This window comes from Pteropus vampyrus, unplaced genomic scaffold (genome assembly GCF_000151845.1).
Source record: "Pteropus vampyrus isolate Shadow unplaced genomic scaffold, Pvam_2.0 Scaffold755, whole genome shotgun sequence".
NCBI classification, from domain to species: domain Eukaryota; kingdom Metazoa; phylum Chordata; class Mammalia; order Chiroptera; family Pteropodidae; genus Pteropus; species Pteropus vampyrus.
This window is the reverse complement of record NW_011889536.1, coordinates 555,020-627,108: the sequence shown is the minus strand read 5'-3', so window position 1 is coordinate 627,108 and position 72,089 is coordinate 555,020. Positions and strand designations below refer to the sequence as shown.

Here is a 72,089-nt window from a genome sequence, read left to right as displayed (position 1 = left end):
CTGCAGTGGGGCCTCCATCTGGGAGACATGGAGAACTGCTGTAGACCCAGGCATCCTCTGAAAGTGCCCAAGCACAGACTCACTCATTCATGAACACTCACCCTAAGCTCCAGCAAATGGACAGCAGTACAAAAAGAGCTGGAGGAGCAGCTCTCTCCCAAACAGAAGTGCTGGCAGGTGCCATTGTTCCTTTGTTGAGGCCTCACTAATTTTCACAGTCAGATGTTGTGGGGACTCCTCTTCCTGGCTCTGGTGCTCCTGGCTGGGGAACCCAATGTGGGGTTTCGATCCCTCATTCCTCAGAAGGGACCTTTAAAGCCAAGACATCCTTTCTAATTTTTAACCCCACACAGCTGGCAGGCACAGGCAGTTGCCACATCTGAGTGTCCATCAAACTGTTTAACACCACTCACATCACCCTAGTAATTCTCTGAGACCACAACCCACCCAATTTGTACAATGGCTCAAATATATTCAGCAGCTGTTCCTCACAAGTGGCCAGCCTCATCCTGTGCTGGAAACTTCCCTAAAATTTCTCAAAGGTTCACAAACCAATAACAAGCAGCGCTGGCTTCAGTGTGCCCTGTACCTCTTCCTAAGTGGCACCAAGACCAGCAATAATGTCAGCTGCACTGGATTACAGCATAGCCACTTCCAGGCACCTCTAAGCCCAGCAGAGAAAGCTACAAACTGCAGATCACTTTGTATCAACCTAAAGGTAGCCCCGTGGACAGGCACAGGCAACAGCTAAACTTGGCCTATACCAGAGCCCCTCCAAAGAGGCCCCAGAACCGAACACTTGGTAACCACTTTTAGACCATACCAGACCACCATGTGGACATCTCCACAAATGACAATCCAAAGAATGGACTAGCTAAAATAAATCCCTCTCCATGAAGCCAGTCCCCACACAATAGCTCCTCAGCTGTATTCATGGCCAGTCAGTTTAATGGTCAATCTCACCCAAGGACTTGTTAACAGCAATCAAGGCTCAACTATAACAGGAGAGCACACAAAAATATGCACAAGGGTCACTCCTGATGCACCTGGCTCATGTGATTATGGAGAGTGTACTACTGGGCCCCGAAGGACACCTGCTACAAAAGGCCTGGGAGACATAGCAAATCTACCTAACACACACACACACACACACACACAGGGAGGCAACCAAAATGAGAAAACAGAGAAACATGTTCCAAATGAAAGAACAGACCAAAAGAACTAAATAAAATGCAAGCAAGCTATCTACCAGATACAGAGTTCAAAACACTGCTTATAAGGATGCTTACTAACTTTAGGGAGAGAATAAATTAACTCAGTGAGAACTTACACAAAGAGATAGAAACCTGTAATAAAAAAGAACTTGTTGGAAATAAAGAATACAATAACTAAAATAAAGAATATATTAGAGGGAATTAAAAGCAGAGTAGATGAAGCAGAGGACAAAATTAGCGATTTGTAAGACAAAGTAGTGGAAAACACTAAATAAAAACAGCAAAAAGAAAGAAAGAATTCAAAAAAATGAGGGTAGCTTAGGATAACATCTAGGACAACATCAAGTGTAACAACACTTGCATCATAATACCAAAAAAAAAAAAAGAGAGAGAGAGAGAGAGAGAGATTTAGGAATTGAAAACATATTTGAAGAAATAATGAATGAAAACTTCCTTAACCTAAGGAAGGAAATACATATGCAAGGAAGCACAGAGAGTCCCAAACAAGATGAACCCAAACAGGCCCACACCAAAGCACATCATAATTAAAATACCAGAGGTTAAACACAAAGAGAGAATCTTAAGGGAGCTCTGGTAAGACTGTCAACTGAATTCTCAATAAAAACTTTGCAGTCCAGAAAATATAGGCACAAAATATTCAAAGTGACGAAAAGCAAGGACCTACAACCAAGATTACTTTACACACCAAGGCTATCATTCAAAATTGAAAGACAGATAAAGAGTTTCCACAAAAAAGCTAGAGGAGTTTATCACCACCAAACCAGCATTATAAGAAATGTTAAAGAGACTTCTTGAAGAAGAAGAAGAAGAAGAAGAAGAAGAAGAAGAAGAAGAAGAAGAAGAAGGAGGAGGAGGAGGAGGAGGAGGAGGAGGAAAGATAAAACATAAGAATAATTACTTTAAATGTAAATGGAATGAATGAGCTAATCAAAAGACACAGGATGGTTGAATGCATAAGGAAACAGGACCCAAACGTATGCTGCTTATAGAAGACCCACTTCACTTTAAAAGAAACACATAGCCTGAAAGTAAAAGGATGGAAAAAGACATTTCATGAAAATGGAAACAAATAAATGAACAATGATGGGATAGCAATACTTCTATCAGACATAATAGACTTTAAAACAAAGCCTACAACAAGAGACAAAGACGGATATTTCACAATGATGAAGAAATCAATCCAACAATAGGATATAACTCTTATAAACATTTACGCACTCAACTTACACACCCAATTTGGAGTACCTAATTATATAAAGCAAATATTGACAGACATAACGGAAAAGATTGATAGTAATACAGAAATAGCAGGGGACTTTAACACTCCATTGACATTTATGGATAGATCAGCTAGAAAGAAAATCAACTAGGAAACAATGTCCTGAAATGACATATTAGATCAGATAGACTTAATTAATATACATATAGAACATTTCACCCCAAAGCAGCAGATTATACACTGTTTAAGTGCACACGAAACATTTTCCAGAATAGACCACATCTTGGCCATGAAGCAAGTATTGATAAATTTGAGAAGATTTAAATAATATCAAACATCTTCTCCAATTACAATGGTATGAAACTAGAAATCAATGACAAAAAGTAAACTGAAAAACACACAAACATGGAGGCTAAACAACATACTACTAAACAATGAATAGGTTAACAATGAGATCAAGAAAGAAAATCAAAAGATACCTTGAGACAAATAATGATGAAAACACAATGACCCAAAATCTATGAGACACAGTCAAAGCAGTTTTAAGAGAGAAATTCATAGCGATACAGGCCTACATTAAGAGACAAGCTAAATATCAGGTAAATAATCTAATCTTACACCTAAAGGAACTAGAAAAAGAAGAAAAAAACAAAGCTCAAAGTAAGTAAAAGGAAGAAAATAATAAAAAATCAAAACAGAAATAAATAAAATAGAATCTAAAAAAGTCAAATAAAAAATATGATGAAACCAAGAGCTGGTTCTTTGAAAAAAATAAACAAAATTGATAAACCTTTAACTAGACTTAGAGAGAGAGAGAGAGAGAGAGAGAGACAGAGACAGAGACAGAGAGACAGAGAGAGACAGAGACAGAGAGACAGAGAGAGAAAGACAGAGAGAGAGAAAAAGGGAGAGGGAGGGAGGAAAGAGGGGAGGGAGAGAGAGAGAGAGAGAGAGAGAGAGAGAGAGAGAGAGAGAGAGAGAGACTCAAATAAATAAAATCAGAAATAAGAGAGGGAAAGTGACAACTAACACCACAGAAATACAAAGGATCATAAGAAAATAATAAAAACAATTATATGCCAACAAATTGGACAATCTGGAAGAAATAAATAAATTTCTAGAACATACAATCTTCAAAGACTAAATAAAGAAACAATAGACAATCTGAACAGACTGATAACTAGCAAAGAAATTGAAGCAGGAATTAAAAAAAAAAACTCTCAACAAACAGAAGTCCTAGACAAAATGGCTTCACAGGTGAATTTTATCAAACATTCAAAGAATTAACATCCATCCTTCTCAAACTATTCTAGAAAATTGAAAAAGAGGGAAGGCTCCCAAGCTTATTTTATGAGGCCAGCATTACCCTGATTCCCAAAACAAAGATATTAAAAAAAAAAGAAAATTATAGGCTAATATTCTCAATGAACATAGATGCAAAAATTATTAATAAAATATTAGCAAACCAAATTCAGCAATACATCATAATTGGGTGGAATTTATTCCTGGAATGCAAGTTTGCTTCAATATCTGTGAATCAATTAATGTAATACACCACATAAACAATATTAAAGATAAAAATCATCTGATTATAATGATAATATCAGTAGATGCAGAAAAAGAATTTGATAAAATCCAGCATCCATTTATGATAAAACTTCTCAGGAGAGTGGGAATAGAGGGAATATATGTCAACATAATAAAGGCCATATATGACAAACCCACAAACATCATACACAATGATGAAAAGGTAAAAGTATTTTTCTTAAGATCAGGAAAAGGACAAGGATGTCCACTTTCATTACCTTTATTTAACATAGTATTGGAAGTCTTAGCCACAGCAATCAAAAAAGAAAAAGAAGTAAAAGATATCAAAATTAGAAAGGAAGAAAGAAAACCGTCATTATCTGCTGAATATATGATACTATATAAAGAGAATCCTACAATTAGAATTGATAAATAAATTCAGTAAGGTAGCAGAATATAAAATATTCAGAACTCAGCTGCATTTTTATACACCAAAACCAAACTATTAGAAAGTAATTAAGAAAACAATGCCATTTACAATTGCATTAAAAAAAAAAAACCTAAGAATAAATTTAACCAAGGAGGTAAAAGACCTGTACTCAGAAAACTATGAGACATTGAAGAAAGAAATAGAAGATATGAAAAAATGAAAGCATATACCATGTTCATGGATAGGAAGCACCAACATTGTTAAAATGTCCATACTATGGAAAGTAATTAAGAGATTCAATGTGATCCCTATCGGAATTCTTCAGTCAAGATGATGGAATAGGTAAACACTGTGCTAGTCTCCTCTCACAACCATATCAAAATTGCAGCTAAACTACAGAACAATCATTATTGGGAGTCACCTGAACTTTAGCTGAACAAAAGTTTTATGACTGGGGACATACAAAGAAGCCACCTCAAGACTGGTAGCAAAAGGGCTGGTCTACACCTACATGTGGTGGTTGAGAATCAGGAGGGATATCTCAGGTGCAGAGGTCCCCCCAGAACAGCATCCTGGCCCCACACGATGCTACCCAGCCCAAGATTCCAGTGCTGGAAACAGAAGTCCTCACAACTCTTGCTGTGAAAACCAGTGGAGATTATGGCTGAGTGAGATGGAGAGTAGCTGGAGTCGCAGATATTCCTCTCTCGAGGGGCCCATGTATGGACTTTCTCACTAACAGACTTACTTGCTTTGAGTATTAGAGCTGGGGCAGCTGCTTAAAAGGGACCAGAAACATACGGAGAGGAACTGAATTGTCTGGCTTCAGGGCAATGGATGGAGGGGCAGCTTTCTCTCAGACAGAAGTGCTGGAAGAATCCATTCTTTCTTTGTTGAGTCCTCCTCCTTCCTGGCATGCAGACACAGGTGGCAGCCATATTTGAGTCTCCGTCAACCTGGCTAATACAGGTGACTCCACCCTGAAACCCCTCCCCACCCAATTGTGGGCCTACTCAAACCTCTTCCAGTGGCTTTTCCATGTGGGTGGTCTGTCTTGGCTCATGCTGCAGACTTTCCTAAAATCTCTCAAAGGTTCACAAACCCCAAACAAGTAGCACCTGGCCTCATCATGCCCTATACCTCTTGCTGAGCAGCCCCAATGCTGGCACTAGTGGGAGCCAGCCTTGGTTTGTGGCTTAATCTCCCGAGGCACCTCCAAACCTAGCACAGATGGTGGCCATCTGCAGATTTCTTGGTGACTCACTCTATACAGAAGTGCCAGTGGTATCCATTGTTCCCTGTTGAGCTCTCCCGCCTACCAGTGCACCGGACACAGTGCCTCCATAGCTGTGAGCTCATCAACCTGGATGACAAAGGGCACTTTGCCCAGAGGATTTCCTGAAACCCCGCCTCGCCCAACCCATGACCCTACCCAAGCCACATTCAGGTATATCCTCAGCGAGTCAGGTGCTCCTTGCTGAGACTCACACTGGAGGCAGCCTTGGTTTCTGGTGTGGCCTTTTGAGGCAACTATAAGCACAGCATCTGTGGATTGCTTGCTGAATCTAAACAGGTGGTCCCTGAGGGGTAGAGGCTTGGGCTAAGTTTGGCCTGCAGCTGAACCCCTCTCAGGACTGTGCCACTAAACATCTACTACACAAAGCCATACTAATAAGACTGGAAGACTTAGGAGCTTTGCTTAGTACAAAGAAACAGACATGGAAAGGCAGCCAAAATGGGAAGACAAAGAAGCAGAAACCATATGACAGAACAGAACAGAGATCCAGATATAATGGAGTCAAGTAATTTAACGGATGCAGAAATCAAAACACTGGTTATAAAGATGCTCAATGAACTTTTGGGATGTGTAGATAAGTTCAGTGAGAACTTCTGCAAAGAGATAAAAAACATAAAAATGGAAATGGAAATTATAAAAAGGAACCAGTCTAGAATGAAGAACACATTATCTGAGATGAGAAGTATATTGAATGAAATAAACAAAGGAATAAACAAAGGGAATAAAGAAGAGGATCAAATGACCTATTTAGAGGACAGGAGAGCCGATTAGGACACTCAATCAGAATGGCAAGAAAAATGATGCCAAGACTATAAAAATAATTTAAAGAAGATATGGTACACTATTAAGGCTCTAAATATTCGTCTGATTGGCATAACTGAAAAAAATCAAGATGTTGAACAACTATTCAACAAATGATGTTCAAGAAATAATGATGGAAAACTTCCCTAACCTGGTGAAGGAAATGGACATACAACCCAAGGAAGCTCAGAGAATTCCAAAAATCAGGGATCCAAAGAGGCTCATACCAAGACACATCATAATTAAAATGCCAAAGGTTAAATACAAAGAAAGAATATTAAAAGCAGCAAGAGAAAAACAGATAGTTACTTATAAGGGAACATCCATAAGACTGGCAGCTGATTTCTCAAAAGAAACTATGCAGAACAGAAGGGTTGGCAAAAAGACCCAAGATCTACAACCAAGAATACTTTATCCAGCAAAGCTATCATTTAGAGTTGAAGGACAGATAAAGATCTTCCCAGACAAAAATAAGCCTAAGGAATTTATTACCACCAAGCCAGTATTACAGGAAATGTTCGAGTGACTTCTTTAAGAAGAAACACATGTATCAAAAGCAGGAATAAAGAATGATAACAACTACATTCCTATCAACAAGTACCTCAAATGGAAAAAAATTAAGTGCTCCGACTAAAAGATAGAGTGGATGAATGGATAAGAAAAAAAGACCCCTACATGTTGTCTACAAGAGACTCACTTCAGACATACACAAACTGAAAGGAAGGGTATGGAAAAAGATATTCCTTTGATGGACTTAGAAGGTATTTAAGTCAGACAGAGAAAAATGAACACTATATGATTTCACTTATATGCAGAATCTAAGAAATAAAAAGAACAAACTAATCAAAAACAGACTCACAAATATAGTGGACAATTTTGTGATAGACAGAGGGGAGGGGGTTTGGGGATGGGAAGAATGCAGTGAAGGGTTAAAGAAGTACAAATTAGTAGCTGATGGATGGGGAGCATGTCGTAGGGAATGCAGTTAGCATTAATATGTTGGCTAGGTGGAAGGTCAGGGGAGGGAGGGAGAAATAGGGGGGGTCATTTTATGAACTATATAGATGTCTAACCAATGTACTGTATACTTGAAACTAATTTAAATAAATTAAAGTCCATGTAAAAAATAATAATAATACATGTCTGTTATAGAAAACCTGGAGACTATGAAAAGATGGAAGGAAGAAAAATTACCCTTTGTCGTACTGTGCTTAACCTTGCATGATTTTTGAGAGTTTTCTTTCCTGTCAGTTTATATAGCTATGACAATAATGTATGTACAATTCTGGATTTTGGGTTTTTACATAACTTTATCTTAAGAATTTTTAAGTCAATATCAATTTTTTATCAACATAATATTCCATCTAGAGGTATATCATGGTTTATTTAACCATTCTGCTACTACTGTGGACCACTTAAGATGTTTCCATCATTTCCCTACTTAGAATACCCATTCTTTTATGTATTCGTTATTTAATAAATGTGGACTATGTGCCAAGCTCTATGCTGGATGCTGGAGATGCAAAGATGAGCAGAGCCCTCAGGGAGTAAACAAATAAGGACAATCAAAAGAAAGAGGACTCGGGGTAGTGGGCATAACACCCTTCCTACAGGCAAGTTAAGGAGTCTTCGCAGTAGAAGGAGGTGAAGTGCAGATCTTTGTTAGCTTTATATGCTCTGGTAAGGAGGTGGAATTCATACCTGAGGGAGCTGCTGAAGGATTGCAATATATGTGTTCCAAGTCCTATTCATGCGTTCTAGCTCTACCCTGACAAGCTGAGTGCCCTTAGGCAAATCACTTAACTCCTATCTTGTTTTCTTTTTCTGGGAAATTAAGGATATTAATTTACCTGCTGCCTGCCTTTCAATATTATAGTGAGAATCAAAGGGAAGTAATCTATCTGAAAGAGTTTTGTCAAATAGAGAGCACCATAAAAAATGTGAAACATTATAGGAGAGGTTGGATAAATCCTTGTGGAATTGAATTCAATTCTCTTTCTCAGAAACCTAACTGACAGTGGGATTGGAGAAGGGGAGAGAGGAGACAGAGCACAGGTGGGAAGTGCCTGCTTCTCCTGGGCACCTTTAGAACACCAATGAGAAGTTAGAGGAAGATTGGTCAAAGCAAGTTGAGTGGAAGGAGCTCCTTTCCAGGTGCACTTTCTAGCACAGGTCCTACCCACAACTTTTCTCTCCCAGGTGTCAGAGCTCGACTATACCACTGGTCTCCTGCCTTCTTTTCTGATATAGGGTAGACAAAGAGCATAGTTATTTCAAAGGCTAGCCTTCCTCCTAATCCCCTTCCATCTAGTAGGTATTTGAGTTCTGATCATCTCCAATCCTCAAGTGTAGCAATTTACACAGCAAACTTGAATGACACCTTATGGGAGCCAGCTCTTTCTCTGCCCAGTGGATCATAGGCAATAAATACACTCATGTATGTGTGTGTGTGTGTGCAAACACACACCTTGGAAACTTTTTTGGAAAGCATTTATCATTTCATAGGGCTTTTTTATAGGCATTATCTAATTTGATCCTCACCACCACCATGAGAGGAGAATAAATGAGATATAGTATTATCCCATTTCACACAGGAAGAAACAGAGGCTCAGAGGATTGAAATACCCTGCCCAAGAGCAGACAGTTAATAAGCAGAAATCAGTCTTCTGACAGGATGCCATGGTTTTCTTTGCACCCCTGCAGGCCTTATCTAAGCAGGCAATATTTAAAGCAGGAAGCCTCAAGGTGTGATAAAAGGACGATGGGAGATGAACCCCAGTCTCAGATCAGAACCTCCTTCCAGCACCCATTTTATCCTGTGTCCTGGCCACTTTCTCTTGGGATGAGGATTCAGGATGATTTCCTAAGTATGAAAATCTGCCTGTGGAAACCTGAGAAGACTTGCAGTGACCCCAGAAACTCCAAAAGAGCCAAGTCCCCCTTTCTCCTGAATTGGACTTTGCACTGCCCTGAAAGCCAGTAGATGAAAGGAAAGTCTTACAGTATTTGATGTGTTGCAACAGTATAACAGACTCCAAACTGTCTTGGCAAAATCAAACTCCAAGACTGCTTAGGTAATTCCATCCTGAGGAATGTCTCTTGTTTCTTTGTTCTGGTTTTCACTTCTAATTCGAAGCAACAGGATAAATAAGCAAACAAAAGAGTTCATGCAAATCTCAGAGTCTTAGGAAAGGAGAAGCTTTCAGCTCTGGTGTTTTTTGCATTTTTGTCCCTAAGCTTTCAGAAGCTACAATTGACCTTTGAAGGGACTTGGGCTTCAGGTGTCAGAGGGTCAGATTGCCTTTGTGCAGAACAAAGCCACCCCCATGGGGGTTGAATTCTTAACAGAAATATTGAAGGTGTTGGTGGAGTGCTCAATTCTACCTGAACTCCCTGCTCTGATTGTTGGATAAGAGCACTGGGGCAACAGGTTCTCTCTTCTCTCCCTACAGGTACCTTGGGAAGTACACCTGGATAGACCCAAAACCCTGTCGTTCTGTCCAGTGCCCTACATTCAAATCCGATCTTTGCTCCCATCATGAATCCATCTTTTGCTGGAACTATTTGTGCTGTTGTCATAGAGTTAAGCTATGGGGGACACCTGTAAGAATGTGGAATCTTACCAGATGAAGGTGGGTAGTGCTGCTATCAAACAAAAAGAAGTCTTCCCACAAGATACCTGCAGTTGTAAGGGAGACTTAGGTGCATGAGATAGGCCTGGATATTGAGGATGAGAAATATCTTATCTGGGCTGTGCTAGAGCATGGTCATTAAAATGATATCTGCCCCATGGAGGAAAATTCAGACATATGGAACTCTTGGGATCAATTAGGATGGATAGAATCTTCAAGCTCTGACAGGCCAGTTACAGTTGGTAAACCAGGTGGCCCAACTGCATTACATCCTCTGTGCTTTCGCCTTTGCTATTCCCTAACTTCCTATGAAATATTATTTGAATCAATTTCCAAACTTGGTCTTCTCTATGTCATGGGGAAGAAAGGGAAGGATTACTTTCCTATTTTGCTGAGTGTTAAGAGAAAGCAGGTTAGTGTTAGCAGCAGTCACATAGGAAGATCCCAGAGGGAAGATGACTCTTAGGCACAGAGACAAGACACATGGGCCATCCACCCACTGTATCAAGAAAATCCTTTCCCATAGCCACTTTGGACGTTCTTGGTCTTCTTCTTATTTTTTAAAAGATGGCATTTCTTTATTGTAATAAAATGTATAAAAAGTCTGTTCAGAATGATTTTCTTTGTGAACAAAGGGACAATGGGAGGGCTTGGGGTGAGGGCTCTCCCCTGGTAGATGTACTGGTTTTCAAACTTTTATGTTAGCAGCAGACACCTCTTTTTTTGCCAAAATCTTCTATGGCCTATCAATACCTAAAACTGATAAAAGTGGAGGTGTTCTGTTTGAAGAGGGAGATGAGGAAAGGTCTTTCTCATTCAGACCCTTTCTATTTCTACTCCATCTCAAATTATTCCCCAAAGCACTTCCTAGGGATTCTTGACAAGCATTAATTTTATTCACACATCCACCATATTTATAGATGATGAAACCAAATTTCAGAAAAGTGAGTTGACCCACCCAAAGACACAGCTGGTTTGCATATAAGTGGGGCTCCAGCCCAAATGTTCTCAAGCAGAGCTTCCTCCATGGTGGGCCATGATATACTGCTGTGCTGCTACTAGATCTCAAAGCTCTGCAGGTGAAGACAGGGGCTGAAGGAATGCTGTTGCTGAGGGTCCTTGGAAAACAGCAGGGATGGAGCAGGGTATGATGGTGTGTCCTGTGGGCCCCCTTGACAGTGACCTTGAGCAGCTCTATTACATTCTGCTGCACTGTGATGTGCTTAAACATGGTGTAGGACATGATTTTGTACCTGGATGTCTACTCAAAACCAGCTACTGCCTTTTAGTTGCTGGAGGACTTTTTTTTTTTTTTAGCTCTGAGTACCTAAGCATATGGCACAGACCCCAAGGTGTTGCTAGGCAGGGGTGGGAGCAGGGAGGCTGGGCAGCTCCAGGCAGTGGCCCAACTATCTATCTTCACAAATATCAAATGCTTCTAAACATTTACAGTTCCTGTGCCCTTTTAGTGATATCTAAGCTAGCTGCAGGGTAACTGCTCTAACAAGGCATACACTTACTACAGATTAGAGCCTCACCATTATTTTAAAATACTTGATATGAAAAAGTTCGATAGCATTCAAATCCATTTGCATTATCACAATATATTTTAACATTACATTTGTCAATGAAAGAAAAAAAAAGAGCTCTGAGAGTCTTTAAATATAATTTCAACTGCTGTAAAATTCTGAATGTGCTGCTGACTTTTACACATAAAATTTCTTGTCAATGGAGATTAGTCAGAATTTGAGGAGATCAGTAATAAAAGCCTGGAACAAGAATTACATGGAACCATGTCAAACATAAAACTAGTTATAAGAAATTATATTTATAGAAACAATATTAAGTTATCGTTCAAGAATTAGAAATGATTTCAAATTTCCAAAATCTAAACTACATGCAAAATTAAAATGTTAATATCATCTCTAATACTTTGTATCTTTATTTTATCCTTCAACAAATATGATTCGAGAGTCAGGCAATATTCTAGCTCTGGGAATATATCCCTGAACAAACAGATGAAGACCTCTGTACTTGTGGAGTTGACTAGTGAAGAGAGACCAAAGAATAAATAATAATATAGCATGTGAGGTGATGAGTACTATGGGAAAAGATGAGCAGAGTAAAATAGATTGAGAAAATAAGGTGATCAGGGTAGGCCTTATTGAGAAGGACATTTAAGCAAAGATTTGGAGGAGGCGAGAAATTAAGCCATGTAGACATATGGGGAGGAATTTTTCAGGCAGAGGAAAAACCGGGGACAAAGGCCCAGAGGCAGAGCAAGCTTAGCATGTTCAAAGAGCAGCAAGGAGGCCTTTGTGGCCAAAGAGGAGTGAGCATGGGAGAGAGTAGCTGAAGATGAGGTCATGGAGGTGATGCAGACCAGATTGCGAGGAAACTTGTAGGACATTTTAAGAAAGTTGCTCTTGACTCTGAGTGAGTTGGGAAGCCATACAGTGTTTGTAGCAGAAGAGTGACTTTATCTGACAGGTATTTAAAGGGACATTCTGGCCACTGTATTGAGAAAAGCCTGAAGAGGTGGAGGTCAGAACAGGGGGACTCATTAGGAGGCTATTGTAATAATCCAAGAGAGAGGTGATAATTTGTTTGGAACAAAATGATAGCAGTCAGGATGGTCAGTTTACAAATGTATTCTAAAGTTAGAGGCCAGAGCATTGTCTGATGTAGAATATGTATATACATATTACATGACACATACATAGATTATGAAGAGGATATAGAATATAGAAGAAAGAGTAAAATATAAGTCCAAAAATTTTGACCTGAGCAACTAGAAGGATAAGAAGACATTAACTGTGTTGGGAGAGACTTCAGGAAGAGCAAGTTGGTGGTGACTATAGAGACCAGGTGTTCAGATATAGACATGCTATTTTTGAGCTATTATACATCAAGGTGGAGATATCAAGTAGGCATTTGGATTAAAAGCCTGGAATTCAAGGAGATTTTATTTTCTTTTAATCATAATGATGTAATATAAAGAAAATACAATGGGCTTCCCCTCTGCAACAATATACCTTTTTCTCTTTCTCTCCTTCTTTCTCTTTCTCTTCTTTCTCTCAAATTTACTCTAGTGTGCCATCAAATATTATCATTTTTTATGGAAAAGTTTTAGAAGGTTGGTCCTAACAGCAAGGGCCTCTGACCTAGGCAGCCAGGAGCCCTGAGTTCTAATTTTGTTTTATATGTGTGTAAAATTTTGTTTATATGTGTGTGTAATTTTGTTTTTATATGGGCATTGCCATGCCAAACCCTCTATTTCTGGTGGCATCTATTCTGATTGGCCAGAGTCACTGCCCTACCAGTTAAATATTTTGAACTTCAGCCCTCGTTGTGCAGAAAGAGCACACAATTTGGAGCCAGGAAGACCTGGCTTTGTACTTGCTTGGCCTCTCACCAGTTGTGTGATGACTGGGAACATTAGTCTGGTTTGCTAGTTCACTGGGTGTTGGCCACTTAGTTGTGGAACCCCCTTTTTGTATTTGGGAACCCGTCAAGTGATTCTTGGTAGGAATCAGGATCCACTAGAGGTGCCCTGCCCCCTGGCAGCAAGATTGTAGGCACATGGCCTATGAACCCTCAGATGATATCACTTGGGAATTTAGATTTTAAGATAAAGACAAAAAGGTAAAGGAAGAGTTTAAAATGCATTTTCACAGTGGCCAAAATGAGATTCAGTGTCTAGTGCGGTCTCTCAGCAGACTCTTCCTGGTGTAGTCTTGCCCTCATTCTGCCATCTTGGTCTATGCATGTGTTCTAAGCTTCCCATATATCATGTGTGCTCTCGATATCTTTCCCCAAATTTTTCTGTTGAAGTTAGCTGGAGTCAGTTTTTGTTGTGGGCAGTTACGAACTTTAACTGAGAAAATGATCGATGATGGGCTGCTTGACTCCTCTGAGTCTCAGTTTCCTCTTGTTCTCAGTTATCTTTAAATGGAGAAAATATCTATTGTACGGAATTAAATAAGACAATGAAGTTTCATTCTCTTTAAACTCCTTGAGAGGACAGAAGACCAGTACACAGCGTCACAAGACATGGCCAGTTTAAGTTTAGAGAATTGGGAACAGGGCAAAATTAGGGCAGTTGAGGGCTCGCTGACAGGAGGAGTCTCATTAGCTAGTCCATAACTCAGTAGATCATAATGTATGTATCCCTGCTTCCTGAGCATTGCCTTGCAGGGGATACAGCCTCATCCATCAGTCTGCTGCATTACCATGCAGACAGAAGCAACCACAGTGACGCCCAAGTCAGCTGCAAAGCAGTTAGTTCTGGGATGGAGGCTGAGGCAGTGTGGTGTCAGTTCCACTAGCACCTGGTGTCTCTGAGGCTGTATTAGCAGGGGGCTGTCAATCTTCAGGCAGAAAAACAAGAAACAGAAGAACAAATCAAGAATCAGAGAGTAACAAAAGAGGGAGCAAGAGGTTGGAGAACTATTTTAAGTAATGTTTGATAAATTACCTGCCTGTCCTGGCCTCCCCATAGAGGAGATGCTGTGGAGTTGATGTCTGCATTTGTCAACTCACCAAAATAGCAGGCTGCAGAGATAAGACAGACCAAGGGTGAAGGAGACAGCTGTATGTTCTTTGAGTATGGGCCCGGGTGGTGCATGACTTCCAATGGTCACAGGTTCACATGTGATGCAGTCTACACACACACACGCAGAAATGTCTATACACACAGGGAACATATTAGCCATGCTCATTCTTATACACAGGCATACATAAAACATACAGGCATGCCCTGCCCTTACAGGTCAAGGACAGTTGCAAAGGCACTCATTGGCTATGACATTCTTTCCAGGGAGGCAAGCAAAGATGTTCAAGCAGTTAGTAAGCACCTTAATTGCTGGAGAGAGCATATTGGGGTATTGCAATTTTCTGGAAGTTAGCTGCTCCCTCCTGCATCTTGTCTAGATCTTTGCATTGCCCTAGGAACCCTCCAAAAGCCCATTTAACAAGGTTAATTAATTTAATTAACAGCCTTCTGTGAAAGTGGTAAAATCGTTATATCAAAGATGTTTTGAATAGTCCACGAGAAGTCCATAAATAGAGTCCCTAGGTCTGGCTGGACACATGGCTTCTGCATTTCCTGACATACAGTCATGGACTGTATGACAAATCTAGTCTTCTCTTTTTCTTCATTTCCCACAAGTCTTGGGAATTCCCTATAAATAAGGTACAGGAGACTCTGGACATTCTTGAGGAATATAAACCCTACAGCCTCTCGAATCTCCAAATTTCTAATTGCACAATGCCATACAGTGGTCTCATTTCCTCATCTGTAAAACAAGGACAGTATTAACCTCTCAAGAAAGCTGTGAAAATTCACTAGACTGGGAAGCAAGACAGGGCCTCAACTTGCCTCCCTACTACTGAGGAGCTAATGGCTGCCCATCAGCCTCACAGCACATGGGATTCATTTTCCTGACTTAGCAGAATGACTAAAGGCTACATGTGAAGGGGCATTGGGAACACTCACAAATGGCTATAATAGAAGTATTAAATCCAGGAATGCTGTCTGGAATGCCCTTATGACAAGTAACCCAGTGAGAATAGGAGGCCTCAAATTGAACAGGGCTGAACCTCAGAACATCAGGCAGTCCACAGAACCATATCCTTGGACTAGAATCTAATGTGCCCTCTGTTGTCTTCTGGATCTCTGTTGGTCTTTTTCACCAATGAGCTCAACAACTCTGCAATAGGAATGCCCTGGGAGGATAAATGAAATGATGTATAAGAGGCTCCAGGAAACCCAATTACTTTTCCTGGGCCTGGTCCAGAGCAGGGGAGCAGGGCAGTTAAGAGGCTGTAGCCCACATGTGGTGGGGTGGGGTGGGGAGTAAGGGAAGAATGTGCTGAACTGTTCCAACTCCCTCAGATTTGTGGCAGCCAGATGCGGGGCCTGGCCAGGGGCCCCTCCTGCTCTCTTCTTTGAACCCTGCCTATGTAGATCCTTCTGAGAACTGGGATCAGGGAGAGGAGAAGACCCCTGGCTCACCAAGGAAACATCAAGAGCATTACCTTTTATTTCTGATTTACTTGCTTTCTTGCACATGGGGGATGATGGTTTGAGCATTTATTCTTTCCTGAAATGCTTGTTGAGATCGGTGTGCAGGTAGGCCCAGAGAGGGAGCCAAGTAATGGAAACACTGTCTTCCAATTCCAAGCTCTCTCCCAGGACTCCAGAGGACCTCTTTACCAGCAGTGGCTGCCTGCCCAGTGAGAGCCCTGCACAGATTTCTGCAGCATTGTTAGGATTTTCACTATCAATATCAACTTGCTACTCATCTGGTGGACACATAAATCTCTAATCTGGCTGGGAAGGACTGTGTTGTGGTGGGAAGAACACTAAAACAGGTTCTAGTCCACCTATGCCACTAACTCACTGAGTTAATGATTCCTCATCTGTGAAGTGGGATGAACAGTATCTGCTGCACTTGCTTCATGGGCTCAAATGAAATAGAGTATAAAATCACTTTGAATGAGGGGAGAGAAGACATATGTATTCAACAGCGACTCCTGTCAGGTACCTGACCACGAGCCTTCCCCCACTTACTGAGCACTTTACACACTTTATCTCATTCGTCCTCTCGGCAGTCCTTGAGGTAGCTCTCCATTTTACAAATGAGGAAATGAGCCTTGGAGATGTTAAATAATATGCTCCAGGTCTTGCAGACAGTAAATAGTGAAGCTACGCTGTCCTAGACCTGTAGATTCAATACCTGGGAGCATGTAAGAAATGCAGAATCTAAGGCACCTTGGCAGATCTATGAAACAGAATTTACATTTTAACGAGATCCCCAGCTACCTGCTCTACACTGTGTTGGTTTTTTTAAGTATTCAAATGCAAGCTCGACTATAAGATGTTATGAGTATTATAATAAGCACATTATAATGTGCTTGTTATAATAAGCACAATAACCTCTGGGGAAAATTCTCCCTCTAGGAGGGGTTTCTGAAAAACTTTAGTTTCCTGTTTCTTGGTGTCATATCCTACACTTCATGGCAATTTCTCAGGAAGTCAGAAGTGACAGGCCCAACTGGACCACCCTGCAGAACATGTTTGGCTAGCCTAGATAGCTATCTACCAGCTCCCTTGGGGCTACTTCTTATCAGAATTGAAGCAGGGAAAATTCTGCTTCCTTAATTCTGGAACTTGCTTTCCCAGATGAGTTTCTAGCTGGGGAAAATGTGTGGGTTCCTGAGGCCCAGGCAGACTTTGCAGTGTTTTTGTCCTCCCTATTGACCAACTAATTTCCCAAAATCACACAGACAGAAAGGAACACGCCCCGGATTTGAAACCAGGTTAATTCCAGAGTCAGAAGTCCTGAACACTACCCACCACTAGCTTTCAACAATGCTCTTCATGGAATTAAAAAGGGATGGACAGGTACGCACGATGTTGACTTTCCTCAGAAAACAAAATCCTGCATGGAATCGCTTCAGGCAATGAGTCCTGAAGTTCACACTCTTCTTCCAGAACCTCTTCCTGGGTGGTGACCCTTCTTGCTCTTCTCTGCTACAGCAGGTGGGACACCCTGGAAGCCAAACTGTTGTTGCAAGATTCGTTTATTTTAATAAAAGTTAAATCTCTCAACGACATCCACAAACCATCAATAATTCAGGACTACTGCTCAGCCCAGGGTGGCAGAGATGGCCCTCTCCGTGTCTAAGCAGCGGCTTCCAGGTAAAAGTTCACAGGAAATTTGACACCTAATAAATTGGAGCCTTCTCCTCTTTAAATCATTTTTAAACCACAATTGCCACACTAAATATAATTACTACAAACCGGTCATTTGTAACAGAGACATCTCATTAAAACAATTCCATTCTCGAAAGGCAGGTGGGAGGGAAAGGCAAGAGGGTAGTGGTAGGAGGAAATGGAGTGGCTAAACTCTTGGAGAGGGGTGTTGAGGAAAGTTTGGAAAGAGCTGGGAGATGCTCTTAATTACGAATTGATTATTTCTCGTGATTGAGCACAAAATATAATCAACTCAACATTTCAAGACCAAAGCAGAAGGAGTAGAGACAGACAGGATGACAAGGACTGAGGAATCTTCCAGATCTTCTACTCTAAGGGGCGGGCCTGTGGGCGGGTTGGAGGGGCATGGGCAGAGTGACACCAGGCCTCCCCCATTGGATTTCTGGCTTGTCCCTGGCTCAGGGAAGTGGCTGCAGAGTTTGTCAGGCAAGTGCTGCAGAACTGTTTGCTTCATCCACAGAGGAAAGTGACTGCACTATTGATGGAGCTGTGGCCAATTACCAGGTAGACAGGATGCAGGACTTGAGATCAAAGGGTTTAAATCCCAGCTCTGACCCTTAGGAGCTACTACCTGTGGGGAACTGACTCACCCAAAGCACCTGAGCCTCAGTTTCCTAGTTTCTAAAATTGGTATAGTCCTGCCCTCCCAACCCTGCAGGGCTGTGATAAGGATCACCTGAGACAACGTAAAGGTAAATGTGACTGGCATGGAACAGACTCCGGAAAATCTGTGCAATCTAAATTTCCTGACAAAGATTGTGAGATGTGGAAAATTTCATTCAGCTGCCAGAATGAAATTTCCTTCCTGGGAGAATTTTAATTACAACACAGCTGCTTCTCTCCCAGGAAAGGTGTGGGGAGGTCCTGAGTGGTCCATCTCTGATGCAGGGGGCAAGAGGGTTGGCCTTGCTGGAAACCACCTGTGCTGGCTGCAGGGTTACTGCTCTGGAGCCAATGCTTGGTTCTAGCGTGTCGATAGGGTTGGAATCTGCACCTCTCCAGGAAACTCCAGTAGATGCCGGGGAAAGCCACAGACCTGTCTCTTCTCTGCTTGTCCGGGAGGCAGCCGAGGAAACCTGCCTAAGAGTGAGAAAAGAAGCCAAGTCAGCCTCCATGTCCTAGTCCTCAGCTCCAAGCTTACTGAGACAAATGCCTTGAGTGCCTCCCCTTCCTTATTCCAGTGTCTCTGCTTTTCACAACTACCTTCTGTAGTTGTGTTCAGCATAGGCCAGTATACCCCATCTGGTTTCTTAGACTTCATCTCTTCACTCGGATCAACTCAGCTCAGTCTTTGGAGATCATGAGATCCTTAGACCATACATTTTTATGGCATACTGGGTTTGGGCCTGACATTTCTAAACCGAGTGGCGTTGAGTAGGTCACTTAACCTCTGTGAGGCTCAGCTTTCACTTCTATAAGTTGGAGATAATAATAATGACTGTTTTATTTACTTAAGGAAGACAAAAGATATGCAAAACAGGATTATTATGATTGTGTTCATCATAATTCTTATAACTGACTAGCCCAGAGTCTTGAGGGGAACAGAGCAGGGGAAGGGCATCTTCCTAGTTAGAGCTCTGGCCTCAGATTTCTTCAGTCCTCCCTGAAAATAGGAGGAGAAGTCTTCAGGCTGCCTATGCCAAGGGTCTCTGCCTTCTGCATGCTCTCCTCAAGATTGGCTGGTCAGCCCAGTCTCTTGTATGGTGGACAGTTGAGGGTGGATGCTATGGATGGACAGGCAGCCAGGAGCCCACTTGCAGAAGCAGCAGCGAACAGAGGAGCAACTGTGTGCATGTTGATAGGACTATGGGTGGCTATGTGGGCAGAAGCCTCCATTGCTCTGAAATAGCCTCGCAGCACAGTGATGGTGGCCGGACAAACCAGTGTTCGCAGTCTTGGGTGGGCTGCCACCTGAGTGTTGCCTGGGAAACCACGGCTGCAGGAGTGCCCCACTCCACCATTTGCTTATTTGCCATGAAGACAGCGAGATGGAGGCAGCAAGGGTAACAGAACAGGTGGCCCCCACCACAGGCTTTGGGAAACCTCAGCAGCCCCTATGCCTATAACTGGCAGAGGAGGCGGCCTTGGGATCAATTCTTCCATTATAAAACTATGTTCAAAATGTCAATTCCTTCTCTTCTGGTTCTGAGTTTTCCCCCTCCATTTCATCAGTTTACCCCTCTCCCCTCTCCTGTGACTGGCTTACACTTTATATTAGCACGACGCTAATCTTTGAAGAATGATTTTTGGCAGCAATTGAGTGCCTAACATGACCTCATCATGTCTGGTGTTCTTGAGAAAGGACACCTCCTGAAAGGCAGGGGAATTGGGGAAGAGGCTGGATACACGTAGGCTCTCTAGATACAAGTGGGAGCCTGCCCATAGTGGCGATGCAGGGGGTGAAGCAGCTCTTCCCCATCAGACCCAGGAGCCCAGCTCATTACCATTGCTAAGGAAGACCAATATGAGTCAATACTAGCAGTTTCCAGGAAACTTTTCCAATTTTCTCTCATAGCACCAGCATATAGGTTTCTTTCCTGTCCTTCTGAGGTAAGAGAAGGCGAGTGGTTAAAGACTGGGCTAGGAAGGCTCTGTTGAGGCCACCCTACCCAGCCCCGGTCTGCACACATGTTTCCCACTATGTCCAGGACAAATGGCTGCCTTCTCTTGGGCTCACCAACTCCCCTTACTGCAATGTAAGCAAGCCCCTGCTCTGGGGATCTCAGCTAATCAGAGAAGGAGAGAGGTGCTCACTACCTCCTCAAAATGAACCCCCAGGCCTGCATGGTCTTCTCCTCACCTTGCCCTTTACTTCGGTCCTTTCCCATTTCCCAGGCTCATAAGACTTCATTAATTTAGAAATGTTAGTTTTTGTTTCTTTATGTTTCTCATGAGTCATTGGCTATTACTCAAGGTAGGAGGAGAATTAAGAGTTCTTGACTCAGAACCCACCAACTTATAGGGAACATTTCCCCTCATTAGATTCTTAGGTTCTGACCTCTCAGTTGTCACTACACTTGGCCCACTACATCCTCCAGCATGATACCCACTCCTCAGTATTGTTCCATATCACATTAACATCTATACCCCTTCCCTTACCTACTCTGAAAACCAGGTTGTCAGCCAGCACACCCTGCCCACTGGGCCAACTCCACCCCACCCTGGCCATTTGTCCATCTGTTAGGTTCTCAGAGTTGTCCCTGCCTGTTTCATGTTCAAGCTGTTGGCTACGACAATCATACCTGATCATTAATAATGGAATAGTGATGGGAGAGACACTTAGATAATCAACTAGCACAGGCTCATTAGTGGCACAGAACAATCACAGCGATATAATAACAGATCCCAGGAAATGTCAATTAAACCTGGAACTTCGTTAGGTTTCATTTTATTTTCAGCATGGAGAAGGACAGCATAATTGCAATCAACTAAAGCCAATGCAAATCTCTTCCAAAAGAGACTCCTTCCCCCCGGGGATACAAGGAATTAAGTTCCACTCTCCCACCATGTTAATTCCAAGCCATTTAATGAACTTCTTCTCTTCCTTGAGGAATGTTACAGCTGAGTGCCTGGCTTCTCTTAACAACAGGATCATTCTGGCTGTTGGCTTTAACGATAAAGATGATGGTGCCCAGGATTTGCATTTATTGAGACTCAGCATGTGCCAGATGTTGTGCTAAGCCCTATACACGGATTATTTCATTTAACCCTCACTACAATTTATTGAGGTACCGGTTAATATTATCATCATTTTATCTACAGGCCATTGAATCTCAAAGTTAAGAATGATGCTCTGGGTAACCCATTTTGTAAATGTTTGTGGTATAGCCAGAAATCCAAGCCAGATCTGCCTCCCATGAGTGCTTGCTCACTCTCACTCTCTCTTCTCGCCTCTCCTCCTCCTTCTGTCTCTTTCTTCCTGTCTCTCCCTGTCTCTTTGTCTCTGTCTCTCTGTCTCTGCCGCTTTCTCTCTCTTCTTGGATTAGGTATTGGGGGAGCCTAGATAATCCCGAAGAGGGATGGGGTAACCCAAGGAGTGTTCAACTGAAGCATCTCATGTTGGCTCTTTGGTCTCCAGTCTAGGGTGGGCAGCTAGGAGGAGATTTTTAAAGAAATTTCCCTGAATCCTGTCCCCAAATCAAATGACCCAATCAGACTCTCTGGGGATGGGGGCCAGGCCATCTATATTTTTTCAAAGCTTCTTAGGTAATTTTGAAGACCACTGTTCTTAAAACCTCACCCAGTGAGTGCTTCTCCACATCACAGGTGGGGATGGGGATCTGGGTGACTGGCCCAGCCCTGAACCCCGTGGTTCTGAGAGGAAAAGTGATTTAGAACAAGGCCTTCTGAGAAGGTGTGTGCTGACTCTCCGTCTATGACCTCAGCTCTGGCTTCAATTTCCTCATCTGTGACATGAAGGATTTGCCTGGTGGTCTCTAAGATGTCTACCACTCAAACAGGGTTTTCCTAGAAGGGCAATGCCTTGCCCCAAGTCCATGATTTGCCAGAGGCTTGTTGAGGAGATGTCTTTTTAGAACAGTGACCTTAAGTCATTGTTTCTCTAAAGTCAAATCACATTATTTCATACTTTAAATTGACTCCTTGCATTTACTTATATATGTTTTTGAAAACTAATTTTACATTGTTATTATATGTGGAAAGCCATATCCCCTGTTATTATATATGGAAAGTAACCATAAAAATGTTATCATCTAAATTCATCACCTACATCATCAGGGATGTGAAGACTATACTGGCCCATATGATCTCACCCACCCAGCTCCTCCTTCCCTCAAATGTGATCCTGATGGCTAACTGCCTCTGGTGGAACTGTGAACTCACAGCACTCACTTTTACAGGAATAAAACCAGGGAGGGTCTACATCTCGAAAGGCAAAACTTTTCAGTCTTATTGTATGAGAATCGAATCCTTCCAGTGGGACTTAGTTCTAAGTCTGCAGCATTGCCCTTCTTGGACCTTGGTTTTTGTTTGTTTGTTTATTTGTTTTTTAGGCGAGGCAACCCTTGGTTGATCTCACAGATTGCAAGGACCTTGTCAGCTTACAATCCCTTATTTTTTTTTATTTTTTATGCCTACAGGGCCTGGTCTTCCTAGGTGGTCTCCCATCCAAGTACTAACCAGGCCTGACCCTGCTTAGCTTCTGAGATCAAACGGGATCAGGCTTGTTTGGGGTGGCATGGCCGTATACTTGGACCTCAGTTTTGACACCTACAAAATCATACCATGAGACAACAGGCACAACTGTGTTCCTTTGTGGTGTAAGTTTGCTTTTTCCCACTCCCTCAGCCTCTATAATCACAAAGCAGGGGCAAAACTAACTAGTGGAGAGAAAAAAGAAGACAGAAGTTTGTGCGGTGACCTTAGGAGTTCCTTGGATTTCAAAGTAGCAATCTCTCCAAACTTACATGAGGTGCCATGTCTATCACCATTGACAACTAAGAGTTCTGGGTTTAGAGACCACTGAGATCATTAGGGCCTCATTTCCTCATCTGTAAACACTTGTTAACTCTCAGCCAGGTACTAACTGATTCAGTCCCTGCCCTTATGGAGCTTTGTTCCAGTCATGGGCTGACTTATACGTAAACAAAGGTGTAGGTGATACTGTGCTAAGTACTAACTCCAAAAGGGTGAGCCCAGGGCAGGAAGGGAGACAACTCAGTACTTGTTTCCTCCACAGACTCCCTCCTCTCAGCCCTCAAGCCAAACAGTGCCACACCTGCCCTGAATAAAATGTGAGCGCTCAGTCTTTTCTATTTAGGGTCCATTTTTAAGTGACAGCTTGCCTAGAGGTTAAGAGTACAGGCTTTGGGAATGACCCTGACTTAAGATTTCTGTCACTCATAGAAAAGTATTTATCTTTCTCGGTTTCAATTTCTTTGTCTGCAAAATAGGAACCCTGCAAGGATTATGTGAAATGGTATCTCTGAAGTGCTCAGCAGAGCACATGAATGAGCCCTCCAGAAACATTACTTGTAATTATTATTTTTTTCTAGTAGAAATTCTAGTTTTGGAATGGGACAGACCAGGATTCAAATGCCAGATCTAAAGCTTGATATGTATATGACCTTTGAGTCTTGTGTTCTTATTCATAAAGAAGTGTGATAATAGTGGCCTCGAACAAGTATACAAATGTAGTCCCTAATGCTGGCCACCTCCATCCATTGCCTTCCTTTGAGGTGTGGCAACATGCCCAGCCAGCACAGGGCAAATCTAGACTAAAGGCTCTGAGTTCACCTGTATGCACCCCTATTCCCATTTACTCTGGCCCACACCCAGCCCAGAGTGGCCCTTCTCAGGTGCTCTTACTTTTTCGATGATCACTTTCATCATCATCCAGAGCCCCATGCCACTGAAAGGACAGACCATTCCTCCCTTGCTAGATTAGGGCTGGCCACCCAATGTGGGCGACATTGCTGCTGACCATGACAAGGGGCTTGTTCAGTCCATAGAAGAGGGGCAGCTGCCGCAGGTGAGGTCAGGGTGGAGGGCTGTGGGAAGAACGGGACAGGAGAGGGACAGAGAAAGATATCCCCTCCCTTCTTTTCTCAATCCTCATTTCCTCCCTGCTCATTGAACCCTCGCCAGCTCCTTTAAACTCTTCCAGGGTCAGTCATAGCACAGTGGAGAGATCTGGAACTTTCCACAGAAGACGCATGTTTGAACTCTGTTTCTGAAATTGCCAGGTGTGCTTAGACCTCCACCCTCAGAATTGTAGCATCTATAAAGGGGGATGGGAAAGCTCTCCTCCAAGGGTTAGTGTGAGGAGTAAATGAAGACTACAGAGAGGTGCAGGCTTGTGCTCTTCTTCCCTTTCTTCTCTTTGAACCCACAGTTTTTTTTACCTCCTCATCCCTCCCATGTTTGAGTCCCCTCTGCCTCCCCAGCCAGGACATCCTGATCACCACCCACCTGGGTGATGCAGACGCCTATATTTTCAGGTGTCATGAGCTCCTGAAACATCAGGACATTGATGATGTAATTAATTATGCCCTTTCTGAGCTCAGGCCAGAGCAGACCTGAAGATCCCTTTCTTAATGGCTAGAGAAAGGGGAGGTGATTCCTGCCACAGAAACACTTACACAGAGCACATGAATGAAGACATGACTCCTCAGAAAGCCTCAGCACTCTGTTCCATGCTCCTGGGCAAGGAAATGCCCTCTCCTGACTTGGCTGGAGCCGCCGTCTCCCTCGCCTGGCAATTCTGGCCAGAAGCAGGCTGGTCCGCAGTCTACTCTGCAGCACCCCAAGCTCCATATAAACAAGAGCCTGTTTGAAGCAAAAATCCTTCAGCAATTACTTATAGAAAGAGGATGGAGAGCGCTGAGGACAGAAAGAGAATTTATTTGTTCTCTGTGCTTTGAGTTAGTTTTTAAATTGTCCTTCTGTAGATAAAGACATCTCTCCAGCAGCTCAGCCCCAGATCCTAGCAGCTAATCTGTATCTGGCAAATAAAAATAGCCTCCAAACCAGATGGAGATCCAGAGCCCACCAGGAAAACAGATCCAGTTTTGAGTGCTGAAAGTGGATTTTAAATAGAGCCATATGAAGCCTTTTTTGGATTTTCTGGGGGTGAAAGTGGGTAGAGGGGAGACAGGGATGGCCAGAACTAAGAAGATGCAGGGAGGAGGGAAGCAGAAGTTAAGGAAAAGAAGCAAGAGTTCGTTGTCACTTTCCCTAGAATTTTCTTCAAAGCCTTGAGTGGGAGCAATCTTCCATGGGATTCAAGGTGTTCATGTGTCTGCAGTGCTCAGACAGGAGAAGGGAGATGGATGTTTTGCATGTTTCCCAGAGACAACGTGGTGCTGTGGAAAAGGCATCAGCTCTGTAGCCAGACCTGGATACGAACTACCCATGCCAGCTCTGGATGAAATAATTTGCTCCTTTGAGTCTCTTCAGCTTCCTTGTCTATAAATTGAGGTATGCTATTTATCTCTTAGGATTTTGATGAGGCCTAAGATAAGAAATGTGAATCATTGTGCTATAGACTGAATGTTTGTGTTCCCCTCAAATTCACATATTGAAATCCTAATCCTCAAAGCAGTGGCATTAGGAGGAGGGGTCTTTGAGAGATGATTAAGTCATGAGGGTGGAGCCCTCAGCCATGGGATTTGTGTCTTTATGAAAGAAGCCCTGGAGAGCTTCCTTGCTCCTTTTACTATGTGAGGACACAGCAACAAGGCACTCTCTATGAACCAGGAAGTAGCCCTCACCAAACACTGAATCTGTTAGCATCTTGCTTCTGGGTTCAGAATCTACTAGAGCAGCAGTTCCTAACATTTTTGGTACCAAGGACTGGTGCTCCTATAAAAATCTGATGATCTGAGGTGGAGTTGAGGTGGTGATGCTAGTACTGGGGAACGGCTGCAAATACAGATGAAGCTTTGCTCTCTGGCCAACTGCTTACCTCCTGCTGTGTGGCCTGGTTCCTAACAGGTCATGGACTGGTACTGGTCCACTGCCCAGGGGTTGAGGACCCCTGTACTAGAAGAAGGGAGCCATATCTGTTTTGCTTACCATTATATCCCCAGGGCAAGCACAGTATCTGGCACATAGTAGGTGCTCAATAAACACCTGCTGATGGAAACTGAGTGAGTGAATAATTCCAGAAGAGGACAGGAGTGTCAACATGAATGCAGACTCTGACTACAGCCAACAATGAAGCTTTGGAACGAGGGGAGCAATTCTCATGTTGCATTACAGGAACTTCCCAAAATGCTCCCATCTGGCAGCTTCCCCAGCCCTAGATCTGTCTGACTCCCTCAGAAATGAACACAAGCCAACCTGCCCTGTCTGAGGTTGTCTCCTCTGTGTTGATTTGCTCTCCTAGTAAAATCACAGGCCCTGCATGCTCAAGGAACAGATTTTTCATTTCTCTGACGCTCTCTACCTAACATACACAGGCACCTTGGAGTTGAGGGTAAAGAGTGGAGAGGGATCCATTAGCACCTACAATCTTGGGCTTTCCAGGCCATCCTGTCCCCTAGCAACCCATGGCTCCCATATATCCCTGGAGAGTTGACCTCTCATTTCTCCCCTAGTTCTCAGGATAAGGGAGTGAAGAGAGGGAGGGAGCCCAAGCCCTTTACTTTCCTAGAAAGTCCTCTCATGTAAGTGTTCACATGTAATGTGCATTGAGGCAATGAGAGAGGACAAATGGGAAGTGAAGGCAGTTTGGGCTTCAGGAGGACAGAGTGCAGGGTGAGGGATGGAGACCATGACAACACTGCATTTCCCCTTGCAGCACTGCAGTAGACCTTCCCACAACATCTCATGTCACCCTCACCACTGGAGAAATGGAGGGCCTGAGCACACAGGGCAAACCACATCCCCGTGCTGTCTGCTTTACTGCTCCTCCTCCTGACCAGGCACAGGGAAGAGAAGCTGGAAAAGTCGGCATGTCCTGACTAGTGAAAATTTCATTTTCTATTTTGTGTTTCAAGGTCTCTGTCATCCAAAATTTCTCCAGTGGATGAGTCACTTTGAAAAGCAGGAACAAAAATTAAGGGAAATGTCTTAATTTAAACACCCCTGCCTACAGCAAACAATCTTTAAATTGAGGATAAATCTGATGCTTTACTGCTGAGACACAGCACAGTAACCATCTGGTTTGGGGGTCTGAATTTCTACTGAGTGGGTGCTCGGGAGGGCAGGGATTGTCCTTGGAAGTTCTAGTATCAGGTGCCTAGCACAAGGCCTGGCAGGTATTTTGTGGGAGGACAGGCTGGAAAATGGCAGGGCAGGTGGGTGGGAGACAGGTGCTGCATCAGGTGGGACAAGGTTTTTGCTGGTCCTGGGAGGGGCGCAGAGCCTAGCTCCCACTACAACCATCTATCTGGTTCTAGCCTGGTGCCTCATTCTGCCAAGCATTCCTTACAATAGCCTGCCCTCTCTGCCATGGTCTGGCTTCCTGCTTATATGTTTAGTCATACCCAGTCCCCTGGGACAGCTGTAACTTAATAAGCTGCAGAGTTGCCAGGGCTGCCTCTGTTCCTAGCACTTCAGTGGAGGAAAATGATATCATTAATGGAGAAAATCTGGTTGTAATGTGGAGATTTGGGATGGACTTGATGACTGGCTGAAGATGGAAGCAGAGGGGAAACAGTGAGAGTCTCTTGGGGCTGAACCTCAGATGGGAGCTGAGAGGGACAGTAGGACCCTCAGGAGGCTTCCAAGCCAAGACTGGGTTAGGGTCAGAGATCAGAGTGAAAACCTGAGAAGACATAGAAATGCTAGAAGGGAGAACCTGAATCATTGCAGCCAGTATGTTGTAAAGTGTGCTGGGGAAGGGAGAGGAGACAGAGGAGAGGAAGATGGAGGGGGCATGGTTGGCAGTAAGAAATAGAGGAGCTACAGAGAGGACACTGGCATCCAACAGACCAGGGACAGGAGCAGCAAGATGCATGTCAGAGCTGGTGAGCAGGATATGGCTTTTGCAGAATCCATGCTTGTGAGCAATACAGCCTAGTGAGGAATTTGAGATGATGGAATCTCGGCAGGGGTCAAATTTGGGTCAACTGAGCACCACAAAGCAGAATGAATCATCACGTGGTCCTGTTTTGCTCACCACCCTCTATGCTCAGCTGATGCACTTTGTCACTGTAAAGGTCGCCCACTCGGGAAAGGCCAGGGCATGGATGCAGTCAATGTTTGCATCAGCACCCTGGCTCTGTTTTGCCAAGCACTATATTCTGTCTCCCTGCTCCCTTCAAAGGTGACAAGGCCTGCGAATAGCTCCTAAGGTAGCCGTTCTGCTGAGTGTGTCTATCACCACCCAACTCTCTGGCTGTGCACCATAGTTGGGTTTCAGGGCCTCCCACTGCTCCAGACTCATCAGAAGGCCGGCACAGCCCAGGCCTCTTAGGCCTTCAGCCCCCGCTGTGGGCTCAGCTAATCAGTCCTGATGGGTCTCCTGTTTCTCAGGCTAGATCCAAAGAGCCCACACATGGGAGAGAGCCTATGATTGCTGCATGAGAGAGAAGAGGCCTGCACAGGGAGGCATGCCTGCACTTGGGCCTGCTCAGGGGGCCTGAATTTAGTCAAGTCATTGTTCCTCCCAGGTTCTGGGCTTATAAGGTACGTGGTGGTAACATTTGCCCTCCTCCTCACAGGACTCAGTGGAACTCTTGAATAAGAACAGAGATGTGAAAATACTGCATAAGATACTGGATATATGCAGTTATTAATGTCATAAGCCAAACTTGCATGGCTCCTTATTCAACTGAACTATACAAGAGCTCCTTCCTAGAGCCCAGAATGAATGTTCTGTGAGAGGCACCTCTCACGCTGAAGGCATTTATGGGCTAGGGTAAGAGGCAAGGTAGATTCAAAGTGAAGTTATAGGAGGAACTATCACAAATGTACACAGAAATGTCTGAAATTGCTCTATGGCCCCCAGTCTCTGAGGATGGAGTGTCATGGCCTTAACTTGGGAAAACAGATGCTTGGGCTCTGCCCAGTGGTTCCCCAGCATAGCAGACACCGGGACCTTGGTTGGAGGTTGATGTCTCAGTCAAGGAGGGCTGGTGATGTGCTCAGTGTCCTAGGCCTTGTTTGGGGTAGGGAGAAGCAAGCTGGAAATAAAGAGCCCCTGCACTAGTCCAAGAACAGGGTCCCTCAGTCCCTTGTTAGGCCCTTAGATAGTAGGGACTAACTCCCTTATGGTCTAGGAATGGCCAAAATCCCAACAAGGAGCACCTAGGTAGAGCCCTACCCAGTGCTTTTCAGTCTCTCAGCTCTCACACTCGAGGAAGGCGAGGTAAGAGCACACTGTTCTGGCACACCCTGACAACAGCATAAAGAACAAGTCTGGGTGTGCAAATGATCTCCATCCCTCATTGTTTTCTCCCCGTTATCTCCATAGTCATAGCTAGGCCCCTCGCTAATAAGCAGGAACCACTGCCCCACTGTTGGAGGGTGGGAGCGGGAACAGAGCAGGTGTTCTGAAGCCTTGAGCCAGTGAGCTGTTCTCAAAGTGGACAGCGCAGGAGTCTGCTGTCCGGAAAGGATGCCAGCGAATGGAGTTCATGATGAGAGGACTTATTGGAGGCAAGTCTCAGCTGGGCTATTTGCTAAACATCCTGGAAAAGTAGCCCTACCTTCCTCCCCAGCAAACTTGGGATTCCCAGCCAAGTCCCCCACCCGCTTTCTAGGGACCCAGGGCCCAGTGCCAAGCAATGGACAGGGAGCAGCAACTCCCTGCAGCACATTTATGCCATATGTCCTCACGGTGGCAAAGACAATCACCTCCACCCAGTCTCTGATTGTCTCCAACTTCATCTCCAGGCTTCTGGGACCCTCAGCCATAGCCATGGCCAGGTAATCTGCTTTTCCAATTAGCAATGAGAAAGCAGAAAGGTTTTTGAAGATGTTATTTTCCCACTGCTTAATCACCAGAATTATGATGGGCTCATGACAAAAGTAAGGATGTCAACCCTGGAATCACAGCCACATCAAAAATGGAAGAATCTTTACAGTCATTCATTGTACATCCTTCACTTCATAGACCAGAGGGGCAGACATGCCCAAGAACACATAGCTGGTAGGGACAGAGCCAATCCCAGAGGGAGCCCAATCTGTTTCCTGCCTCCTTTCCAGTCAAGGTCCCTCTTCCTACCTGTCCTGCAGGGTCATGGGATGAGATCTGCAAGGGCTGAGTAGTTAGCCAAGTGGTCAGAGGCTAGGATGGACTCCATCCAATGCTTCCCAGGAAACATGCTTCTCAAAGTTAGAGAATCCCTTGGGACTGGTGACAGTATCAAGACTAGAAGAGGAGCAAGCTGGAGCTACCATAACTCTGGCCAGGGCTGCCTAAGTCATTCTCTCACGAATTGTGATGTCACAGAGGAAGCACTGGCCTTGAGTCAGGAGATATAATCTGCTACCTGGACCTGCACGACCTCATAACTGTGTTATGGAATTTCTCTAAGCCTCAGTTTCTTCATATGGAATTTGAGCATACTATATCTATTTTCTAGATTCATTGTGAAGCTGAACAAGTGCCCAAATATGTAGTGTATAGGAAGATGTGTGGCTCACAATAGGCACCCAATGACTGTTCACCTTCTCTTCTTGGTAAAAGGTATAAGTGGTTTTTATTGTATCTATGACCACCATCTGTAACCCCCCAAGTCAGTTTTAAAACTGTCTAGTGGCTTGGATCTAGCATACACACTTTTCATAACAGCCCTTTGCCATATACATATACGAAGACACAACAGACTGAATCTGTCACAAAATAAAATTTCAATCTTGGATTACACATGTCCTATGAATATAGTATTTATAGGTTCTCAGGAACAGTTTTGATTTATACTTATTTGTCATCCAAACTGTGACATATTTAGAATGAATTTGTTGTCAGGACAACAGGTATAAACCAGGAATGCCCTGGGAAACCCATTAATATTCCTTGGGGCCTTGATCTCTTAAGGTAAAGGAGCCTTCTACCCCGACACTCCTGCCTGGGATGCTTATGACTCCTTTTAGTCTCTACCCTAGGATGAGCCCTCAAGTAGATTCTCTGTTCCCCCTCTGATCATCTTGGCACCTCATGCTTTCTTCTCTCTTCACAATTAACTGCCATTCTGTCATCACCTATTTGCTTTTCTGTCTCTTACACTTACCATGAGCAATTCCCATACCTAATGCTGCCTGGCATATAGTAGTTGCTCAATCAATGTATGTGGGAAGAAAAGGCAGATAAATGCCATGGCAAGAAAAGGAAAACTAGGCAGAGAGTAGGTGGTTAATGCAGTTCCTAGTGGAAGCTGGTAGAAGTCAGCTGAGCAATAAAAAGGAGAGCTGTTGTTACTTACTAGGCAAGCCAGAACGGTCTTCTTCAGCACTCTCCCCTCCACTTCCCATGCATATATCTCTGCAAATGGCACCTGGTGGTTGGTTAAGGAACTGACATCTTCATGTCTGCAGGTGAAAGGCTGAGAGGACAGACAATGTTTTGTTGAAAGGCTTTCAGAGGGGAGTCTCTGCACCCAGAAGAAAGGCAATTCAGAACCCTGCTGGGACTGCTCCCTTCCTCTCCAGACAAAGCCCACCCCAGCCAAGGCATCTAGAGTGGGTCCTCTGTGTACTCTAGCAAGCTATCTAGGTGCCATCACTTGTCACTTGACAATGGAGAGGGATATTTCTCTATTTTCGAGCTCAGATGAGCTTTCAAAGACTCTATCTGGCTGTGATTGAGAAAGCCCTGGAGGGAGCCCCTTGCAAAGGCCTAAATTGGACACTAAAAACAGATAAAAGCCAATGGTTTAAAGGCTTTATGTGAGCTCCATTTGGGGAAAGGAATGAAACCAGGGATTTAGTTTGCCCTTTCTCATCAACACACTTTGGGCAGCTGTGGCCTGAAATTTTAAATTTTTTGTGTCCCTGTTGCACGGATCCGAGTGGCCAATAAGCTGATGCTAGGGCAGAGCCCTTGTTCTAAGACAGCCTCAAAGAGCTTACTCCCCGAGCCTCTCTACGCCTGGCCGCCAACTCTACTTGGATGGTCAGGTGCAGTGCTCAGCCCTTGAATGATTGAATGGATGATTCTAGCCCAGCTCCAGCCTGACAGCTGCCCCAGTGATTACTCAGGTCAAGGTTCGCAGCATTTCTTAGGGCCAGCCAGTCAAGTCTGCACCTGCCACTTCTGCCACCCAACGCCCTCATTTCCCCAGGCCCAGTAGGAGGAGGCATGTTAACTAAGAAGATATTGTTACTTGATAGGACATTGCCTGATAGGACATTGTCTTCTTACACACCACTGTTTTTCAAAGCTGCTACCCTGCAGCCATAAAACTTGGAATTTAGAAAGATGGAAAGGCCAAAATGAAAATTCCAAGAGGTTCTTGGTCCAACACACAATGTTCAGTACAACCTAAAGTTACTAGGGGCACACAACAATCTTGCAGCCCCATCTTTGGAATAAATAAAGTGTAGCTATTCCAATCAAAAGTATAGGCCATCTATCACTTTACGAAAATATTACCATGTGGATAGAGGGGTAATGCTGGTCTTATTCCAACTCAGTGGTTCCCAACCTACATGTTAGAATTACCTAGAAGCATTTTAAAATCTCAACATCCAGGCTACAGCCAAGACATCAGAATCTCAGGAGTAAGACTCAGGCATCAACAGGTTTGAAAGATCCTTAGGTGATTTCAATGCACAGCCCAAGTGGAGGAGCACTGTTTTAATTGGCTATACTTACTACTGAACATTTGGGGGTTGGGAGTCAAGGGCTTCTCAAGACTCTTGCTACTCCTGCCTTCATTTCCATCCTTTAATTTAGACCTGAAGGGGGGGGTGGGGAGAGCTAGAGAGCTGATCAGTGTTGAAGGTCAATTTAAGTATGCCACTGTTTCTTTTCCCCAAGCACAGTGAGCCTGACATTGGTATGGTCTGCATCAGGTTTTGCAGGGCATGGAAGCTGGCCACAGGAGTTCAGTTCTCTCAGATCTGAGAGAGATGTTGTAAGACATACAGGTCAACCATCCCTCCAGTTTTGCAAGTGAGGAGACAAAGGAGAGTGACCTAATTAGTGTTGCTGAGCAGATGTCTGATTCCTGAGACTTACCCTTTTTACAATAATGCCTATCTAAGGGATTTCTGACTCTATGGATCTTCCAGCTCTGCAACCAGATGGTGGGGGCCTAGAACAACAAAATCTCTTGGCTTTTGGCGACCTCTCCTTGAATGCATTCCCAAGACAGAGAAGCGAGGACGAGGTGTGATAGTATTGAGTTGAACTAACCTATTCTTGAATTTTGGCTCTGCCATTTAGAAGCTCTGTGACCTTGAAGACCCTCTCAGCTTCTTTGAGCTTCTGTTCTACTCATCTCCAAGATGGGCAAACTAATAACAATTATACATGATTGTTGGGTAACGGTTAAGTTAGATAATGTATCTAAAGTACCTAAGAGTTTAGCAAAAGTTACTTTCCACCCCTCCATCATTCCACCTAGTCCTTTCCTAGAATTGAGATGATGCTTCCTACAGGCAGGATCACTGCCATCGGCCCCTGGAAGCTGCACTGGCCTGGGCCGGTGTAGTATGTATGTCCCCAAAGTGGATAGGATGGGAGCTCAAGGACCTAGTTCTTTACTCAAGAGAATCCTGTGGATTATAGTAGAAAGGGTGAGTTGGGTTCCTTTGGGTTTCATAGCAATGTTCCCTGGAGATCAGGCCTCTGAGTAGAAGGTTCAGAATTCCTGACTAGTGCCTCCAGCCCTAGATGTGGCATCCTCATAGCCACTGACCTAACTGACCTGGAATTAAATTAACTAATTTATCAATAAGTACCAGTTGAATGCCTACTCTGGACCAGGGATAAAGGAGTGGCAAGACAGATATGGTCACTGCCCTTGTGGAGTTTTCAGTGGAAGTCTGACATTAGGCAGGTAATTCCATTTCAAGGAGTACGTGCTATGATGGGGAAAAGAGAGAGACCTTGGAAGCACAAATGAGGGGACCTTACCCAGATTTGTGGGAGGACAGGAAAACCTCCTGGAGGAGGTGACCATGAAGCTGAAAACTGAAGGATAAGTAGGAATTATCCATGAGAACTTCCAGAGTACCCAATGATGTTCTAGGAAAGGGGAAATACAAACATAAGTACTGAAGATCATAAGTGAGAGAAAACTTTATGTCTCTGACGATCTGACAAATTATTGAGAACTGTTAAGAGATGAGCAAGCAAGAGCTAGATCATGAAACAGTCCAATGGTTCTCAAATTTGAGCATACATTAGAGTCACCAAGAAGGCTTGTTAAGCACAGACTGCTGGATCATCCACCCAGAATTTTGATTTAATATGCCTAGAGTGGAGCTTGAGAATTTGCATTTCTCACAAGCTCCCATGTGATGCTGATCTGCTGGTCCCAGCACTATACTATTCTAGGCCATGTTAAGTAGTGAAGACATTAGAAGAGAACAATGAAGACTTTTCAGCTGAGAAGTAGTCAGATGTGCCTTTCAGAGATCTCATCTGGCTACAGTGCAAAGAATGATTGCTGTGAAGTGAGCGGGAGCCTGCTAGGAACTGCTGGAACCCCAAAATCTTCTGTTGCTCCTCATTGCATCAGGAGTGGCCTTAGCTCAGAAAGCTTTCTGCTCTAGTTTGAGAGAGAGCACGCTGTGGGAAGACAGCTTCCCATAGGCTTCTTGTGTTTCTACATGTCTTGCTATTAACTGACTTTGTTCTGAACTATCTTTACAAGAATGTTTGCATAGCAAACAGCCTTGGAAGACAGTGTCTCTCCAGAGCAAAGAAAAAGTTAGATTAGTGTCAGTATAATAAAGATAATATCTTAGAAAAAGGTGGTCAAAAAGTATACACTTTCGGTTATAAAATAAATAAGTATTAGGGATGTCATGTACGTGATGACTAGTTAACACTTCTGTATGATATGTAGAGAAGTTATTAAAGTAGATCCTAAGAGGTCTCATTACTAGAAGAAATTTTTTTCTTTCCTTTTTATTGTATCTATATGAGATGATGGATATTAACTAAACCTATTGTGGTAATCATTTCATAATATATGTAAATCAAACCATTAGGCTATATATCTTAAACTTATACAATGATGTATGTTAATTATTTCTCTATAAAACTGGGGCAAAGTTCAAGTAGGCTTACTTCCTGTTATAAAAGATTCAGGCTCCCTAAGTTTAGGATTCCTTTCTGGTAGAGCAACCAAAAGCCTGTGCAAGAGTTACCTGGCCTTCTTCCAGTCACCTTATCAGAACTGGGGTTTGAGGAACCATGCAAATACTGACATTCTCCCTATTATTATTGCTGTGAGTAATGACCTATGTCTCTGATCCAAAAGTCTTGTGTATTTTGCCAGCATGCAGGAAACTGTGGCAGGCTAACTTGTTAGCTTGTACCCCACTGTCTCCTTCAGTGGCCTCTCCTGCTTCCTATTTCCTGTACATAAAACTACACTAGCCCAGCCTCCAATTCACATTCTGGAATCTCCAGCTGTCACAGACTCCTCTTCAGGATTTTGCAGCAGTATTTTCTGCACTCCATGTTCATCTGTAGATGGGCTTTCTTTCAAAGCTTTTTATCCTTAGGAATCCAGTGCTCACGGACAGCCATGGCATTTTCATAATCCCACGTGGACCTGGGCTTTTTATAGATTGTTAGGTACTTTCATTATCCCTCATTGTATTTGACCTCCTCAACGACAGCGGGGAAGGGCTGAGAACTGAGAAGCTCAGACATTGAGACCTGTCATTAGCAGGGCAGGATAAGCTCAAAACTCCACAGTTGCTGCTCATTTTTTATGTTTTAATGTCATCCTGAGCCAAGAATGATTAGGTAGAGAAGATCTGGTGCAGGTCAAAAAAAAAAAAAATCCTACAGAGCCAAAGAGAAATGGTTCGGGAATTACATTAATAATCAAGAGCTGACTGCCTGTACGTTTAAACATTTCCAGACCTAGCTTTTACCCACAGCTGAGAACAAGAGCATGTGGTTGTAGGTAGTGGGTTTTTCCCTTTTAACAGTCCAGGAGAAGAAGCCACGCTTCCCAGGAGGTTGGGGGCAAGCTCACTCCAGGCAGCCCGCTTTGTTTTTGAACTGTAGATTGCCTGGTTTGAATGGAAAGTCAGAAGTCTAGCCCGGCTCCCTGCAGACCTATTTATGTAGAACTGGTCTCCTCTTTGAGACTGAATAAACATCAGAGACTACCCAGCCTGGCCTCAAAGCAGGCGCAACAACGTCAAGCTAAAGCTGAACGTTTGGAAAGCCCTGGAACCCTGAAGAGTCCCCACCCCCAGCCCATGTGCTCTAAGAATTACCTTTACATGCTTCCAGTCTGCATTCAGCCACATGAAACTTTTAGCACCTGCCTCCACCTCAGCTCCTGTTAAGTCTGTCCTTTCTTCTCCACCACTTCCATTTCAACTCTGAATAATCTAATATGAACATTCTCGTCATTATAGTGTTCAGAGGAAAAGAGAGATTTTTGTCCACAGAGAGGGAGTTGAGAAATTAATATAATATTTGTTCAGGATTGATCTCCAGCTGTAATCCCTGCTGTCAGAGAGATCCATCTGTTTAAAACTATCAGACACTAATTACCCAGAGCTTGAGCACAATAGTGGGATTGAGGAGAAATGTCCTGATACTCCCACACAAACTTGCAATTTAGCTTTCTTATTTATGAAGGAAGAAAAGTATTGTAGTGAAGATGGATCTCCCATCCACTTGACTGGGAGAGGTTCCCAGAAGACTAAACAGCAGGAAAGAAGCCTGAGGTATTTCTTGATCAAAGACAGCCAGGAATTGCATTCATCTGGTTATAAAGGCCACATTCATTCCAAATTATTTTCCTCTCATCTCTTTGACTCATTCTGGACTTCCCTCCAAACTAACTCTTTGGTGATAGTTAATAAAGATACCACCATCCTCTGGGTAAACCAGGGTTGAAACCACCGATTCATCTTTGAGCCTTCTCTTTCTTTCATCTTCCTGGGTAAGCAGGTGCTAGTCTTATGAAGTTTACTCCTACCACTTCTCTCACATCTGACCCTGCTCCTTTATCTTCAAGACTAACACCCAAGTACTTGAACAGTACTCCAACTCAGGTCTCTGTCTCCTTCTACTCCATGTTATGCCCCATAGATACTGTGGTTCCTCTGATAGAAAAGGAAGATGGGGAGGAGTGGTAATAGAGAATGAGGAGGAGCAGGAGGAGGGGAAAGATGGGGAAGGAGGAAGAAAGAAGAGAGGAAAATCAGCAGCAGTACAGCTAAGTAAGTCATTCACCTGTTCAAAAACCCTCAGTGGCCTCCTGGGCCACAGAATAATTGGATACTTAACACCCTCAAGCTTTGGCCTCAAGACTTTCTTCTTTCTATGTTTTTCATTTTATAAATGTATAATCTGGGTTAAGTGGACTGCTCTAGTCCATTCTTACTATATAAAAAACCTAACTGAGCTACCTATGCCCTTTCCTTATTCAAGCCCTTTATTGCCACGGCCAAATCTCTCTCCCATCTTCTCTGACCCACTCTAGTGTTTTAATTAGGCCCTGCTTTACAGCACCTATAATTTGCCTAATATATGTATTCGTGTCCCTGCCATATTGGTCCTAATAGACTGAACCTGCTTCAAGTTGGTAACCAATATTCATGGTACTCCTGTTTTGTACCAGACACTGAGCTGGGCACTGGGAAATTACAATAAATGAAAGAGACATGGTTCTTTGATGAAGAGTACAGTCTGGTAGGAAGACAGACAATAAGTTTACAGTTAACTTAGCATTTGTGAAAGCATAGACTGCTACCAAGGAGGAGTTCTGGATGCTTATAGGGAGACATAAGTAGACTGGGGTTGAGGAGTGTCTCTATGAAGCAGTAATATTTAAGGTAAAGAACACTATAGTTTCTATTTTTGACCTGGAAGAAACAACGCGTGTTAAGGCCCTTCAGCGATCACATACAGGTTCTAGAAAACTAAAAGCAGTGTAGAGGATAGATACTATAGGAGGTTTAAAAAAAAGGAGATGGGTATGGGGGCAGGGAAGCAAGACTGGAAACTAGTGACCTAGTTAGGAGCCTATCATAATAGTTCAAATGTGAGGTAGTAATGACCTAAACTAAGCTAGAGAGAAGGGGTTGAATTTCAGAGAATCACCAGAACTTAATTTCCATTTGGCTGTTGGTAGAAGAAGAGGAAGAATTCCTGGATGGCTCTCAGGTTCCTGGATTCTGGGTAGATGGTAGTGCCCCTAACCATTAGAGAGTAAGGAGTAAGACCAAATGGGAGGTAGATCAGAAGAGAAGTTCCATTTTGGGTATACTGAGTCTGAGGTACTGGAGATGTTAGAAGGAAACTTCCAGCCCTTTCATAGGACCTACTGTTTCCGGAAGCTCAGAGCTCTGATGACCAGGTTCTTGTCTTTTTTCACGAGAAAGAATTCAAGGGCAAAATAAACAGCAAGCAGGAAAGTGCAAGGTTTATTAAAGAAAAAGTACACACTCAAGAGGGGAATGCGGGTGAACTCAGAGAGAGAATCATACAAGAATGTCTGGTTTATGAATTTTTGTTCTTAGAGGCAGAGCCCAGGAAAACGTGGTGCTGATTTAGCCTCGTTGTCTCCTCCCAGTAGGTGGGGAGCTCAGTTTCCCACTCTTTCTTCTTCATATGGTGTTTCTGGAACTGCCATGGTGTCAGGTACATGATGGGAGCTGTAGTATTTATAATATAGATGAGATTATAATGATATATTTAGTCAAAGGTCACGCCTTAACCAAAGATGGCATCAAAGCTGGAAAAGACTGGTTTGGGCTTATCCCCCATGCCAGGGCTAAAACAGGAAGAGGTCTGAAGAAAGGAAAAATTTCCCCAGGCATATCCTGGATGAGGAGGGGACAGCCTTGGGCTATCTATCTTGCCTCACTACCAGGGTGTTATTTGTAACAGCTTTATTGAAATATAGTTGACATATAAGCTGCACATATTTAAAATGTACAGTTTGATAAGTTTTAACACCTATCTATACCTGTATCTGTGAAACCATCACCACAATCAAAATAGCAAACATACCCACAATCTCAAAAGTTTTCTCTTGCCCGTTGTAACCCTTTCTTCCTACCCCTCCCCACTGCTCCTCCCAGGCAACGACTGATGTGTTTTCTGTTACTATAGATTAATTTGTGTTTTCTAGAGTTTATGTAAATAAAAGAATACAGTATATATATATATATATATATATATATATATATATGAATACAGTATATATATATATATATATATATACACACACACACACACACACACACACACAGTATACACACACACACACATATAATTTTGCGTGTGTGGCTTCTTTCATTGAGCATAATTATTTGGAGACTCTCCATGTTGTATGTTTCATTAATTTGTTTCTTTTTATCAGTGATAAGTATTTCATCAATTGAATATACTACAATTTGTTTATCTATTCACTTATTAATTTGTTTTATTTCTAATTTGAGACTATTACAAGTAAAGCTGCTGTAAACGTTTATATGCATGTCTTTCACCTGATGAAAAACCATTTATTTCCTTTGCTCTTGAACAAATACCTAGAGTGGAAAGAATGAGTCAAATGTGTGGTTATACTACTGCAGTGCAATTCTGGCACAAACCATCTCAGTTAATGTAGACTCTACAGATTAAGGGCATAGTTCCCAATAAGACTGTCCTTACTTTAGATGCCAGCCACAAATTTTGGGATCTCCAGACCACCTGCACTTTCTAACAACTGGCAGCAAACTTGCAAGTTTCACAGACTTTTTTGAGTTTGAGAAATCCCTAGACCGAAGCACTATCCTTACAATTACAATTTATGATAAAGGTTACAAATCAGGACCAGCCAAATGAAGAGATACATAAAGCAAGGTCTAGAAGGTCCTGAATGCAGAGCTTCAGTAATTTCTTTTCCTGCCACAATAATATGTTCACCAACCAAGAGGCTCCAGTGAGCTTTGGTGTCCAGAATTTTTATTAGGATTTCATTACATAGGCATAATTGATTGAATCAATGATCATATGACTCAATCTCCAAACCCCCACCTCTCTCTGGAGGCGGCCAGGCCAATATCTCCTAGCTCAAAGCCCCAACCCTAGAATCACAAGGTTTGTTTCTCTGTCCTGACTAACCCCATTGTGAATTGTCTCCTTCGCATAACCTCAGTTGTGCTCCAAGGGCCCACCATGAATAACAAAGGCACTCCTACCAAGGATTTAGAAGCATCCTCCCAGGAACCAAGAACAAAGATGAGTCAGTCAAATCTTTTGCTACACAAAATCTTTGTTAAATATATTAATGACTGAATTACTAAATGAAAACATGAATGAATGACCAGCAATAACTCTTTTCAGTTTCATGTGAATGAAAACCAATTTCAAAATAATTAAGCAAAGTATTGGCTTGAAAAGTGAAAAATACCTGAGTGTTCAAAGAATAAAGAGTTTCAGTTATCCAATAATCAAGAGCTAGAATCAGAAACCAAGGCACCAGAAATCTGCTTGTCATCATTGATATCACATTGCTGTTTGTCTATATTATCTGCAGAAAGGCTTATTTTACCCTTGTGACAGGAAAGATAGCCTTTGACTGCCTTATTTCATAGCTTCTTTTTTTTCCCCTCTTAGCACAAATATATAAGTTTCAGGGACAAATTCTAATTGATCCTATTTGCATCATGTGCTCAATAATTGGGCCAATCACTGTCCTTTCAAAGGAAGGGATGACTGTCCAGGCCTGGGTCACATGCCTATCTATCCCTGTGGCCTGCTGTTGTGATTGACAAGCCATTTAAAAACACCATGAGAACTGGTAGGTCCCCAAAGGAAGAGATGTTGGATAGATAAAAATTAGATATCAACTATACTTTATGTCTACATAATGTTTCAAAGTTTACAAAGAGCTTTCACATATATTATCTCATGTGATCCTCACAATGACCCTATGAAGTAGAGTTCCATTTCACAGATAAAGAAATGAGATTTGGTGAGATGAAGGGTTCAACTGAAAATGTTAGGAATGACTAGGACTTTGTCTTTTAACTGTGAGTCCAGGATAATACATGTCAAATTTATACTTCAGAGTCTAGGTAAAAAGTTTTCATATCTTTAATCAACTATTCAGTCACATGTTAATTGAGCATCCGTAATATACCAGGGTATACTGTAGTAAATGAGGCAGTGCTGTGCCTCGTGGCACTTACATTGCAGGGTGAAATGGATCACAAATAAGCTGACTTTATCTAGCAGTGCTATGAAGATGGGGTGCTTGCTGCACAGTGATCAGGGAAGGCCTCTCTGGGGCAAAGTCATGGGTGCTGAGAGCTGAATGAATTCTATTGAGTTATTCCTCCTTCCAGTTGCCTGAGCATACTGACTTCTTTGCTCCTCAGCAACAATGTAAATGGCCTACCGCTAGCCCACCCAGAAAACCCTCATAGCCTTGAAATCTCCCTTTCCAACTCCTCAATAATGAGCTTACCAGGTCTAAAATGTGAAGGAAACCAGAAAATCTAATGAGAAAACACTGAAGCTGTAGCTCGAATGATTTAAATGTAACTAAGGACACTCTTTCAGACTCCTCTGACCAGGAAATCATGGATTCTCTTTGGCAGTAATATCTATTTTCACCTGACCAGGGCATCCCTCCAAGGACTTTGTGTGGTCTTTCCAGGGGCAGCAGTGTTGAACAAACCAGGGTCTGTTCCAGCTCTAATCTTTGAAGCCGTGATGAAACCAAGCTCATTTCTGGCTCTTGATCAGAAAGGAATATAAAGGGAACAGCATTCCCACTCCTTTGGAAAACTGCCCCTGTCGTCCTAGTAGTTAGGAAGCCATGTAATCTGTCCACGTCCAAACCACTGACTCCTCTGGGATATTATCAAATTAAATTAAGACTCTTCAATCAGAAAGCCTAACACTATTGATTAAAAAGCAGACACCAAAATCAGAACTGCCCAGCCCTGGAGCTAGACAGATTTACATTCTTCCTGAATCTTGAGCCAGTACATACTTGGTACCCCTACGAACTCAGGACTTAGACAATAAGCAGAGCTGTCTACCCTTTTCCTGGAAGATTTCTGCATCAGCCTCAGGAGGGCTGGTCCTGCTTCTAAGCTCTACTACCTGAGCTCTTGTTGTGGCCTGGTGTCCCCCATCTTTATAAAGAACAATTAATGCTACATGCCAGGCACCCCAGAGCACAGAACTGGGCACACTAAAGGTACTCATTACCCAATTGAAAGAATTAATGATATATTTCATATTTTCACAGTCTCTGAAGGTTTGGCCCTCTTTGCATTGAGGCAAATATCATTGGAAGCAATTGAAAATGACTTGCTGGTCCAAAAAATTTAACATCGAGTCTTCTTCTTGACTGACTAGAGTTCCTATATTTCCTTTGAAGGCCTGGCTCAATGTCATCTATTTGGTGACACCTTCCCTGAGTCCCCAGGCAGAGTCACTCTGTTCCCAAGGCACTTCATTCATATAAAGCACTTATCACATGGCACTATAACGTGTATATGTGTACATTTGTTTCCTCAAGACTGTGAGTGCCTTGAGAAGAAGACCATGCTTTCTTATCTCAGCCTCCCCTGTGCTTTGCCCAGTGACTGGTTGGGGCAAGAAAGTTAGGAAGTATTTGTTAAATGAATAATTCAGTGATGGATAAATGAACTATTTAAGCAGAACAGAGCCTTCCCTCACTTTGAAATCTCCATGGCAGTGGGTTATAGGTTGGAGAACAGTGATGAGAATCTTGGCCTTGTTAAATTGGTATGATGATCTCAATATTCAATAAGCAGTTACCACACAAAGCCATGTTTTCTCTGAGAAGCTGTCTCAATCCCATCACCACTGGGAGCTGCAGAATGAAAAGGAAATGCTAACAGAAAAATAGCCATTTGTGGAGCCTGGACCAAAGATGGAGATGAAATGCAATGAGATGGATAAAGCCATGAAGGAAATAGGAACACTTAACTTTTCAGATCAACCTAGAAGATAATGGGAGTGAGAGATAAAATAGCCAGAGTGGTCACTTCCAAAGCCAAAGTCATCTAGAACTACGGTGGGCAGGGTTTAGGTTATAACAACTTATTCCCACAGGAAGACTCCAGAAATGGGAGAGCATGGAAGACAGATAATAGAATTTCCTTTTCTGTAGTTCCTAAAAGAGGCTACCACTTTTCCCATACCACCACCCCTCATCAACCCAGGTTAAGTGGCTATGGGATGGTCCTGCCTGGAAGCAAAGAGAAAGAGGCTGAGATCTCCATCAGCCAGAGGATTATGGAATATCCTTAGATTCTGTTGCCAAGATACTGGGCAGCCCACCAGGGCTGATGTGGAGGCTTCTCTGAGGCCCTATTTGAGGCACAGCAGTGTCAGCAGTTAAAGCTCACTCCTTCCTGACACCAGTAGAAGCAAGTGTAACTGGACAGGCCCAGTCTCACTTGGTGTGAGGCAAAGCCAGGTGCAGGAGGCAACTGAACTAAACAGCGTCATGGGGGTGGGAGGAGGAAAAGATGGTTGTGACACAAAAGAAATAAATACTTATTCTGACAAAAGAAAATCAAAGCCTCAAATGATCCGTAGGGAGGAAAGATGAGCGAGAGGGAAATGAAATAGAAAACACCAACAAATTGGAAATCAGACACAGAAATGGAGGAAAGGAACTGAAATACTCTCAAGCAGGGAGGCAGCTCCCCAAAGGGCTGGTCTTTCTGGAAAGGACTTGAGGTCCAGCACTTCTGAAACACATTTCCTTAGAGTTAAGAGAAACTCACTGTTTTGCTGCTGCTTCAGCAAAGCTGGGCTCAAGCAGAGGCATCTTCTGGCTTGGAATTCTTTCTGTTGTCTTATGAGAAAGACATCTTAGCAGACCTGTTTACCTAAAAAGACTGGTTGATTCTCTTGCAAATAGGACTTTCCTTGTAAGGCGAAGGGCCACCTGGATATCTTTAAAAACATTTCTTATCTTGACTTCAGTGAAAGTGCTGGTGGCCAGACACCTCTGTACGCATGAACAAGGAAGCAGGAGTGGGCTCCACTAAGTTCCACTTCTTAATGACCCACTGTCCTTTGAGATTCTCCTGCAGCTTCAGCAATGTCTCCATTTGAAAGAGAAAAAGAACATTCTTTCTAAAACAATGTTTCATAGGCATTGGCTCCTCTCAAAAAGCCCTTTTTAGAGGTTCCAGGGGTCACCTGTAAAATTCTTTATCTCTCACCTGTTCTCTAATCTCCTGTTACCCACCAGGATAGCCTTCTGGCTCTCTCTGGCTTTCCACCCCCCTCATGTGACTAAACCTCTGGCTTCCACTCCTCACCTTCTTCCTCTTGTTCTCAGCTTCCTCATGCACATTGACCTGCTTCCTCCAGATACCTTGGCACAAGACTACCTAGGAGGTTCCTCCACCATTTGTACTTCCTTCACTGCACCCTCTGGGGTCCTTTGTGAATGTCATTAAGTCTCTTTCTCCTATTTTTTTGAGACTGCCTTAATCCAAGAGTCTCATGGAGCTGGCTGTGGTCTCTGAACCCCTCTCTAAGCTTGGGGTTCTAGGCATAGTGAGTGCTCTACCAGCTGACTGACTGGCTCCAGGAAGTCTGAAAGCCACCAGCTAGACGAGGTTTGTGAGGACAAATTACTTTGCAGGCAGTAGTTATGATGTCTCTTTTATAAACCAACATACTGGACTCAGAGTTATCCATGTTGCCTACTAAGTTCCCCAGAGGGAAGGAGTCTGAATTGAGCTGGATGTCAAATGTTCATTTCCAATCAAAGGGACTTAAACCTATTCATGAGAGGGGCAGTTTAAGTAAATAGACCTGTTCTTCTGGACAAGAGAAGCCTCGGGTTTATATGATAGCCACATTCCTGTGCGAGCCAGGCTGTCATAGACCAGAGATTAGCCACTATCTTTGTGTTCTGTGGAGGTAGAATGAGAGCTGGTGGGTATCTACTTCATGTGGACAGACTTCAGAAAAGCCATAGAACTATCCAGGCATCCCCTGAGCCTTAGGATACACTGAGCCCCTGTTGCTAGAAGGATATAAGTGGAGTGATGATCAACTTGTGGAGAGATTTAAGCATGAAATGGTGGGAGAGGAAGGCAGTAGAGAGGAAGGAGATGAGAAGGGACTAGATGATTTTTAAAGTCTCTCCAGTCCTGGGGAATTATTGCTATAGAAGGATAGTGGCTTCAAACAGCAAGGTACTTCAAAGGCCTCTAGGAACAATTGTCCTAATCATGGCATCATAAAGTCTGGAGCGAACACCAGAGGTTATTTTCTACAACTTCCCCATCCCTTGGTAGCCCTGTCCAGCAGTGAGTTTATCACCAGCACAGGAATTTCCACTGGAGCTAGCTGGAATTTCTCCAAAGCTATAGCCAGAGGAGGTGGAGGATTCTGTGGTAGAAGGAGGAGAGGAGAGGAGCTGGGCATCAAGCTGGGGAAATCTTGCTAAGGGCCCTGCCATCACCTGTGGATTGATAACAGTGTGCAGATGGACTCTCCATGCTGAAGGAAGAAATTTCAAGGGAGCTCATCTCAGTTGGAAGCAGTGAAACAAATCTTGTTTCATTGCTGAGCTGCCTCCCCAGCTGCTGAAAAGGGAGGGGTTTGCAGACAGATTGAACCTGTGGAGGGATAAAGGTCGCTCAGAGACAAATACACACACTCACAGGGTTTCCTGAGCTTAAGCTCTTTGGAAGCTCCTGACATATGCACCTCAAGCAAAGAGAGAGGAGGCAAGCAGAAAGTGGCAGCTGCTTGTGGAAGTTGGGCATATTTTTCAATGCTGGCACTGCTCTATTAAATTCTCCTCCTTCATTATAGAAGCTTCCATTCAAAGTAATTGGGGGATGGCATGATTCATGATCTCAGTGCCTTCACTCCCCAAGGAGCAAGATGCTAGTGGCCTGGCTATAGGGTGGTTGGTGAGATCTGCCTGTCAATGGGGACATTACCAGGCTCCCATGGGCCTGCCTTGTGCTGACTAATGTGGGCCAGTGCCTCTGTGACACCAGCCCTCTGAGCCTTGGAAGCATCTGGTGGGCTTTTCACTTTCTGTAGAGGTGGTTGTTGTCCTACAGGCACAATCATAGGATCTGGGAGTGGGCTTAGGCCAAATTGTCCTCCTAATGGATTAACTAGGCTGTGATGCCATTATAGGAGAGTCTGTGATGTTGGTTATCTCCTACAGGTTAATCCTTCAAACTCTGCTCTGCTGTCATCCCTTTGGCCTTCCACTCTATCCCACCAGTCTAGATTAGATGCCACCTCTGGGTCTTCATCTCCATTTCTGATTATCACATTGTGCAGTCTATGCCTGTTTATTTTTCTGACTCACCCAGTAGATTCTGAGATCCTTGAAAGTCCTCTCCAGGGTATGTTAAACTGAGTGAGTCTGCACCTGAGATTACAAATTGCTCAAGAGCAGGACAGGCCTGAGATGAGTGGAGCAAGTAAAGTGCCCACTCAGAGGCTCCTGCAAGCCTGAGTTGATACCTGAGAATGAATGCCGCCTGAAAATTCCTTAAATTGCCAGGCTGGGATCACTCTGCTTCTGACCCTGTGGCACAGAAAAGGAAAGAATATTAATTGTTGAAAACCAACCATATAGAAGAACTACATTATTTTATTTACTCCTGAATGCAATCCTATAAAATAGGTTGTTACACCCTCACAGTAAACATGAAGAAACTGAGAGCTGGTACAGTTTTGTACCTTGCTGTTGGTCCCCAAATAAATATTATAGAGGCAGAACTCAAACTCCAAGTCTTCCAAATGCAGAAATCCTTAATCTATGCACTGCCTCCAACAACAGCATGCAGCTGCCATCCCATGTCAGTGAGAGGAGCCTGAAGGGGAGTTCTCTGGGGCTTTAGAAGTCCATGCTAACCCTGAGGAGACAGAGACCTCACAGTTCTGGATATGAAGAGGGCAAGTGTTGCTCTGGCCAGTGCCTCCAAATCCTGACTCAGTAGGTTTGCCTGGGGCCTGGGGATCTCTGTTTACCAAGCTCTCCAGGGGATTCTAATGCATCGCTAGGAGGCTTACTGCAAGCACTTCCTAATGCTCCCTTCAAGAACCTGGCAGTATTTCACTTCTTTGGATCAGGAAGTCCTTTCTTGAGTCTATCGTAATGGACAGGCCTTGTGATGCAAGCCCCTCCCTTCTAACCCAGGCCTCCATGAAAACATTCTTCAAGGGCTTCCTGCCCAGGGCTGTATAGGCTGCCAAATTGTGCTGTCGCTCAGGTGGGACCCCAGTGAGAGCAGTTTGTTTGCCTGTTGCTGCAGGAAGGGTCTGGCCCTTTGGGGAACTCTGTACACACTCAGAGACTGTTGAGTGGCAAGCAAGAATGGAGGACTTTGTAAGCACCCGTCTTAGGCTTAGATGATTCTATATTCCTCTACCCCTCTGGTTCCTGCTTTTACTTCTGTACTCCCTTTCCACCAGGCCTTGCCACTAAATGGGACCAGACAGGAAATAATAAGATGCACAGAGGACACCACCGAGGGGAGCAAGTGCCTAGGTCAGCTTGAGTGGGCCTTTGCATCCCTATAAGCAGAGCCTCTGCAGTGGCAGAGCCCATGGCTGTCAGGGCAGCCAGCCATGCTCCAAGTTTCCACAGTGGAGAAAAAAAGATCTAGTGTTTGGGATGGATTCCAGGGTGGCGAGGTCAGCAGGTGGCCCAGCTTAGAGCCAACCTGTCTACCCTAATGGAGAAACTAGAGACCCACCCAGGAAATAGAGCTCAGGAGAGGATTTTCTGGCCTTGCCCAGTTGCCACCGCCCTCATTACCTCTCCACTGACCTAAATCCTCAGGTAGCAATACTCAACTGACCTCCCTGCCCCGCATCACCACCACCCAGATGCCTCTAGCCCAGACTACACAGCATCACATATCTACCTTCCCAAGCACAATTCAAACCAGACACTTTTCCTACCTATTTTCATACACCTGTTGAATTGAGGACAAGCCCCTCGACCTGGCATTCCTGGGCATAGATGATCTGGCCCCACCATGTCTGTTTTTTTTTTTCTGTTTTTAGTAGTTTATTTTATTATTAGTTTCAAGTATACATTACATTGATTAGACATTTATATGGTTTATGGAAATGATCCCCCCGATTACTCTAACTTCCCTCTGGCTCTACACATAGCCATTACATTACTGCTGACTACATTTCCCATGCCATGCTCCCCATCCCCGTGACCATCTATTAACTACTAATTTGTACTTCTTTAACCTTTCACTGCTTTCTCCCATCCCTCCAAACCCCCTCCCCTCTGGCCATCACTAGATTATCCTCTATATTTGTGAGTCTGTTTTCAATTAGTTTGTTCTTTTTGTTCCTTAGATTCTGCACATAGGCGAAATTTTATGGTATTTATCTTTCTCTGTCTGACTTATTTCACTCAGCATAATAATCTCTAGTTGTTTATCCAATCATCTGTTGATGAGCATTTAAGTTGCTTCCATATCTTGGCTATTGTAAATAATGCTCCCATGAACATAGGGATGCATAGATCTTAACGAATTATTGTTTTGGTTTTCTTTGGATAAGTACTGAGAAGTGTAACTGCTGGGTCAAAAGGTATATTTATTTTTAATTTTTTGAGGAACCTCTAGACTGTTTTCCATAGTGGCTGTATCAACTGGCCCAGACTTCTTTTCCCACCTGTCTGCTCCCAGACCTCTTGGAGAATTCTCCACTACTCCTCCAACACACCCCATATTTCCCTATCTCCTACCCATCTCCTATAACCACCCCAGGCCTCCTGTGCCCACCTTCCCTGGTTCTATTCTTCATCTACCAACATGTGACTTATCTTCAAGAACCATTTAAAATACTTACCCCTCTTTTCCTTCTCTTACCCCCTAAACCTTTGACCTCCTAGAGCCTTACCTAGTGCTCGCCTACATCATTTACATCACTTCCCACATGCCCCCAATGAATCCCTAAGTTCTTTGAGGGCAAAGACCCTACTGTCTTACTATCCTTATTGTTGTATTTCTCCCTATGCCCACATGACCCCTATTGTCCCCAAAAGCTCTTCAACACACAGGAAGTTGGTAATAAATTTTAGTTGAACAAATTCAGATATGACACAATCCTTGGATTTATGGTGATTCAGAAGGCTCTTTTGCTGACCTTTGTAGACAGGAAGCTCTGCCTTATATCTAGCCTAATTCCACTTTCTTGTGGTTCGTTTTCATTCCTCAGTGGAGATGGAAAGCAGTGGATTATCTTCCCCTAAATAATAACACTTCTTAGGCTTTAAGACTATTATTAAGTCACCTTTGAGCCACCTTTCTTCTTCAGGTTGAATAATCCCAGTTCTCTTTATCTCCTTCAAAATGTTACTTTCTGCCCTGTTATTAGCTTGGAAGGACTTCTGAGTTCTCTCCAACTTCTCTATCCTTAAGAGAAGAACAGAAGGAAATGAATTGTGGGTCCACTACACGACAGGGACTATCCCCCCACCCCTGATACACACACAATACACACTAAATTTATTTGCCCTAGAAACCAGGGAGGTAGCTGCTCTTCACCTCATTTTATAGATTAAAAAGAGGCTCAGTATGGTTGATAGGGTTGCTCATTCTTGGCACTATTAACAGTTTGGGTCAGATAATCCTTTGCTGTGGGGCTGTTCTGTGCACTGAGGATGTTTAGCAGCATCCCTGGCCTCTACCCACTTGATGCCAGTAGCAAACTCACCCTCACAACTGTGACAACCAAAAGTGTCTCCAGATATTACCAAATGTCCTCTGGGGGGCAAAATCATCCCAGGTTGGAAACCATTGAGTTAGGGGAATTTTCCAGAGATCACTCAACTCCTAAGTAACAGAGATTAAACTTAGATGTGTCAACTTCAAAAATTTTCTTTCTACTATCTCCATATAATTCCTAAAACAGAGCCTCACTTGGGAAAATAATGAGAGAATGTTGTTCTGTTCTCTACTTTTATCGTTACATTCCCAACATTTAATCTTCTATATGTGTCATTGGGATCAATTAGTAGATTACTGTATTCCAAGTCTAAATCTCCACTTTCCCAATTTATCCATACTCAATTTGAAAGCATTAGCGTGGGTCCACCGTGATAACAGAAAAATTTTTAAAAATGTTTAATCAATATCTTAGAATCACTAATTTCAGCCCCACTGCAGACACCTAGGAGCTAAGAATAGAAAACACTTCCTCTCCTCCAAGAGTAATAGGTCTAACCTAGGAGCTAGATATATACATGAACAATTCCAACACTTACTAAGAAATCCAAAGACCATTCTTGCACCACCTTTAAGCAAGTTGTTGGAAAGCGAGAACACCACGTCCACTGAACAGTTGCTTAGACTAAAGATGCCAAGCAGTCAGTTTAAAGAGTCAGCTGAGACCAGCCTTTGGCACAGCAAAGACGCTGACATAAACCGACACAGACAAATACTGTGGGCTGTAAATTGAGAGGGGCACATGCACGCTGATGGGGCACAGAGTTATGGAACCAGGTGTCTGTGTGCTGCATTGCTATTTCTGTGCTGCAGACTAGCCTGAGGGCCACTTTCTGCTCTGAGACAGGGTTCCTACGCCCAGTTTTACTTCTGCTGTTCCGGGTGCCAAGGGTAGGGGGAAGAAATGCCAGATTTTTACATTGTGAACTTTTTCATTTGTTCTCAGCATTTATCTGAAGCCACACCAGGCCTTATTGTAGCTCCTTCATTTCTCTCCATCTATCATAATCAGACTTATTCTTCAAGATCCATTTAAATGCTGCCTCCAGCTTTCTCTCTTCAACTCCCACCACCCACTATCTACTCTGGCCAAATCAGTCTGCCAGCCTTATCTAAACACAGCTTGCAATTTCCCATGAACGTTTTTTTTCTTTCATTCATTCTTTCAACATGTATCTTTTGAAAATCTACTCCGGGCCAAGCACTAGTCTAAGAACTAGAGATGTGGCAACTTTCAAAACAGACAAAAGTCCTTGTCCTCATTCTTAGGAAGAGAAGCTGACATCCTGACATTATTATTTCTAACTGAATGTGTTAGCCTCATGTATTCCATCCTTATCTTTAAAAACCCAGCTCTTCCTTCAAGTGTAGGTTCTACCTTGTCTCCTCCATGAAGTCCTTCTTCATCCCACACAGTGTCACTCCTCACTCTGGACTTCTATTGCCTTTACTGTGTGTGCCATGCATTTGGCATAAATCAGACATAGCCTTTTACCATCTATGTGCATCTATCCTATCTCCCAACTATAATGTGAGATCCCCAGAGGGCAGGAAATATGTTTGTGTCACCTCTGCTGTCTTGTAGCACCCAGCAGAATATCTGGTACAGAGAAAGAAAAACAGCAAATAACAGTAATAATAATAATAATAATAATAATGATAATAATAATAATAATAAACTAGTATTGATTGCATGCTTACAAAGGACTAATCATTGTTCTAAGTATTTAATAAGTATCAGCTCATTCGATCCAAGCAGCAAGTCTATGAAGATGGTGGGGTAGAAACACAGGTGGAGGTGGGTATGGAGGCAGTAGCAGCAAAAGAACTGATAATATTGTGTGCCAGTGGGAGTAGAGCAGGTGGTTACAGAATGTGGGCTTTGGAAAATGATCTGGATTGGAGTCCTGGCTCCATAACTTACCAGCTGGGTGACTTTGGTCAAGTGACTTCTCTGCCATTGGCTTCTGTTTCCTTTACTATAAACTGGGGATAATTACAGCATCCATATTATAAGAGTGTGTGACAATGACATAAACTAATGCAGATAGCATACCTCCTGCACAGTGCCTGATACATTGGAAACACTCAACACATCATCATCATCATCATCATCATCATCATCAACATCATCATCCCCCTTTCCCAGAATCACCTACACCTATTTCCTGTCCCTTTTGCCCTATTTTCCCATCCCCCTCCCCGCCCCACTACACACACATACACCTTCTTCCATATCCTCAATCAAGCAGAGGAAAATTTGAGTTCAATGTACTGAGAAGAGACTCTCAGTTGTTATTTTATTTCTCCTCTTCCAACAAAGGAGCCCTGAAACAAATATATCTCAGATGTCATGACTCATTTATAATTACACAGGCCCTTGGGACCAGAGAGGGAGTGGAAGCTCTGCTGGGGTATGACAGAGCTTCAAGGGCTCAAAGATACAAGAATCCAAGGGGACAGCCTAGGAAGCCAACTAAAAGTGGGTGTTATTATCTCTTCCTCGGTTACTGCAGAGATTGGCTTGAGCTCTTTCATTAAAAATCTGACACTGTTGTTAAAAAAAAAAAAGCAAACCCACTAATAAGCTCAAAATTGTGGGCATAAAAATGATCTACTGGGGGAAGTGGCTTCATTTATGTCAGCTACTAATACTAAGGACTCATTCATTCATTGACTCTTTGAGTTGTTTAGCTTCCTGGCACACTGACCTTTGTTGAATCTATGTTTTGCAAGGTATCAGGAGTGCAAAACCCTCGACATTTTTCATACTTCTATATTAGTTGGGATCTATGGAAACCTCCTCCCTGACTTTCATTTGTGCATCCCTCCATTTCTGCCTGCAGCTGCGAAGCATCTATTATACACTCCAATTATGTGATTATACATATTTTCACTAATTAATAATAATTCTTGCTATTTATCCTGCTAACTCTTATTGGACCTCAGAGCACATTCTAGAGGATAACAAATAGCTTTGATACCCAGGAAAGAATGTGCAAGTTTTGTAGACCATTTGGGAAGAAAGGGAAACTGAAGCACCACATAGTACCTCCTCCAAGTCTGTGATAGAGGCAACCACTGAATCTGAGACTTGACTTTGCTTGGTAGATTATTAACCCAAACATATGGGCCTGCTGGATGGCGCTGATGCCTGGGGAGGTGGCAGGAAGAAGAAAGTCATTAGCCCAGAGGTAGTATGTGTTAAACTGGATGTTAAAGTTAAAAGTTGCTCCTATTTACAGAAATTTGGATTTTTTTTTTTGGTTACATTTAATACTATGTTCTCCCCTCTTGAGATTTATCAACATGCCACGAAGAAAAGTTATTCCATGATCTGGACAAGTGCATTACTATATTTCCTAGTTATATATCAGATCAGGATAGGCCTGGGAGATCACCTGATCCAGCCTATTCATTTTTCAGAAGCAGGAACTTGAAGACCAGAGCCAATAAAAACTACAGGTATATCTTAGCATCATGTCCATTGTCAAACCTAATCATCAAAAATAATGCTGTGAGATAAATTTCACTATCCCACATTACAGAAGTAAACGAGATCTTAAAAGAGACTTGCCCAAGGTCATGCTGCATTACAGAACTCATCCTTAAGCTGAGTCTTCCTAAAGCCAAATTTCATTTTGACTGGTGCAAACAGTAGTCTTGGTCACTTAAAAAAAAAGTCAGTCCAAGCAGGTTTCAGACTGAAGAGATTGATCCATGGATAGACCTGATGAGTTCAAATATAGCAGTTCACCTAGGCTGAGTTAAAGCCACCATTCAAGCACTGAACCATTCCTTTCACAGAAATAAATCTGAGACCTCTGTTTGTCACTTGTCCCAGTTGCTTAGTCCTGGGAAAATGGCAAAAGCCCAGCATTCCAGTTCTAACTCAAAGATTGGATGTGAGCTCCCCTCCCTCTCATACCTATAGCTTTTTATCAGTCCTTTTCATGAACTTGATTTACTATGCCGAGAATTACTTTTCTGTACAATCTTCTATTGCCTCTGTTAGAGGTGGAGAAAGCTGATATAAAGATACTGTATAAAATGTATAAAAATAAATACAAATGGCCCATAAATACATGAAAAGATGTTCAACATCATTAATCATCAAGGAAATGCAAATTAAAACCACAATTTGATGCCACTATACACTCATTCAATGGCTAAAATCTAAAAAAATGAAATTCTGAGTGTTGGAAGAACATGGAGCAATCCATGTACATTGGATGGCTCCATGAAGTGGACTCTCATTTTTTACTGTGGAAATGTGAAAAGATATAACAACTACTCTAGAAAAATGGCAGTTTCTTAAAAAATCAAACATACCCTTACTATAAGACTCAACAATTCCACTTCAAGATATTTACTCAAGAGAAATGAAAACATGTATCGACCCAAAGACCCATACTTGTTTCTTCACAGCAGATTTATTTGTAATACCCAAAACTGGAAACAATCCAAGTGTCCATCAATAAGTGAATGGATAAATCAATCAATGGGATATTACTCAGGAAAAGGGAAAGGAATGAACTACTCATAAATGCAACAAAATTGATGTATCTCAAATTATGTTGAGTGAAGAAGACTTACAAAAGAGCATATATTATATATTCCATTTATGTGAAACTCTGGAAAAAAGAGATCTAATCTATAGTGACAAGAAAGCAAATTAGTGATTGACTGGCACCAGAAGTGATGGGAAGATTGACTAGGAAAGAGCACAAGAGAGGCTTGGGAATAATGGGTATGTTTATATTTTAACTGTGGTGGTGGTAGTTAAATAAGGGTAAACATTTATCAAAACTCACTGAGTTCTACACATCAAAATAGGTCTATAAATTATATAGACCTATTATAAATTGGGAAAGGGCAATTATTATGAATAACTTTAATTTTGGATTTAAATGGCACCTTAGGTTAATACAGTTTAAATCTAATCTAAGCTTAGAATGAAAACAACAAATGTCAAATAAATGTTCAAATATACACACATACACACACATGCATACCCACAAAGATGCTATTATGAAGGACTCTGTCCTAGGGACCCAGGACTACGTGAAAGCTACCCCCAAAGAGATTCTTTAAAGAGATGGAATGTATTCAAAAAGGGGGAAAAAAATACATTTCTATCAGCCTAGATTTGTCTCCAGATCCCACTGCAGAATGCTAGTAAGCTAGATTAAACCATGTGGGAACTTCCATTTGCTAGGCCAGGTGGCCTTGGATGGTATAAAACCAAATAAGCCCCTACCCCTGCTCCAATACCCAGTGTCCATATCCAAGTCTCTGAATCTGCTCTTCCTGTATATGCCACAACCAGCAGCACCAGAGGAAAAGGAGCCAGAGATGGGTATTCACCCACTCGATTCACCCACTGGTACATGCAACCTCGTCCATGTTCAGTATGTCCTTACTTTAAATAGGGTTCACTTTCAAATTACTACAGGGGCCTACCAGGTAAGATAAAAAAATAGTAGGTGAAGTAGGCCCACTGTGAGGACTGGAGTATATTCATATACATAAGAGTCCTGTGTGAATTTGAGTCCTCTGTGAATGGAGCACACTTCCTCAAAGCCAGCCCATTTTTGGCACGTGGAATGTAGGACAGGTGTTGTCGGGCTTTCTGTTTATTCAGGAGAAGCCCCAAATTCATACTTTTATGTGAACTGTCTCAATTTTAAACATCAGCAACAAAATTAAAAAAAAATTAAACATGGTATGGGCCAAACAAAACACATGCTCTGGCCAAAGCAGTGAAGAGTCATCAGGTTAAGACTCCACCTTAGAGGCTGTCATCCTCATGGAGCAGGAACCATGGTGGTGTCCAGGGGCTATATTTCTCACTGAAAGTATTCAGTTTAACCTACCAGTCAAGGCATAAATCTTCTATTCAACATTTCCAGCAAGTTGTTTTCTAGCCCATCCTTAAAATCTCCAGTGACTGAGAGAGTGACCACTCCATCATGAGACTCTCTCCTCTGCCATTTCTTCAGGACTCAGTCAAAATGTTATCTACTCCAGGAAGCTTTCCATAATTTACCATACCTAGATGGATACTCTTCATATATGCTTCCATGGCCCTCTAGACTTCTTTATCTCAATACTTTCTACACTGTATTACTTATCTGCCGCTGGCATACTGAGAATGGAGGTTTGTATAGCCAGTAATTAACACACTCAATAGATATATCAACTAGCCCTTTCTGGTTGCAAGTGATAAAAATACATCAGGCTAAGCTTAAGTTAAAAGGATATATGCTCCATAAAAGGGACCAGGAAAACATAGGGCTGGATTCAGGCATGACTGAATTAGGGGTTCACACAATCAATGTTGACCATTCTCCATCTTGCTCCACCTCCTAGCTCTACTCTCCTCTGCATGTTGGCCTCCATCTCTACATCCAGGTGGTAGCAAGATGACAGACAAAGAGACATGATCCACAGTGTACATATACACCATTATTATCCCCCTTATATAAATGAGGAAGCAGAGACACAAAGTTGTCAAGTAACGCTCCAATCACACAGATATGAAGTGAATGAAGGAGTGAGGAAACAAAGAAAAAAGTCTTCTCAAATTATCTGTGTATTAAACACTATATAATTCTGCCCCTCAAGATGCACCATTTTCTTGGTCACTTCCAGGTGTGGTCTCTTATGGTCATACAAACTGTCCGAATTATACAGTTAACATTCCCTACCTAACCCCCTGCAACATCAATAGTACATAAAGGTGGAAAGAGAACAAAATAAGTGTAATAAAAAAGAGAATGTCTATCACCACACACCAAAATTAACTCAAAATGGATTAAGGACCCAGATATAAGACCTGAAACAACAAATTGCATAGAAGAAAACATAGGAACTAAACTCATGGACCTTGGACTTAAAGAGGATTTTATAAATTTGACCTCAAAGGCAAGAGAAGTAAAAGCAAAAATAAATAAATGAGACTACATCAAACTGAAAAACTTTTGCATAGTGAAAGAAACTGTCAGCAAAGTAAAGAGATAGCCATCCAAGTGCGAAAATATATTCGCAAGCAAAGCCTCCGATAAGGGCCTAATATCCAAAATATACAAAGAACTCATATAATTCAATAACAACAAAAACGAAATGATCCAATTAAAAAATGGGCAGAGGAACTGAACAGATACTTCTCCCAAGAAGACATCCAAGTGGCCAAGAAACATAAAAAGATGCTCAACATTGCTAGCTATTAGGGAAATGCAAATCAAAATCACAATGAGATATCACCTCGCACCTGTCAGAAAGACTATCATCAATAAATCAACAAACAAGTTTTGGCGAGGATGTGGAGAAATGAGAACACTTGTGAACTGTCAGTGGAATTATAAATTGGTGCAGCCACTATGGAAAACAGTATGGAGGTTCCTCAAAAAACTAAGAATTGATCTACCATATGATCCAGCAATCCCTCTACTGGGTATTTACCCCAAAGACTTGAAAACCTATATCAGAAAAAAATATTTGTACACTGATGTTCATAGCAGCATTATTTATGGTGGCTGGGACATGGAGGCAACTGAAGTGTCCTATGATAGATGATTGGATAAAGAAGCTGTGGTACATATATACAATGGAATATTACTCAGCCATGAGAAGAGATGAAATACTGCCATTTATGACAACATGAGTGGACCTTGAGATAATCACGCTAAGTGAAATAAGCCAGACAGAAAAAGTTGAAAGCCACATGATATCACTTATATGTGGGATATAAACCTAAAAGCCACAAATGACAGGGCAAACAAGCAGAGACTCATGGATATGAACAATAGACTAGTGGTTACCAGAGGGTGGGGGGAATGGGGGAACGGGGGAAGCAGATGGGTTAAAAAGAGTCAAATATGTGGGGACAAAAAGAAATCTAACTATATATGCCTTACTGTTGAACGTGTACACCTGAAACTTACTGGATTTTGTTAACTAATGTCACCATAATAAAAATAAAAAATAAAACAAATTAAGAAAAAAAGAGAATAGGTATCTTTGAGATCACCTGAAGTCTAGCTGAACAAAAGTCCTACAACAAAGGATTTACAGAAGAAGCCACCTTGAGACAGGTAGGAGGGGCAGAGATGCTGAATAGGCTGTCCTGCATGAGGCAATTAAAATTCAGGAGAGATATTTCAGCTCCAGAACTCCCCACAGAGGAGCGAGGGGTTCCATCCCCAAACCAAGATCACCAGTCCAGGGTTTCAGTGATGGGAAGAGAAGTCCTCACAACTTCTAGCTGTGTAAATCAGTGGAGATAGTGGCTGAGTGAGATGGAATGTGGTTGGAGTCTCAGACATTCCTCTTCAAGAACCCACACAATGACTTACTCACTGATAGACTCACACATTCTGACTTCCAGTATTGGGGCAGCTGCTTGAAAGGAACCAGAGACATATGGGGAAGAACTGAATTGTCTGGCTTCAGGGCAAAGGATGGAGGAGCAGCTTACACTCAGACAGAAGTTTGGGCAAAGTCCATTGTCTCTTTGTTGATCCCTCCCAGGGATCAATGCAGGCAGCTGCCATATCTGAGTCTCCATCAACCTGGCTAACACTGGTCATTTTGCCCTGTGACTCCCTGAGACTCCTCCCCATCCAACTTGTGGGCCCACCCAAGCCTCTCCCAGTGGTTTTTCCATGTGAGTGGACTGTCTTTGCTCATACTGCAGACTTTCCTAAAATTTCTCAAAGGTCACAAACCCCAAATAAGCAGTATCTGGCCATGGTATGGTCTGTATCTCTTGCTGAGCAACCCCAAGCCTGACACTACAGGTAGCTAGCCTCAGTTCTCAGCTTGGCCTCTCAAGGACATGGACATGGCCTCTCAACCCTGGCATGAGTGACAGCCATCTGCAGATTGCTTGGTGGCTCATGACAGGTGGCTCTGGCAGAGCACAGGCTATGGCTGAACTTGGCCTGTGTTGGGCTCCTCCCAGGAGTCCCCAAGGGCTAGCATGCCTTGTGGCTGGCTTTGGACCAAGCTAGAGCACTACCTGGGGTTGCATCCCAGGAGGACACACCCAAAGGGCAGACTGGACAGGCACCAGGGCCCTGCTAAAGCAAATTCTGCTTTGTAGAGTCAGCCTGTGCACAACAGCTCTTCCACCATGGTCATTGGCCAGTCCTCACAACGAATTAGCCCGAGGATCAATCCTTCTCATTGACATGCAAACAGTAATCAAAGCTCAACTACAACAGTAGGGCACATACAACCTATACAAAGGACACACCTGGAGCACCCAACTCAGGTGACCAGGGAAGATTGCCACTGGGCCTCTGGTAGATAAAGCCACTCTATTAAGATCAGAAGACATAGAAGCCCTATCTGATATATAGAAACAAACATAGGGAGGCAGTCAAAATGGAGAGACAAAGAAACATGTCCCAAATGAAAGAAAATAATAAAGCTCCAAAAAAGAGCTAAACAAAATAGAGACAAGCAATCTATCAGACAGAGAGTTCAAAACTCGGGCATAAGGATGCTCAATGAACTTAAGGGAAGAGTAGATGAGCTCATGAGAACTTTAACAAAGAGACCAAAAACATAAAAATGGAGATAGACAACACAAAAAAAGAACCAGTCAGAAATGAAGAATACAATACTGAAATAAAGAATACATTAGAATCAACAGTAGATTAGATGAAGCAGAGGCTTGAATAAGAGATTTAGAAGATAAGGCAGCAGAAAATTATCAAAACAGCAACAAGAAAAAAGAATCCAACAAAATGAGAATAGTTTAAGGGGCTACTGGGACAACATCAAGCATACCAACATCCACATCATAAAGGTACCAGAAGGAAAAGAGAGAGCAGGGAATTGAGGACCTATTTGAAAAATTAATGACTGAAAACTTTCCTAACCTGGCGAAGGAAATACACATACAAACCCAGAAAGCACAGAGTCCCAAACATGATGAACCCAAAGAGGCCCACTCTAAAACACAACATAATTAAAACGCCCAAGGTTAAAGACAAAGAGAGAATCTTAAAAGCAACAAGAAAAAAGCAGTTAGTGACCTACAAGAGAGTGCCCATAAGACTGTTGGCTGATTTCTCAACAAAAACTTTGCAGGCCAGAAAGGATTGGCATGAACTATTCAAAGTGATGAAAAGTAAGGATCTACAACCAGATTACTCTATCTAGCAAAGCTGTCATTTAGAATTGAAGGAGAGATAAAGAGCTTCCAAGACAAGAAAAAGCTAAAGTTCATCAACACCGAACCAGTATTACAAGAAGCATTAGAGGAACTTCTTTTAGAAGAATAAAGATTAAAAAATATAAACAACAAAATAGCAGTAACTACATATCTATTAACAATTACTTTAAATGTAAGTGGATTAAATGCCTCAATCAAAGCTTAGGGTGACTGAATGAATAAGAAAAGAAGCCCCTTACATATGCTGACTAAAAGAGACTTCATATTGAAAGACACTCAAAGAAAGTAAAGGAATGGGAAAATGTTGTTTCATGAAAACGGAAATGAAAGAAAAAAAATGAGCTAGCGTAGCAATATTTATACCAGACAAAATAGACTTTAAAACAAAGGCTATAACAAGAGACAAAGAAGAAACCAGTAATCTCACTTCTGAGTATTTATCTGAAGAAACCTAAAACACTACTTCGAAAGGACATGCAAATCCATATGTCCATTGCAGCATTATTTACAATAGCCTAGATATGGAGGCAACCTGAGTGTACATCAATGGATGAATGGATAAAGAAGAGGTGGTACATATATACAATGGAATATTACTCAGCCACAAAAAATTAAATCTTGCCACCTGCAACAACATGGATGGACCTAGAGGCTATTGTGCTAAGTAGAGTAAGACAGAGAAAGACAAATGCCATATAATTTCACTTACGTGTAGAATCTAAAGAATGAAATAAATAAACAAACAAAACAGAAACAAATTCATAGATACAGAGAACATGTTGATGGTTGCCAGATGGGAGAGAATTTGTGGGGGTGGGTGAATAAGGGGAAAGGATTAAGAAGTACAAATTGGTAGTAACAAAATAGTCATGGAGATGTAAAGTATAGCACAAGGAATATAGTCAATAATATTGTAATAACTATATGGTGTCAGATGGGAACTAGATTTATCAGGATGATTACTTCGTAAGTTATATAAATGTCTAATCACCATGTTGTACACCTGAAAGTAATATAATATTGTATGCCAATTGTAATTGAAAAATAAAAAAATAAAATAAAACAAGAGAGAATGAAAAACAGGATAGCCCATAGTACAACCACTCCCCATGCTTGCTGGAAAGCAAGGTTGTTCATCCTTCAGTGTGTTTTCTGAGAAATCTCCCTTGCCCATTGTCTTCTCTGGCTACATTTTAGATGGACACTGAGGAAGATGCAACCTTTGGAAAGTAGGTCTTTTCTTAATGAGGTAGTAGGGACCTGAGGACTGTCTTAGAGGATGACATATTACCAAGATTATTTGTTAGATTGGTTATTTCTCTTGTAGAATAATTCTCTCGTGTCTTTCATAAGCTGTTGGTGTTTGCTTCTGGTCTGTTCCATAGGTTCCTTTCTTGAAGCCAGATATCTCACTGAGGCATAGCTGAAGTTCTTGAATGTACAACTTGGCAAGGGCTCTGCCCATTCCCCTAGCCAACAACTTCTTGGCCTCCATCCTGGACTCCACCTCTCCAAGGGCATTTGAAACAATACCCTGGGGATGGGAGGGGATTATTTGGTTCTTTGATCCCATCTGCATCCCCTTCTTTGAGCAGGCACTCATCACAGAAGGTGACTGAGAAGGACCTAAGGGACCAGGGTGTTCCCAGGTCCCAATCTGATCTGCAGTTTGGAAAAGATAATTTATCTTTCCAACCCTGCAGGCCTCCACATTTCTGGATTCTCAGTTGTTTTGGATTTCAGGTTATAAGAAGGAAGCAGCTCTCAATATATATTTATACTGTGAATAAATAAATAAGGGACAGATCCTCTGAACAGGAGTGAGAAAGTATTCTGGAAAGAAATGATACGTTTCTTTTTCTTCCTTATTCAAGGAAGTCTGAGCCAGCCAAAAAAAAAACAAAAACAAAAAAACTAAAAACATACAAAAACCCACTGTATCCTGAGAGCATGCTTACCATTAACAGTGAATTCCCAGTTACTTATATATGGCAGATTCTTTCTTGATCATCAAGGTCATATGTTTAACTCCTGCAGTCCCCTGGCACTGTAGGTTTTCCAAGTAGAACCCGAGAGACCAAAATAAATTACTTTGAAGATTCCTTCACTCAACAAGGCCTTGCCTCATTGCTATAGGCTAAATTGTGTCCTCCCAAAATGCATATGTTAAAGTCCTAGCCCCCAGTGTGACTGTATTCAGAGATACAAACTTTATGGATATAATTAAGGTTAAATGAAGTCATAAGGATAGGGCCCTGATATGATGGGATTAGTGTCTTTATAAGATGAGGAAGAGAGATCAGAGCTCTCTCTCCTCATGCATGTACCAAGGGAAGGCTACATGAGAACATAGCAAGAAGGTAGGCTCTCACCAGGAACTGAATCCTGCCAGCACTTGGTCTTAGACTTTCAGCTTCTAGAACTGTGAGAAATAAATGTCACATATTTACACCACCCAGTCTATAGTATTTTTTGTTATAGTAGTCCAATATGAGACATCCATTTTCCAGCCATCAGATAGTATATATTCAGGAAATGTAAGTTCATTGTAATATCTGTCCAAATGAAGCAGACATAGAAAAGCAAATCCACTTTTGGCAGGAGGAGGCAGATAGTGGGGCTGGGGTGGGAGACCATAATAATTCTCCAGAGCCAGATCTGAGTAGCTGGAGATGCACATCCATGCACAGAACCCAATATAAACTAAAGAGTCTGTGAACTAACTAAATTTGTGAGCTATCTAAATTTGCTTGAACCTCTTCCAAATTTGCTTAGGGGCTGTCTTAGGCTGGGTTCCCTAGAACAATGGTCCTTAACCTTTTTGGCACCAGGAACTGGTGCTCCTATGAGAATCTAATGCCTGATGATCTGAGGTGGAAATGAGATAGTGATGCTAGCGCTGGAGAGTGGCTGCAGATACAGATGAAGAAGCTTCATTTGCCCACGTCTCACCTCTTGCTGTGTGGCCCGTTTCCTAACAGGCCAAGATTGGTACTGGTCCGTGGCCTGGGGATTGGGGATCCCTGCCCTAAAAGTAGATCCTGAGAAAAGGAAACATGTGCAGGTATTTATTAGGAAACTGCTACTTGAAGAAACTAATCAGGTAATGACAGCAGGTAGAACAGGGATGGGGAAGAAGCCAAGATAGAGTATGATTTCAGGTGATGTCCCCACCTCAGCTTGATCCCATGGAAAGCTCTGAGGTGTAAATTACACTGCTGAATTATTTCCCATCTTGAGGGAAATGTGCTGGGCTTTTGTACCCTTTCCCCAGAAGTGGTCGGTGAGGGTAAGGAGGGTTGTCAACTCCTGGGCACATCCAGGTGAGGTGACTCTAGGAGCCCCAGAGGAGTCCTCCGAAGGCTTCATGTTTAAGCTGTGAGCAGTGAACAAGCTGTTAGCAAGATCATAGGTGCACAGAAACATGAGAAGGAAACAAGGGGACCTAGGCAGGGCACTTCCTGCGTCTACTCCCCAAGTAAAAACACAGAGATATGTTAACTCACCTGCCCTAAGCCCCACAGGAGGAGGCACAGAGGAAGTGGGGGCTTCTGGTCCCGTAAACCTAACTTTAAGATGTTTTCCTCTTGCTCCCCTACATCACTTCCTTTCTATGTGGCCTTTCCTTGATTATATTTCTCCAGACTGCTCAAGGCTGGAGATGGGGATGACTCTCTCTGAAAATTGTTCTCCCAATCCCTTACCTCAAGCCCAGGGCTCCACTGGCAAACAAGGCAGAGCAGAGCATTCTGATTTCCCTTGAATGTGCTGCTCTTCCACTACTTCTTTCCCAACAGATGGATTATAGCTATTTTGCTTTCTATATCAATCATGTCTCAAATCATTAAGTGTATTGACACAAAGTAGAGCTGGCCTGTCACACTTGCAAAGGAGTGAGTGTTTTTCCACTGCTTAGAGGGGAGATGCTGCTGCTCTGTTCTCAATTGTCAGGAGTCCCACCTCCTCCAGGGACCCAAGGCCAGTATCTCGCCCTGCTCCTTAGGCTCACAGATTGGGTAGAGTTCACTGATTTATCTACATCCCTACAGGGGCCCATGCACAGGCCATAGTTCTTCTCAGCTGGTCTTTAGAAGGTAGACACAGGAAGGCCTGCCAAAGGACAATCCAGCTCTGAATTCATCCGAAAGCAAAAGTTGATTGAATATATACTCAGGGCCTAGACATATGTAGACTCGGCCCCACCTTCAAAGAGGCCACAAGTTATTTCAAGGTCATCTCCTCCAATCCCTGCCTCTGGGTAGGACCATACTTTCTAGTATCATGAGAATACCAGTGCTTTCTAACACTATCTCATAATTCTCACCAAAACCCCATTCAGTCTATATTTTTCTTGTCATTTTATAGCAGAAACCTGAGAAGTTCAAGGCCACCTGGCTAAAAAGTAACAGGGGCTAGGTTTCAAACCCAGGTCTGTCTGGCTTTACAGTCAGTACTGTTAACCACCAAGCTATATTCTTCGCCTTTCAGCTGAAGTCTCTCTTCTGTAATCTGTTAAACAATGCTCATTATAAGTGCTTTCTGATACGTAAATCAGCCCCCTCTATTTATAAGTTAAACTCGCTTCCTCTCTCTCTCCTTCTCTCTCTCTCTCTCTCTCAGAGTATACATTCATAATAAGCTTCATTTACTAGTGGACAAGTGCTTGCTCAACCTACTGTCTTTCCCTTTCCAGATACAATGTTAATGTTTGTTTTAGCACATGTAAGGGAAGAATGAAGAAGAGAAGAGGGAAGGGGAAAGGAGAGGAAAGGATTATGGCCCCCTCCGCCCCGATGTTCACATCCTAGTTCTCAGTAGCTATGAATTGTTATTGTACACAGTAAAAGGGACTCTGCAGATGTAGTTAAGAATCTTGAGATGGAAAAATTATCCTGGTTTGTTTGGGTGGGCCCAATCTAAGGGTAAGGATCCTTATAAGAGGGAGGCAAGAGTGTGATGATAGAAGCAGAGGTCAGAAAGAGAGATCTGAAGATGCTACACTGCAGGCTTTGAATATGGAGGAAGAAGTTCCAAGCCAGGGAATGAAGAAGGCCTGTAGAAGCTGGAAAAGGCAAGGTAATGGATCTTCCTGTCAGAACCCACAGAAAGAACACAGCTCTGCTGACACCTTAACTTGAGCCCTGTGAGATTGATTTTAGACTTCTGACCCCCAGCACTGTAAGAAAATAAATCCATGTTGTTTCAAGCCACTCAGCCCGTGGTTATTTGTCACAGCAGCAATAGAAAACTAACATATGTGATAAAATGAGAACACTTCCCAAACATTTAGGAATCTACTCTGGTGGTAAATTTCCACAGTATTGTAAAATCTGGGTGCTGAAAAGAATCCTTAGAAATCACCCAAACTTACTTTCTCTTTTTATACAGGACTAAATTGTGATGTTGACAATTCCTCTGTATCTTAGTGTCTTTGTATATAAAATGGGCATATAGATGGTCAGCTCTTAGGAGGTTGTGAGCAGTAAATAAAAGACTATATGTCATCTAAGCTATTGTCACAAGAGTAAGAAGCTCCAAGAGGTTAAGTTTGCCTGAGGTCACACATCTAGCTGGTAACAGAGCCAGAGCCCTAACTCCAGGCTCAGTTAATATTCTCCAGTGTTCTCTACACTTGACATTCCATTTCATCAGCCAGTAAACAGATATATGTTGAGATAAGAGCCTATAGCGAAAGAGAACAGGAAAAGCACCTCGAACACATTGTCCTGTCTAGTGGTTAACAGAGCGAAAAAGGTAGGGAGAAGGGCGAATAAGAAAATTAAAAAAGAAAAGAAAAAAATAAATAAAAGTATTGATGTTAAATAAATAAAAAAATATTTAAAAAACAACAAAAACAACATTGCCATGAGTCCCCGTAGAACCACGAGCCCTGATTCCTATCAGCTGAGCTTGACCTTGCAGGCTTGTGCAGCTATTGTGGTCCTGCAGCAGTCACATGTGATAGATCCACAGGCAGAGTATCACGCACACATACATATGCACCCACATATAGGCATGTAATACTCCCTCTCTGCCATAGTTCAAATAGCTACCCAAACTATTCCTACCTCCTCCTCCAGGAAGTCTTCCCAGATAGATAGAGGAGGGTCATCTGTTCCTCAACTTTATCTTCCTGGACAGGACACTGCTGTGTTACCACAAACATTTGCCACACTCTGCTACCTGTTCTCTTTATATCCTCACCCCATCTTTTGTCTATATTATGGGTCTGTTGAAGGATTGTGAGCCAGGGCCTAAGTCTATAGTGCCCCCGTGGCACAGAACCCAGCCAGCACCCTATGCAAATTAGGATCCACTTATACAAATCTGAGAGTGACACCACCTTAAATTCTGTCCCCACGTTGCCTCACTTGTCTTGCTCTAGTCCAGGTCTATTGGATGGTGTGCAAGCATGTCCCTTGTCATCTTTCCATCTTCTAAGTCCTCCTTCACAGTTGCCATATCTCTACATTTTCCTGACTCCTCGCCCTTCATCTCTCACTCCAACTACACCCACTCTCCATGGAGCCACCCTCACTAATGCAGGATGCCCTACACAACCTTCCCTGACAAACTCCTCTGACTCCAGGTGCCCTGGGTCCAAGAATAGAATCCCACTACTCCCGCAGAAGCAACCACAGAAGAGTAATTGTGTTGTAATTTTCAAAGGAAATTGAAATCCACTCTTTACTATTTTCTAAATGAATCATATAATTTTTTCTGTCTACAACACCCCTGCATATCGCCTCCTTTGTGTCTGTGTGTTTGTGTATGTGAGAGAGACAAAATATGCAAGCTCGGTGACAGTGAGCAGCCAAACTGGGTATGTGACTCTGGTGGATCAGATAAAGAACCGTCACTCCAGCAGGAGGAACCACGACCACACAAAGCAACTTCTTCTCAACCCACTATTGGCCTCTCAGATTGGAGCTTCTGAAATGGAAGTGGCTTGACCATGCCTGGGTTCACCAGGGGATGGGACTAGCTTAACGTGTCAGAGAGAACTCAGGGCTGGAGGGAGAAGAAGGGCAGCCCAGGAAGGGATATAGCAGGGAGCTCTGGAAAGTAATTGGGCGTTAGAGAGGAGGTAGATTAAAGAGTAGGAGGAATGTCTTGAGAGGCCAAGAACAGACGGTGGCCCTGGTACAAAATTCACAGAGGATCTAAAAGAGAATTACAAGACCTAGGGCAGTGAGGAGGAGAAGGAGCTCAGGCCAGGGTAGCATGGGTGATGAGCCCGTTGACTATACCTGCAGCATCCGGCCCTCCAGAAATTCCTGACCCTCTGCAGGCCTTGCTACTTATTCAGCAAGGTAGAAGGTGGGTGGAAATCAGGAACCCATTTCATCACTCAGTGGGGAGAGGGAGAGGTGAGTCTAGGCAGAGGGTGAACCAGGGCCATCCCTGAGCCATGAGGAGCCAGCCGGTCTCCAAGAATCCTGCTCAATCTAGGGAAAATAGCAAACCACTTCCCACCCATTCCAGGCCCCAGGAAAGGTGAGTTTCAATCAGAGGCAAGATTTGGAGTTTTAAATTTTATTTTCTTAATAGTCAAAAAGAAATCATAGAATCTGCCCAAGATGTTATCAAGGGACAGAAAAGGGAGAGTCAACAGAGTACTTGAAAACAATGACTTGAGAAGATTTTTTAAATAAATACTTCATGTTTATGCCAAACTAAATTGAGCCTGAATAATGAACCAGTTATACGAAGAACAGACTCCCTTAGATGAGCTCAAATATGCATATACGTGGAATGGGAAATGTATGTAAGGAGCCACACAGAATCGTAAATAAAGAAACCAGAATCCTAAATTCTACCTGTGAAGTTGCACTTTCTCGACTGGGGAACTTAAGTTGTTCCAGAGCTGAGAACACCCAGTCTTCCAGCCCCTGGACACAGCAGAGCTTGGTGGTCAAGATTCAAATCCTGGCTCTGCCACTAACTGACTGTGAGCTTGGGAAAGCCATTAAACCCCTCTGTGCCTCAGTTTCCTCCTCTACACAATTGGATAGCAACACCTATGCATGGGGTAGTTGTGAGGATTAAGAGTCAATACATGGAAAATTCTAAGAGTGTCCTGCTTGAACATTTTTCTTCCCTCTGGTGTTGCATCTTGAACAAAAAGGGGGCTATGCAGAAAACCTGACAAGCTCAGTGACTGAAAGTAACCCACAAGGTGATCTGGTCATAAATTTCTAACTAGACAGGTCATGGTGGGTAGTCACACCCCAGGCCTGCAGCTTCCTTAGTAAGAGGTTAATCTTTACCTTAATTGAACACTGTCCATTGTTCTTAGCACCAGCATGATGACCCCAAAATTTCTCTTTATCTGTTGCCAGCATATCATCTCTATTTACTGTAAATGTTAAATGTTAACTATCCTGTACCTACCAATGTAAAAGAAATATGTGTCTCTTCATTTTACTCTGTACCCAATTCTAGAGATCACAACCCCCAACCCCCACCTTGCTAATCTACCACCAATGGATTTCATGCAAACTTCCTTATAGCCTCTCCTTTGATTCTAAATGTATAAAAAGAACTGCAAAACTAATTTTCTGGAGCATTTTCTCAAATGTTCTTACCTGATAAGATCTTGCTTCCAGGCATGTCCTCGTTTTGGCTTTAATAAACTCTTATAACATTTTTCTGTAGGTTTGGATGTTCTTATGTTGACACATCTATGTGGCTTAGCTACCCTTCAAGCACCTGCATCTTTTTCTGCCTTGTCCCCTGCTACCTGCTCACATCCTCAACCTCTACCTGGCCTTTTCTCTACCTCCACGCTTCTCTTTCTCATCTATAATGGGGACTTCTGACCCATGCTAGCCCAGGATCTACATCAGGGCCTCTTGCTCTCTGTACAGGCTACAGCTTCTGCTCCTGGGCTCACTGTCTGATGCTTTCCTGATTACTCAATTCAACTTTTCAAGAACAAGAAGCTGATTGGCCCAGACTCCCAGCCTTTTAAGCCAGCCCTTCATAGACCACTGAACAGTTGTGGCCAGGGAGAGGGGAGTCATGTGACATAAAACATGGCCAATTAGGGTTGTCCCTTCAGCAGGGCTGTGGGGGTGGGTGAGATGGGGGCACAGTATCTGTTTGAAGGAGCTGTGAGCCTGGCAGGCCCCATGATTGGCACATCTTGCACAAACAAGGAGATTCATTCACTCTGTCTCAAGGCTATAGTGATAATCAATGAAGGATTGGAAAGAAATTACGAAAATTCTATCAACTAGTTTGTCAAATCCCATCTATGTGCTTAGGACAATGCTGTGTAACCAATAATAGGTCAGGCAGTACAAGGAAAGAAGAAGCAGATAAAGATCTTTCCTGTCCTCAGATGTGCAGGCAGATTGGGTCAAACACAGAATTAGTGCCCCTTGTGTGACAGACATCCCAGGAGCTGCCAGACACCTTAGCAGGGATCCAGAGTGGCTCCCTCCCACGTCACCTCCTCCTTATGCAGCAGTTTGCACTTCCCCAAGTCTAGGACCCTGAGGAGACCTTTTCTCTATACCTTTAGCAGATGAACTCCTGCATGTGCCAGCTGTTCTCTCCCAAAACCTGCCAGGTCTACCTTTAGAGCACCCCTAATTTCCCAGGACTGCTCAAGTGTCACTTTGCTTTCATAGAAAGCTTTTCTTGGCCCCCTAATAGCCACTCTATCTTTCAGACCCTTTTGTGGCCCATCTTTGTGTCATCACTTTGTTAGTTTATAAGTCTAACTGAGTTCCTTAAAGGCAAGAATCTTGGTTCATTTATCTCTATATTCTGGCCACTTGTGGCTCAAAAAAAAATTTTGTAAAATGAAGACTAAGTATGGGCTGAAGAAACTTCACTGAAGATATGAAGCTTAAAGAGAGACAAGATTCAAATAAGTAAAACTAAGAAAGATAAGGCATTCACAGGGAACAAGATGGGCAAGAGTGGGGAGAGGGGAATGGAAGAGGGCATAAGGAAGGGTGAGGTGGTCCCAAGACAGTGAGAGGGCTGAGGCACACAGAAAGAACAGAGGAGAGTTATGCCTCCCCTGACACCTCATTATCTGAGCTGCTCACCCCTCTCCCACACTGCCGCCTCTTCCACCTACGACTGGGCTTCTACCTCCCCTGCCCCACCCCAAAGTACTCCCTGAAGCTGCTGTTTTGATTGCTGCCAAGGATTTATAAAAGCCTAGTGTGGATCAAGCTGGTCCATATCAGGACTGATGCTGGGAGATTTTCCAAGGGAGCCTGAGCTCTAAGTGCCAGAGCAAGGCTGCAGATTTATTGGCTGTTCTTATCTAAACAGCAACAGGACAGCCCTTGCCAGGAACCCTGCTGGGAAACTGCCTTCCTACCTGTCCTTTCAAGTTCTTGAGAAGCTGTAAGCTCTGTCCTTCTCTGGATGGTACCCACTCCTCCTAGGACTTCGATGTCATTCTGGAGTCTTCTCTGATGTCAATGAAAGAAGGGTTACTCTCATCTAAGGCTCCTTTACTCCAGATTAGGCAAACCAATTTTGTCACCAACCTCAAAGAAAAGAAGAGACCTGGAGACTTCAGAGAGATTTTTGAATATTCCCACCATTCCATCCCATTTCTTTCTTAAAAGATACTTTATGGAGTTTTGCCATATTTCTCAGTTCTCAGACTATTTTTCCTGCCCCAGCCATTCACTTAGGGACTCAATGGAGTGAGAGTGGGAAAGATACACACTGATTGAGCTCAAACTAAATGCTAACTGCTTGATAGCATCATCTCATTTTAACCCATCAGGAGGAAGTCTGAATTCCCTCAGATCAACTCTTTGAACTCTGGACAGTTTCACAGAGGGATCTTAGGATTCCAGAGGTTTGAAGAAAGCTTCTGTCACCCTGGGTTCCCTCTTCACTACCCATCTCTGGCTGCTTTACTGACCATCAGCTCTCAACCTTGACTGTAGGCAGAACCACCCGGGGAGACGTCTGTGTAGTGAAATGCTCAGGCCTCACCCCTATGGACAGGGAGTGACTGAGTCTGGGTTTGGCTAGGCACCCTCAAGTGATTCTGATTCATCCTAAAGGCTGAGAACCTCTGCTATGGCAGATCAAAATAAAATTGAACAAAAGAGGACCCAAGGATCAGAGAGTAGAGGTGATTAGCCCCAGGCCACCTAGTGAAGGAGGTTTGCCTAGAGGCCCATCCTCCTGGCTTCTTGTCCCATGCTTTCTTAGCTCTTCCATAGCCTCTCTGCAAAGATCCTGTCTTCTCCACACCACCCTGGCCCTATCAGCCCTCAATGGAGAAAAAAAATAACACACTGGTTCCCGGACACCTGCTTCCCTCTGCTGCCTGCTCCTCCACCCTCTCTTCACCTCAGCCCCAGGCTGCTGTAGAACAGAACACTGGCTCCTATTCCTATACCTTCTGGGCTCATCACAGACTGTGAAATGCTGGAAGAGAGAAGCTCTATCTGACTCTGTATGCTCAGAGCCCAACACTGGCCTGGTTACAGGGAATAAACTCAGGATTTCTTGATATAGTCTATTGAGGGGCTAGGTTAGTGCCCTCATTTCTATTCTTATAGGAATTTTTGCCATTTTTAAGGGCAATGCTTAATCCAAAGGCATAACATGCTAGTGGTGGGATTTTGACTCTTCTCAAATCACCAGTAGTTAGGGCTGCCTGTGCTCTAGGACTTGAGGGGGCTCCTTTCAGTTCTCCCCTT

At 42.9% G+C, this 72,089-nt stretch overlaps 2 long non-coding RNA genes and 1 pseudogene across 4 annotated transcripts; all 3 read right to left on the bottom strand.

The window, feature by feature from the left end:
* Positions 1-17,710: 17,710 nt before the first annotated feature.
* LOC111734080 lies at positions 17,711-34,508 on the bottom strand. Its single transcript, XR_002778300.1, has 3 exons — positions 34,414-34,508; positions 31,757-31,876; positions 17,711-19,001 (listed from the first exon to the last, which is right to left on the bottom strand). It is a non-coding gene; the product is annotated as an uncharacterized LOC111734080 (long non-coding RNA).
* Positions 23,012-23,130, bottom strand: LOC111734083 (annotated as a pseudogene).
* A 4,442-nt stretch (positions 34,509-38,950) lies between the features above and the next one.
* On the bottom strand, positions 38,951-69,301 carry LOC111734079. Of its 3 annotated transcripts, XR_002778297.1 has the most exons (6): positions 68,985-69,301; positions 52,135-52,196; positions 51,589-51,810; positions 49,777-49,898; positions 46,975-47,038; positions 38,951-39,137 (listed from the first exon to the last, which is right to left on the bottom strand). It is a non-coding gene; the product is annotated as an uncharacterized LOC111734079 (long non-coding RNA). The 3 variants fall into 3 exon arrangements; XR_002778299.1 differs by lacking the exon at positions 51,589-51,810; XR_002778298.1 differs by lacking the exon at positions 38,951-39,137 and having other exon boundaries at positions 46,826-47,038.
* Positions 69,302-72,089: the final 2,788 nt, after the last annotated feature.